This window comes from Beta vulgaris, chromosome 3, assembly GCF_026745355.1.
Source record: "Beta vulgaris subsp. vulgaris cultivar EL10 chromosome 3, EL10.2, whole genome shotgun sequence".
Lineage (NCBI taxonomy): Eukaryota > Viridiplantae > Streptophyta > Magnoliopsida > Caryophyllales > Amaranthaceae > Beta > Beta vulgaris.
The window spans coordinates 45,693,625-45,765,713 of record NC_079204.1 but is presented as its reverse complement, the minus strand read 5'-3'; the positions used below and the strand labels follow the sequence as shown (position 1 = coordinate 45,765,713).

General features: G+C 35.7%; 2 protein-coding genes across 3 annotated transcripts; both read right to left on the bottom strand.

Annotated features, from left to right (window-relative positions):
* Window positions 1–11,798: 11,798 nt before the first annotated feature.
* On the bottom strand, window positions 11,799–15,527 carry LOC104906720 (tubulin alpha-5 chain). Its single transcript, XM_010695516.4, has 5 exons — window positions 15,187–15,527; window positions 14,190–14,404; window positions 13,891–14,090; window positions 13,205–13,713; window positions 11,799–12,325 (listed from the first exon to the last, which is right to left on the bottom strand). The coding sequence occupies exons 1-5, from the start codon at window positions 15,297–15,299 to the stop codon at window positions 12,010–12,012; spliced, it is 1,353 nt and encodes a 450-aa protein (XP_010693818.1). The 5' UTR covers window positions 15,300–15,527; the 3' UTR covers window positions 11,799–12,009.
* An 18,581-nt stretch (window positions 15,528–34,108) lies between these two features.
* Window positions 34,109–64,407, bottom strand: LOC104906719 (alpha-mannosidase I MNS4). Of its 2 annotated transcripts, XM_010695515.4 has the most exons (18): window positions 64,048–64,405; window positions 63,461–63,606; window positions 58,705–58,824; window positions 58,506–58,598; window positions 56,997–57,083; window positions 55,737–55,827; window positions 50,851–50,906; window positions 50,039–50,111; window positions 46,252–46,361; window positions 44,183–44,233; window positions 41,603–41,691; window positions 41,440–41,521; window positions 41,192–41,305; window positions 40,571–40,650; window positions 38,885–39,020; window positions 36,746–36,816; window positions 36,311–36,563; window positions 34,109–34,851 (listed from the first exon to the last, which is right to left on the bottom strand). In XM_010695515.4, exons 2-18 carry the CDS (start codon window positions 63,584–63,586, stop codon window positions 34,633–34,635), a joined length of 1,851 nt encoding a protein of 616 aa, XP_010693817.2. In that variant the 5' UTR covers window positions 63,587–63,606; window positions 64,048–64,405; the 3' UTR covers window positions 34,109–34,632. The 2 variants fall into 2 exon arrangements, with proteins under 2 accessions (XP_010693817.2, XP_048497511.1); XM_048641554.2 differs by lacking the exon at window positions 40,571–40,650 and having other exon boundaries at window positions 41,192–41,298; window positions 64,048–64,407.
* Between the last annotated feature and the right edge of the window lie 7,682 nt (window positions 64,408–72,089).

Sequence of the window (72,089 nt, the reverse complement as noted above, 5' to 3'; positions counted from 1 at the left end):
ATATAACTTTTGCTACCTAATTCAAAACATTATCATTATTTACAATTGGAAAGTGCTTGAAATATGCTTCAAAATGAGAACCATCTACAATATAGTTTTACAACTCATGAAAATATATTTGATTAGATGAATGGTAAGATATTTTTAGTCTTTCTTTTTGAAAAATATAATAATAATTAAGTTATAAGTATAGTGTACATCATGTGATCATAACATTTTATAATAACTCTAATTTACAAAAATAGACATATTATCTTTCAAAATCTCAGCCTTAATTGCTCCACTGAACCAAAGCTATTTAGTATTGCAACAAAATTTATTAAGTAAAATTTATTGTTACAACAAAAACTAAAATCTATAGCGATAAAGTTACATATATATTAGAATTTTGGGTGATGAAAATATTAGAGTTTGATTTTCAAAAACAACCTTAGAATATTATAGAGAGCTCCATCTAAGCATGTCATGTTTTGTTTTTAATTATTAATTTTTTTTTTAAAAACGAAATAGTGTTGACTATAGATATAAATACATGGAAGGTGTTCTGGATAAGTGAACATTACATTAAGATTTTAAATAAAAAAAAACCTAAATTATTATACTATGTAAATTGAATATAACTTTTGTTACAAATTCGCAATATTATAATTTTTTTTTTACCATTGGAGAGTGCTCGAAATATGTTTCGAAATAATTTTCATGTACAATATTTTTTTACAACTTATGAAAATTTAATTATTAGGATGAAAAATAACGTATTCTTTATTCTTTATTTTAATGGATTTTTTAACTAGAATTATACAGATTTTTGCCTGTTATCTCGCAATAATACAAACTTTTGATTATTGTTAAATAATACAAACTTTTGCCCAAAATTCCCCCAGTAAGGCATGACCGGATAGTGTTGTTGGTGCAGGTAAATTGCTTATGTGGCAGTTACTTCTTCTTCCTTGTTTTCTCTGGTTCTTCTTCCTCCATTTTTTTCATTTCATTCTTCTCTCCTGTTCCCCCTCCACTGTCTTTTTCCCTTGCCCACCCCTAATGCCACCCTACCCTCACCACTAGCCCCTAAACCGATCTCCTCAACCATTATCCGATCCTTTTCCCCTGATAGAGCCGACATACCAAGAATGCAGCCCCATCCATAAACCATGTCTGTTTCGGAGCAAAATTCAAACGATCTTAAAGTCGCCATGAATTTAATTCACAGAAATGGCGCAATCATTAGAGATTTCCAGTCTCACTCCCACTCAATCGTCGCACTCAATGAACGATGGCGGAATTTGCAGAATTCTTTCGAAACGGCTCAGTATTCGTTGGAGAATCGAGTTAAGGAGTTGGAGTCAAAGGAGAGTGAAATCAATATGAACAAGAATCAAATTGAGAATTCTCAAAAACAGGTCGAATTGAGGCAGAAAAAGTTGGAATTAAGGAGAAATCATTAACTGAAAGGCTTGAAAGAGTGGAGATGAAAGAGAAGCAAGTGAAGGATCGGGTGAGGGAGGTGAAAGAGAGGCAGAGGATGGTGGAGAGAGAAAAGGCAGAGGATGGATGGGTTTTGTGGTTTTCGGGGGTGGGGTGGCTAGGTTTGATGGTTTTCGAGGATGGGGGTTTGGTGGGGTGGTTGGGTTTGGTGGTTTTCGGTAATGGTTGTAGGGTGTGAGAGACGGAATAGGGGTGGTTTCAGTGGTTGCAGTGGGGTGGAGGAGATGTCGGGGCTAGGGGTGGTTCAGGTGGGTGGTGGTATAGGGGGCATGGGAAAGTTGTTGTGTCCGGTGGGATTTTGGGGGGTGGTTTAGATGGTGGCTATGAGATGGGGGAGGGTCTAAGGTGGTTCAAGTGGATGGGGGTTGGGGGGAGGAGGAAGAAGAAAGAAAGATAATTTTGTATTTTTTATACCTGTTTTACAGGTTACAAATCAACTTGACCTACTGGAAGTATTTTGATATAAAGTTTGTATTATTAAAAATTAATCAAAAGTTTGTATTATTGCAAGAGAACGGGAAAAAGTTTGCATTATTGTAGTTAAAAAATACTATTTTTAATTACATGTAAAAATAACTATAAAAATAGCGTATTATATGTGGGACGATAGCAATTATATCTTTGAAAATCATACTTTTAAAAAATGAGTTATATAAAGATAAAAATACATATTTATAATTTTGAACTTGTAGCATACCATGGTGGCATTAAATAAATCAAATGAAACTTTGCCAATGACATTGTAAAGGTATTATGCAATTCACTAATTATTTTATTCATAGAATATTTATTGTATACATAATCATTCATGTTTGTTTTTACACAGCATATATCTATATGTCAGATCTTATTCTTTTCTCCATGAACTTGATTCTGCTAAACTAATTGGAAAATCAAGGTTTGCCTTTCTAGACTATTTGAGGTAAAGGATCATAAAAAAGGAGAAAGTTTGATAAGTCTTGATATGGTCATGATGGATGAAGAGGTATATTTTTCTCTTAAACAATATTTTCGACTATTAGTAGATGTTAGTTTTATATTTAATTGATTATATTTATGATCTCGTCATTATGATCTTTTTATCACTTTCCCATCTTTCATTTTATATGCGTTAGTGTTTATGTGCCATTAAAAGTTGAAGTTGTGGCTGACACTCATGTTTTCTATAATTTTTTTGTCATGCATCTATTAAATAATAAGTACCCTCTACTTTCTTCAAGTACCATTGGGGTGTTCTTCATGTTAAAATTGTGTTAACTATGTTAGCCATACCAATTATCGAGATACTATTAAATAATAAACCTAGCTACAATATTTAGTTTAATATTAAAAATACAAATTTATATATCGCAATAAAATCTAGAAATAAGAGTATAATGACAAATACTTTATCCGTTCTTTTTCTACTGCAACAATGGGTTTGGGAATGATTTTTAAGAAAATGAAAAAATGAGTAGTTTAGCATAGAGGTACCCCTTTGATTAACAAGTGTAAGAGATAAATAAATCCTTAATAAAGTATACGCAACTTTATGAGGCAATTTGATGAGTAATTAATGATGATTTTATTAACATAAAGTAAATACAATATTGTCAATTATAGCTGTTTTTTTTTACTAAAGTTGGAGTTGTCTAAATAGATAAAACTACCTAAAGTGGTGATTATTGCAATAGAAAAAGAACAGAGGAAGTATGTAAATAAAATGGTGTTGAAACATCTCATTTACAACACCACAAAATCAACAATGTTAACAAAAAAATTGTAAAAAAATAATATAAACAAGAATTCGTGCAACGCACGGGCGTCAAAACTAGTTAAATATAATACCACAACATAGACCATGCTATGTTTGGGGCATATTTGGGTTTACAAAGGCTCAGTTCAATTTTCCTAGGGTAACTCGATTAGTTCTTCATCATCTTTCACTCTTACTTTCTCGTATGCAGAAGAGACCTAGGAAATGGATACTCAATTGATTTGAAGCGAGTAAACATTATTTTAGATTTTTAATACCCGATCTCATAGATACAGATTGAAAATTTGAAACCATGTTTGTACTTATGAAGTTATATTGTTTCCGAAATGTAAAAAAAAAAAAAAGAACATCCTAGCATAACGCCTTTTAATTTCTAGTTGTTTTTGCTCGAGTTCAATTCATAAATAATTTAATGATTTAGAACTTACATATCATGGGTAAACATATTAATATACGATAATATTAAGAGTTTGTCTTGTAAGAGACTGCCTACTTTAAAATTAAAACTAAGTAATGGTAAGCTCAATATTTAAAAGAGAATTAGCCGAATAGTGACTAGGTTAATTTCTTTTGGTGACTAGTTTAATTCATTTAGTGACTAGATCTATTTTTATATTAAAATTAGACCGTCTCTTTTAATAATTTTGTAATATTAAAGTCTTCATGCACTAAAAGTAACCTAAATAGAAACACTAAACCTACCTTTTCTGTCTCGCCGCCCTCCTCTTTTCCCCTTTCCTTTCATCAATTAGGAGTTGTTATGGATGATTTCATGCATGTTAAGCCCCTTTTCCTCTTTTGCTTTCAGTTTTTATTTTGAACTTTTATTTTGTTAAATAAAGTAGTCTCTCTTTATGAGAGTTTCTCATGCCCTGTTATGGAAAGTTTAGTCTTCTCTGTTATGGAGGTCTCCTTCTCCCATGTGGGAGTTGTGAGTCTAGCTTATTTGTTTGTAGGTATGAGAAATTGTTCTCATTGGCTGAAGTTCAAAACTATCAACATGAAGGTTATTGGAAGCTCGGATGCGGTCAACATGGTTAGATAGACGGTTCTATTAATAGTTGCTTGAGACAACAATTACAAGGGACATGCGCCATAATATTTGATCTGGTTTTATTGAAGACAAAGTTAATTTGATCTTGTTTGATTGTATTTTTTTCTTTAATACTTATTGTAGATGTCGTTTGACCTTCTATTAATGAAATCTATACTAATATATTAAAAGGCGTGCGCAAACGAGGAACGGTGCCACGTGGCGCTCTCCCTAGGGAGTTTTAGTTCATGTAATCCATGTACAATAAAAAAAATAGTTAGAAATTGCATAGTATAGGTTTTGATCCCATGACCTCAAGTTCATGTTCTAAAATTTTAACCACTAGACCAAGTTGTATTTAGTGTTATCATATCAAAATACAATATTAACAAATGAAAATTTTTCTTACCCGGGGCATAACCCGAGCCTAATAACTAGTTTTTCTTTAAAAAAAAGAATATTAAAGTCTTCATGGTTCATGAAATAAAAATAAGTACATTGCACAAAGATGTGTGACGCAATTTGCCACTCATATTCACTAATTCTTTTTTTTTTTTTTGGATTGGTAAGATGAAATATCCTACCTGGTCGAAATCTCCCACAGGTCAACCCAACTGGATTAGTGGGCTAGACATCCTGATAGTAAGGAGGGTGGATAAGGAAAATCCTTAGTCCCTACCTTCGAAGTGCTCCTAGTAGAAGCTTACCTTGGTTCCCATATCTACTAAATGACACGTATTTTTTATACCGTATTTTTTTATTATCCAAATAAAACCTACAATAACCATAACCACTGCCAGTGCTGGCGTCACCCCACCTTTGCCATCTACCTCTTTTTCATCATTCTCTCTCCTCTTCCTCTCCCTTTTTCTTTCCTCCTTCCCAGCCATTTTTTTGTCGAGAGGATCCCCACCATTTTTTCAGCTTTTTTTTTTTTTGTTCTTTACTATTCACCTGAGATTACATGGGGATTTCCAAGCACAAAGTGTAGATGTCATGGGTAGATTACATGGGATTTTGTTTTCCCATACCTTATCGGTTTCAAAAGAGTTGCTCTATTTTAACTTTTGCATTATTTATATACCACTTTGTGACTATAATTTTTTTTATAATAATTTTATTTTAAAAATGCTATTGAATATATCTTAATATATAAATTTAAAATATCATTTTTGTATATTTTTACTAATAGATAAAACAACTAAATATATAGTGGTTAAAGTCACATTGGATTGGCAATATGCAACGAACCATGGTTTAAAATATTAAGATATCAAGCTATAAGGCATGTCTACATTATTATAGTAATATGACCAAGTTTATGTCTGTTTTTCCAGCGCACGTATAATGAAGACGTGAGATATGGCACCCTCGTATTTGTGGATTACTTTTAATGCTTCCACAGAAATATTAAGGACAGATTGATGAGGGATAAAGGTCAATTGAAAAGAACACATTTTTTTTTTTTTTTTGAAAAGAGCCTCCATAACTAGTCAATTGCTGTTTTTTCGTTTCATGGAAGGTATAACCAATCAAATAAATAATTAAACATGATCTGGCAATGCTCATTCGAGCTGTTGCACCGAAACGTGTATCGAAACGAATCCATATCTGGGTACATAGTGTGATACTCGCATCTCGTATTGTAATTTGTTCTTAGCGTTTGGTTTTGGTGCAGTTTGGAAAATACCCAAAACCCATAAACTATAATTTGGCCTATTGTAGTCTGTAGAGCCATACGGCCATACCACACTGTATAATCAATTATGAGCCAAATCATACCACAAATAAAATTTGGTGTTTTTATTTATTTATAGTTAGGAAAAATAATTGATCTGAGATCAACTCCTGTTAGAGTCTGCAGAGCACACTAGCTCAGAGGTTGGATACAAGGCTAAACAATCCGAAAATAAATGCCCAATATATTGTTTGGATGAGAATTCGAACCCTTGACAATACCCTGAAATTGGAGGTGATATTCCATTGAACTACCACCTCTCCTTCACAAATCAAATTTGGTGTGGTTTGACCATATCTTTTGTTTTCTTTTTATAATTGGCCTTGATTTTTTTTCAAAAACAATCTATAGAAGTAAAAACTAAACTGAAACCATAAAAAAAACTTAAGAAAGTAACCATATAATATTTGATTTTTTCCCTAAATATTGTCAAAGGGAGTTTTAATTCCCTCTATACGTCAAAGTCACATTAATTCCTTGCATACCATCCAGATAGGACAGTATGCGAGATATTTGTTTTTTTTATTCTTTTTAAGTAAAACCGCGACACGAGATAGCGGTTAATGGTAATGAGCCACTACACAGAGTAGCAATTAGCTGAAAGGAAAATCGCCGGTTAGAGCAGCGATTCACTAAACATGACAGTCATTCAAACTAGCGGTTTACAAAGCAACCCAAAACCAACCTCATGCAGCCATCCTCATTTGCGAAGGGAAGCGATTTATTAAAGAAGGCCGCTACTCCCAATAGTTGTTTATATTCAGCCCCAAAATTGAACCTAGGGCACCCAATTCCCTATTTAGCGACAACTTTCTCTTAAATTGTTTCCTCCCTATCTCTCTTACATTGCTATTTTTTCTTCTCCTCAACACCCGCTGAACGCCCCCACTCACCGGAATGATTCCACCGGCCACCGGAACGATCTCGTCGCACCACCATTCGCCGACCAGCTATTGATCTCACCGCACCACTGCTCGTCGCCCACCACTCCTGCAACATCAACTTTACTATTCTTCATTTATTGTGTGGTTAGTTTGTTTCTTTTACTGAATTTTTTGAATTTAACTTGATTAGCATGTCATATTTGTTATGTATTTAAGTTCGTTTAGTGGTTTTAGTTGACAAATTTTTTTGATTAGTTTTATTTAGCCTCTTGTATGCTTAATTCATATTTGTTAGACACTTGTGGTTGATTTTGCATGAATTGAAAGTGTAATTTTAATAAAGTGATAAGGTTTGTTTAGCTTATGGATCGACTTGACATTGGTTGATTAATTTGGTTAATGTTTTTATGAATTTAGTTGTTTTAGGAAAGTTGCAAAGGCAACTAGTATAGGTGTAGAATGACGTGTTGATATTGTTTTGATGTGTAGAATAAGAATAACTTGAATGTTGTGTTTTTGTATGTAGAATATGGAACAACGAAAATATCCTCTATACCTTTATGTGGGGTGGTGAACTATCTCAATATGACATTGATATTGTGTATAGAGGTGGAAGGAAAAAAAATTGTTCATCGATTCTGTCATGAGGTTTCTGAATAGGGTGTATGGCATAGCTGGTTGCGATCGTATGTCAGTGGATTTGAATTTAATTATGAGATATCCAATGCCGAGAAATATGTGCCAATTGCACTAGAGGATGACGAGTCACTAACTGCTATGTGGCTTTCTGTGACACAAATGTCATCCATGGCAATGGAGGTGTACATTCCTAAGGGGATAAATCTCCAACGTAATGTAGGTTATGATCCTGCAATGGACTGCAGGAGTAGCATGAAAGTACCATCATCAGCTCCTAGTATTGTGGTCCGAGATTTGTAACCGATGAGTCACTAAAGCGTGGAGTTGGACCGAGGTCCACTTGAGTAAAAAGGAATTGAAAATGAATGCATCTAATAGGCCCGACAAGTATTGTTGTAGCATTTATAAAATTCCAGGACATAATAAGCAAAGATTGCCTAATAAGGGTGGTGAAAGAACAACTGGGTAAATTTATTTACATTACAAAGATAAATTATTGTTAATTACCATAGTCACTAAGACATAATTTATTGTTATTATCATATAGCCGCCTTTAAATTCTGTTGTTACTAACTTATATTAATTGTTTTGTTGTTATGTCCGATGGCGCAGTCCGTCTTTTTCGGCCCCACTAATCGCAACGTTCTCACACTCCAGGACAATCATTAGAGTGAGGATTCCTAGATGAGAGTAGGAGACATGGTATTATCATTTCGATTGCATCTTCGCATTCTCACACATGACTAGGAGGCTGATAATAGGGTCCTTTGGTATGTCGAGCGTGTTGGTTTCCTCCGCATCCATCGTTCTCTAGGTGGCAGTTTGGAGATCTATCAACCATTTTTGATGGTGTTAGTGGAGCGATGGAGACAGGACACACATACATTTCATCTCACCATTGGGGAGCCGATGATTACTTTACAAGATGTCGTCGTTATCCTTGGACTGAGGGTGCATGTACGGGTCACTTGTCATTGGTTTAGGCTAGAGTAACTAGGATGGAGTAGGAATGAGTTGTTAGGGATTTAGCTCACCACTCCGAAGAACGAGCCCAAGTTTCTCCTGTGTTCGTCATTAAGGTTGATATGGCTTAGGCAACAATTTTTCTTGTTGCCAATCGACCCTGACAAGGAGATTGTGCAAAGATTTGCACTGGATTACATTCTTGTATTGATGGAGGCTTATTCTTTGCTGACAAGGTTGCCAATTAAGAAGTTAGGTGGACATGTGATGTTGTTGCAGCTTTGGACATGGGAACACGTACAGATCGATAGACCTGCGATCTTGAGGGTGTTGGCCCACCTCCAAAGGTTGAAAACAATGATACTGTTCCTGTTTTAGGCTCCCAGCATGTTTGGGGGGGGGAGGGGGGGTTGACCCCTTAGCCGTTAGGTAACAACAATGTTTCACATTTGTTAAGGTTATTCATTTTCTTTAATTAAAAGCATATTGATGTATAGTTCTTTGTAGCTAGCTTTAGGTACACCTCACTAGGTCCCACTTAGCAGGTGAAATTCTTTACTACAAGGATGCACTTGAACATTAGATGGACGAGTAGGTAAATAGGGCCTATTATCTCATAACTTGTGTACATTGATGACCTCTCTCGCATGCCTAATATTTTAATTTTCTTTCTTTATCCGTATAATGAGGTGAGACTGGAGTTGTTACTTGAGATTTTTAGATATGATCGACATGTATGGCGCACACTCGCTCCACGTTGTTTCGACATTGTGGAGTTTCATTTTTCTGGTCGAGAATTGCAGTAGTTTGGATATAAGCACAACTCTCCATGGCGTAGATCGATGGTCGAAGAACAAGAACTATTCGCTCAGATATCGACCTTACATCGTGCAGTGGGGTGAGCGTGAGACACGTCTTGTTCAGGGTACTCCATTCAGTGGTCGTACTCATGCCACGGACGAATATATGGTATAATATCATCACATCATGATGTTGTGCATTACGAATCCTATGAGGCGACCGGCTTCTACGCATTATCAACCTGCTTTTGTAGATATAGTCTTGGTACTTGACATAACTTTTATTTTATACTTTTATTTAGTTTTCAAATTGTATAGTTTATCTTTTTTCTATGCAGACACATACTTTATCTGATGTTGCTCACATGTGCAGGATTGTACTGGAGGTTGTTGAGGCATTTCCTCCAGATATCGGGCTCCACAAGTATACGCAGACATTGTGTGACATGAGGGGGCTATGCATTGATGTTGTTATTCGAGTCGGGCCTGACCACATATTACAATTTGTGACAACTTCTACTGCCCATACATCGACTTCTAGATCTTCTACGCGTGTTGCCCATACATCTACCACGACACCTTTGCTTTTGCTTTTAATATGTCAGAGGACCCATCGACTACATTCGACCACCACTCCATCTTCTCTTGACGTCATTGCAGATTTTGATGAGTCAACGCCTAGTTCCTCTAGACCTACATAGAAGAAAAAGAGATGACTTGGCATTTTTACTTTATGTTTGTATAGTTATAATTAGTTAGTTATCACTGTGTTATTTCTTATACTATGTACTTGGACTATTACTATGTTTTTTGAAAAATTTAAGTCATTTTATTAATCTCGCTATCGTTATGAAATTCTTGGCTTCATTATTAGTTTGGATAAATTTAGTGTGGCATGAACTTGTTGTTTGGTGATTGATGCTTGGATAGATTTCGTGTTGGAGGAAATTGGAGTTTGGGTGATTTGGTGTTGGATGACATTAGAGTTTTGGGTAACTTGGCGTTGGTTGATTGGTGTTTGGATGATGTATCTTGCACTTCGGCCAGTAATGGGACAACAAAAGTTTTGTGTGTGGCTGCTCAAATAAATCGCTACTCCAGATATCAATTATGTAACCACCAAAATTGGGCAGCAACAGATAACCCATATGGAAACCCCTACACCCAGTGGCAGTTTACGTGACGAAACCGCTGCTGCTTGTAGCAATTTCCTCATATTAATCGCTACTCTGTGTAGTGATTTCCTTATGGGTTAACCACTACTTTGGGTAGCGGTTTGTTATGCCAAAAAAATTTATGGCATGCTGTGTTACGAGCACGATATGGAGAGAATTAATTCCAACGTTGGCCCATAGAAGGAATTAAAACTCCCTTTGGTATTATGTAGGGAAATTTTTTTATAATATTTAGATATGCATTTGTGGCTAAATTTTTAAGTTCATTCATCATACACCCGAGTGTACCATGCTCACAATACACCCGGATATATGTTTGCTATACACACACACACACACACACACACACACACACACATATATATATATATATATATATATATATATATATTATATTATATATATATATATAATATATATATAATATATATATATATTGATCTTTGAAAATACTTCCTCAGTTCTATATAAATTGCATTACGTAGAGTTTCATTCTTACTCACAACTTTAACTATTAAAATATCCAGTGACATATCTTGGTATAATGTATACTGTTAGTAGTATGCATATTCTTCATGTGCTTTTCTAATAAAGTAAAATTCACTATTCTTTGACTTCTGAAATATATAATGCATACCCAAGGAAAAAAAAAAAACTACACAGTGATGGAGTAAGAACATGAATTTGCCTTGGAATTTTTTCTTAAAAAATAAAAAATAAGGAAGGTGAGTGACCGTCACAAGGCAAAGCATTTTATAATGGGAAGGGAGGTTAGACTGAAGGAGAAGTGAAATTAAAATTAGAACAAAAAACTTTTATTAGTCAGTTAAAAGTCTAGACCTAAATATACCTAAATATATCATGGATAGTAGGACTTGGAAAAACTTAATAGAAGTATTAAAACTAAACATGAAATTAACATTTAAGCCTAATTGATGCTTCATTTGGGTGAATTAAGAAAACTGAGGCCCAGCAAAAGGAAGAAAAAAAAGTTGAATCTACTATTGAGAATTTTCAAGAATAGAAGCTATTGAAAATTCCCCTTATGTTTATCGTAGTGTATAAATCATGGTAGAGATCAGCAACCCGTACTACTGTTGTTTTAACTTGTTCAGATTATACTCTGTGAGATTCAACAAATACAGGGTTTGTAATAGTAAAATTAAATCCTTCATCATTCATCTGTCTCATCACAATCAATGTATCCTGTATAGGGTCATTGATCGGGCCCCCTTATTGCTGTGATTTGGGAAGATCTAAATGCTTTGTTTTAAAAAGCTAATCAATTGTTTATGAAAGAAAAAGAGAGTGATTAATAATGGACATGAAGAAAATTCTAGTGTACTTGGTAAGGGCACATCCCTTAAAAAGCACAACGCCTGTAGGAGATGCCATTTCAAATAATCAATTCAATTCTCACATGAAATCTGGACTCACAAAAACAAAATATTCACCGGAGAAAAATTACAATAATACATGCTGGAAAATTGGGAAATAGGATACAAGAAAATAGAAAGAGCAGTAATTTGATAACTCTCAGTATTCATCATCATCATCATCTTCATCATCACGGCCCTCAGCACCAACTTCCTCGTAGTCTTTCTCAAGAGCGGCCAGGTCTTCTCGAGCTTCTGAAAACTCACCTTCTTCCATGCCTTCGCCAACATACCAGTGCACAAATGCTCTCTTGGCATACATAAGGTCAAATTTGTGGTCAATTCTGGAGAAAACTTCAGCCACTGCTGTATTGTTACTGATCATACAGACTGCACGCTGCACCTTGGCAAGATCACCACCCGGTACTACTGTTGGGGGTTGGTAGTTGATTCCGCACTTGAAACCAGTAGGGCACCTGTAACATTATGTGTAAAGACACAAAGTCAGTCTTAATTGTTTCTATAAGACGCCAAAGGCCCAGTTCACAGATAATTTGCAAGTTTTATGTATAATCTTTCTGTTAAACCAGGGGTCTCTACTATTTTAGTTCCTCGTGTTACTTTCCTGCCAAGGTAGCTAAATTTTGCTGCTATATCACTGGATTCTACAAGCATCAGATCTTGCACAGGTTCTATCTGCTTTTTATTCCTTAATTCCGGTGAGGAGGAGGGAATGCAAGCTGATGCATGCAGAAAGGTTTGAAGCATAAACCCTCCGTCCCATATAAAGCCATACATGAGGGCTTTTTGCATATAGATTAAGGAGGGTGTAAAGGGGAATAAGAGTGGCTGATTATATGACATTTTTGAGAAAAAGTACAGAAAAAACTTGTCAAGAAGTGAATGTATGGATGAATATGGGACATATAGCTAGGGTATATGGTAGTTCTGTATGGAACGGAGGGAGTACGCCATTGGTGAGACCACTTAAGAGACAGGTTCTCTTTATTCAAGATAAAGGAACAAACTTCCTATAGTATGTCAATATTCACCAATTTGTGCACCCATTCCCCCATTTTCTAGTCCGCGGTCTTGCCAATTTGCATCACTAATACAGAAGGCTATGCCACCCCCGTAACTTATTTTAGGTTTTTCCAGGATCTTACTTTACTCTGAATGAGCAACTAAAGTAGCTGTGGATATGTCTAGCTCTATCCTCTAGGTGTGCCAGGGAACATACTTTATACATGCTGAAGGAAGAGAGAGGGAATCAAAAAGGTCAAAAATTAATCACATGCAACGTCAACACTCAAAACTAAGGTGGTTGTGCTCACAAGAATTCATACTGAACCTACCAGTCAACAAATTGAACAGTTCTTTTGGTCTTGATGGTGCCCACAGCTGCATTGACATCTTTGGGAACAACATCACCACGGTACATCAAACAAGAAGCCATGTACTTTCCATGCCTCGGATCACACTTAGCCATCATACTTGAAGGCTCAAAAACAGCAGTTGTTATCTCAGGTACTGAAAGCTGCTCGTGATAAGCCTTTTCAGCAGAGATAACAGGGGCATAGGATGACAACATGAAGTGAATACGAGGGTATGGTACAAGGTTAGTTTGGAACTCTGTAATATCCACATTGATGGCTCCATCAAACCTCAACGAAGTTGTTAATGAAGATACTACTTGAGATATCAAGCGGTTCAAGTTGGTATATGTAGGCCTCTCAATGTTTAAGGATCTCTTGCATATATCATATATCGCTTCATTGTCTAGAAGCACAGAGACATCAGCATGCTCCAAGAGAGAATGAGTGGAGAGGACACTGTTGTAAGGCTCAACAACTGCTGTTGATACCTAGACATTGCAAGAAACACATTAGACTTGCCTTATATTTAATTCTCTCCCCAAAATCTGAACTCTAAGATATGAAAGATAAAAAAAAAGTAACTAGAAAGAAACAGGGATGAAAGTAAAATAATGAGAGCTAGATGAAACTTCAAAATAATCCGTGAATATATAGAGAACTAGTACCTGTGGAGAAGGGAAGATTGTGAAACCTAGTTTCGACTTTTTTCCATATTCTACGGACAAGCGTTCTAGAAGCAATGACCCAAAACCAGAACCAGTTCCACCACCAACAGCATTGAAAACCAAGAAACCCTGCAACCCAGTGCAACTGTCGGCCAATTTCCTCACCCGGTCAAGGCACAAATCAATCATATCCTTTCCCACTGAAAACCAAGACAATCAAGAATTCATTTGCAAATAAAAATTTAAGCACAGAAATGAAAGTAGCTGGTTTTGGCACCTTGCTTAAAAGAGTCAGAAACCTGTATAATGTCCGCGAGCAAAGTTGTTGGCAGCATCTTCTTTTCCAGTAAGAAGCTGCTCTGGATGGAAAAGTTGTCTATATGGACCTGTTCGGATTTCATCAATCACAGTTGGTTCCAAATCAATGAACACAGCTCTAGGTACATGCTTGCCAGAACCAGTCTCGCTGAAGAAGGTATTAAACGAATCATGTTCAGCTCCTATTGATGTGTCACTGAAAGAAAACAGAAACAAAAGTTAGACACATTCAAAAGTCAGAACAACCATGACTCAAGAATAACAAAATGAATACCCACATAACATATATAGAAGTTCTACTGATGATAAGAACAACGAATTCTTACATAACGAATGCTCCAAATGATGACCATACATTAGTCATTCATCTCAGAAAGATGTTAAAACGATACTTAACATCACAATGCACCACATCAAAGCAAACTTTGATCTATCAAGAACATAAGATGAATGACTAAATTGTAAAACTAACAGCATAATACGTAATGTAGCTTGTTATGGTAATGTAATAATTCTATCCAAGTCAACTATTACAAACCACATAATCCCATAATATCGAAAAGTCGAGGTAAATCCATCTTTCAACAATACAGAAAGCAAGATAGATTAAGATGGCTTAATCACACCATTTATATTCCAATCTTGTGATAACAATAACATCAAATTTGCCAAGCTTACATCAGATCGCATACCAAAAGTCTAAATCAGCTAAAATCAAAAATTAAAAATGAAAGATCACAGCAAATCTGGCGCCATTCTTTTCCACAAACAACTCATCTAAACAACTTAGTACCATTCACTCCATCAACAAAACCACACCCCAAAAAAAAATCAAGAATTCCAAACTTGATCATTGATCTTAATACTTAAAAACAACCCAGAACTAAAAATCCAGCCATCAGAAAAACCCAGTTCATCAAATGCAAAATAAACATTAAAGAAGTGATTAAATTATCAAAAAGTACTTAAGAAAAAAACCTGGGCATCATGCCATCTTGCTGAATTCCATGTTCGAGGCAAAAAAGCTCCCAACAAGAATTACCCACTTGAATTCCAGCTTGACCAATGTGTATGCTGATCACCTCTCTCATTATAAGCTCTTAATTACTTTCTTAATCTCTAATTAAGAAACAGTAGAACACAGAGATTATGATCAAGCTCTTTACTTTTTCTCTCTAAAAGTCTCAGCTCTTTTTTATATTTTTATTTCTTTTGTTTTCTCTCTCTCTATAATTCTGTAAATATCTTCAAAAATGGCTCTCTCTTTCTTGATAGGTCGAGGAGAGAAAGAGGACATGCTCTGTTCAACATTGACAGACATGAGACAGGACAGCGTTTGGTCTTTATTCTTATTTTACTTTTTCATTTTTCTTTTTATTTTTCTTAAAGGCAGATGATTTTATTCTGTTAATCATTAATATGACAAAATGACAGCATGCAAACTGTGATTAAATTATTAACACAAGTACACAAGGGTTAAATACATGTAAATATCTTCTAAATACAAGATCATTTAATAGTAACATTTGAAACATTAAAAAAAGACACAAATTACCCTTTGCTTTATAACAAAAATTAACCTTGTATTCACTAGTTCTTCTTTTTAACTTCTATCCTCCTATGCACACTTCACTCTCTCAATTCGCAATTTCTCATACATGGTGAAGTAAATTTAGGTCGTTGGTGGTTGTTTTGTCTTTGGTTGTTACTCGTGTTTTGATTTAGAGACTATTAATTGTTTTTTTCTTTTTCTTTTTTTGCCCTATCGACCCCCTTTTCTTTTTAATTATATAGCGTAAAAATAATAGCAAGGTAACCTTTAGAAAATTCTTATATTCACAACATTTTAAAGGTACTATCATTATGTAGTTCTGACCACAGTTTTATATTTTAAAATTTTATTTTATTTTTCAAAAATTTAAACTGGACTTCAATCTCTCAAATCAGGGTAAAGTCAGGAATCAAAAGTTAACGGGGTCAAGAATAGTTAAAGATTTCTAAATTTGGATTACTTAGTCTTTTATGAGTCTCGGAATTCACGTCACTATTTTCAAGAGCCAAATTTTTCGCTCCATTAGAATTGCAACGATCAATTTTTCGAGAATAGGAATCCAAAGTTCTTGTCTTCATCAGTCAATGAATACTTCCAAAATTCAAAAAGTGTATAACTAGGAAACTTACTTGCAAACAACTATATAACCAAGAAAGTAGAAAGAAACATTTAAAAAAAAACATAAGCAAGTTAACAAATTTTTATTGAGGAAAAAGCAATTAACAATTAACAAATAAAGCAATCAACAATTAATAAAAAAAAAAGTGTTGAGCTAGAAACATTGCTAATATATTTAACAGAAAGTCAGAAACAAATAAAAAGTGAATTTGAGAGGTAGAAAGATTGAAAGTGCAAAGCAGGGGTAATAAATAATAAATGAATAACCGAAGAGATAAAGAAGTTGGTTTTACATACCTGATTTTGGGGAAGGGAGTAAGTAGTAGAATTGTAGATTTAAGGGAAAAAATAAAAAAGATAAAATAAAAAGAAGGATGAGGAAGCTTAACACACGTAGAAAGCTAGAAGTAGAATTGTAGAATTGTAGAATAATAGAAGTGAAAATGACAAAGAGAATGGGTAAAGTAGGTGCCAGTTGGGTGCAACTATACGACAACTATATAACTTTCTCTAGTAGCTTGGTAAAAATTAATTCTAATTTAATTTTTACCATGGTTTGATCTTTTGAATTCATATTGAAAAAAATATTTTCAACTGTCCTACTTTACCACTAAAGCAAGAGTATTTGTTTGACATAAAGCCCAAACTAATAAGATAAACTTAAAATTCTGCAAGGGCCACTTTAAAAATATATGGGCCGTGAAGTTGGGTTGTAGGGGACGAGCCCCTCCCAGCCTCCATGTGGCTTCGCCACTACTCAAAGCAATACAATCTATTAGATACTTGTTTGGCCAACTTTTTAATCTTCAAACCTATTCACATTCACTCTCTGCCCTTTGACTCATTATTTATATGCTCCTTTCATCGTGTTTTCTTCACTGTTTTTATACTTCCATTCCCTGCAATATGATAATGTTCTCATATTCAGATGAGTTAAGTGCAGATAACTTCCAAAGAATTCAAGTGAAAAAACACACTATAAGATGGCAAGAATAACAACATTTCCAGCAATGAAACCAGTAAATTAAAAGCCTCAACAAAATTCGATAATGAAGAGAATTTGAAATTAAAGAGAGGGGTGGGGAAGGAGAGGCTAGTGGCTTAGTTAGATTCTGAATTTTGATTAATAATTTCTTAGTTATTACTTGCTTTGTTCTTTACCTATTGCAACATAGGGGTGGAGTCAGTCTTGTATGCCCATGTGATTAGGCTAAAAAAGAGAGAGAGACGCCTTTTAGATAGTGTTTGGGAACCAAGATCTCTTTTCAATTTTAGTATTTTAAGTCTAGAAATTAAAATCATGCATATGAATTCCAATTCCTCAAACTCAGAAAAACATGGGAGTTGAATTCCAATTCTAATTCCTCAAATTCGTTTGGAAGACATGGGAGTTAAATTCCAATTCTAATTCTTCATACTCGTTTGAAAAATATGGGAATTAAGGCATAGGGATAGGATCGCTACCGGGTGAAGGGAGGGAGAGGACATTATGCGGAACATGGAGGAGAAAAATTGAATCGATAGGTGAGGGGTGAGATTTAAATAATACGTTTTCAACTTGGGTTCGAATTGTATTGGAATTGGCTCATTTCCAAATTCAATTCCATTGGATTTCCAAATAAGTGAATAGAACAATTTCGTCATTGTAGTTCCCGAACAGGCCCTTAGGTGTTCATTTACACCAAATAGGAAAATGGTGATGTAGTATGAAACTTCTCAGTATAGTATATGATACAATTGGAAAAAATAAGTAGCTTTTTTTTTTGTAAGTGAGTAATATTAACAAAAGCATCAATTACACCAAAATAAGAATACTAGACAGGCCTTATACCAAACCACTAGACATGCCCAGCCTTACAGATTTGCTATCCAAGCTCTATCACAATCCTTAACTTTTGTACTAATGATCTATACAATTCTTTGCTTAACTATGTATGGTATCTCCTGAACAGTTCTGTTAATGGACATTATAACCCTATCCTAGTAAGCAGAGTTCTTGTTTCTCCGGATTAAGTAGACAGTAGCGGCAATAGCAGCCCAGTACACCATCTTCCTCCACTTAGAACCTTTTAATCTGTTCTTAACCCATAGGCACGTTTGCTAAAGCCCCTTACTAATCCATTGACTCCCCAGCCAGCACATAATTTTCACCATACAAAGCTCACTGAATTTGCATTCAAACAACAGATCTTACAAGGTTTCAGGATGTTGGTTACACAACATGTAAACATCATCATCACAAAGTTTCAGCATTTTCAACTTTTATTTAGTCTTCAATATGTCCTGCATAGCCAACAATAAAATCAGTATATGCTTAGGTTGTGTGTATCTATCCAACACAAACCTACTCCAGTTAACTTGTCTCTCTTTCCCCATCAACAATTTATACTATTTTTTAATGCTATAATGATTACTAGCCATCCACTGCTCACCTTGCAATTTCATGCATATCTCATTCTTAGCTTGGCATATATATTTCCAAGCCCAACTAGAATAATTAGGGGTTTCATAAGTATCCCAATTAGCATCTCCAATATAAATTACATTAATCCATATAACCGACATATTGTCCTTTTGAGCCACTGCCCAAGCTAACTTGCTAACATCAGTGTTCCATAAGCATGTCTCTCTAAACCCCAATCCTCCTGCTGACTTAGTAACACATAGCCTACTCTAAGCTACAGCTCCAGCTTTGCCATAATATATTATGAGTTCAAGTCCATAAGAAGTTTCTACAAATCTTGTTCACTTCTTTTAGTACACCTTTAGGGATAATGAACAACTGCCCCCAATATGTGTGAATACTCACGAGAATACTATTAATCAATTAAGCTGTGGCAGCAAAAGACAAAGTTCCTAGCTAGTGTTCCAAATCATAATTCTACACACCATCTTACCAATCAGAGCTTGGCAATCACTAGCTTTAAGTTTTCTAGTAGACATAAGGACCCCTAGGTACCTAAACGACAACTTCCCTACATCAAAACAGCTCACATCAGTCACTCTTTGAATCTCCTGATTAGTCATACATGCATAGAACACCTCGGATTTATGCTTATTCACCTCCAATCTAGATACATTTGAAAACATTTGGAATCCTTGGAGTAATGTGTAGATGAGCCTGAAGTCACCATTACAAAAAAGGATTCGGTCATCTACAAAGCAAAGGTGAGTCAATTTCAACTCTTTGCATTTGACATGGTACCTGAATCCATCAATTTCTCCTACGTACTTCAGATTATGTCTAAATAGCCCATACCATGAGCAAAGAGCAAGGGGGCATTGGGTCCCCTTTCCTTAGCCTCCTCTAAGCTCCAAAAAAGCCAGTAGAAGCCCCATTCATCATTATAGAAAATGTAGGAGCCCTAACACAAATCACGATTAGGTCTCTGAAACCCTTAGGAAAACCAACACAATCTAGCATTTTCTCAATAAATTGTCAGCTGACAGTATCATAGCCTTCTTTAAATCCAAATTCATCGTGGAACTTGCTTTTGTAGTCTTCCTCTTATAGCACTTAATTAGATCTTGAGAAATCATCACATTGTGGAGAATACTTCTCCCTGCTACAAAAGCACCTTGACTTGCAAAAACTATATCAAGGAGAATCAGATTTAACTTCTCAATTGGCGACTTTGTAATGCACTTATAAAGTACATTACAACAGGTGTGACATTTTCAGGACATTTCACCTTAATGATTAAGGTGAGAGTAGTCACATTAACAGCAGCTTCCCAGTCTTGAAAATATCCAACACAGCCTCACAAACATCATGCTCTATCACCTCCCAACAATGCTTATAGAAACAATTGTTAAACCCATCATTCCCTGGTGGTTTGTAATCAGGTATACTAAACATAACTCTCTTGACATCATCTTTTGTGAACTCAGTTTGAAGAATTCTCAAATGGTCTTCAGTAAGATGTTTTCCTTTGTTAACCAAAGCTTTCAAGACAATTTGCTTTTGTTTAGAACTGGTAAACAAGTTTTTGTAAAAATCTACAAAAGCTTCTTCCACCTTCTCTCTTTGACTAACCCAATTTCCATTGTTGTCATGTATCGCATGAATTTTATTCTATCTTCTTCTAGCCTTCAACGCTTGATAGCAGATTTGTGTATTGTCATCTCCACACTTCAGCCAGTTAAGCTTAAATTTATGTTGAAGCAGGCTACTCAGCATCTTCTGAGCTCTTTAAAAAATTTCATTTGCCTGTCTTTCAATATTGAGTAGGTTGATATCATCTTTGTTTAAGTGTAGCATCCTGAGCATCCATCAGAGCTTTCCTAGTTTTCACAACAACCACCTCAATATCACCAATGTCACTTCTATTCAGCTCCTTCAAAGTTTGATTCACTAACTTCACCTTCTGAAATACTATGAACATAGGGCACCCTTTCACCTTCTTACTCCAAGCTTCTTTCACAACCTCAATGACAAAGTTATGCTGGCACCACATGTTGTGAAACTTAAAAGGTTTCTTTACATTACATTCAGGGTAAATACACAAAAGCATAGAGGTATGTTCATAGTCACCTTTAGGCATGAAACTCACTTCAGCCAGATCAAACAAGTCCACCCACTCCTGAGTTGCTAAAACCCTGTTTATCCTAGAGTACATCCTTCTATCACCTTCTTGTTTATCGTTCCGCGAAAACAGCCTCCCATTAGCCTTAACATCACTAATTTGACAGTAGTTCATGCATTCCAGCATAAGCACAATCTCACTAACTCTTACAAAGGCACCATATCTATCCTCGGTACTACTTAAAGCATTAAAATCCCCTAGCAACACCCAAGGCATCTTACTTTCATCAGCAACCATTCACAAACCCTCTCCCACATCTCCTTTCTACTATGGTTATCATTAAATCCATAGCAGAAGGTACATATGAAACTAGCACTTGTACTAATATGCACAATACAATGAATATATTAACTATTCACATGACTAATATTCAAGGTGAGGGCATTAGGACACCAACTAACAACTATTCTACCATTCTCATGATATGACAAGTTATGAGTAAAACACCAATTACGAGAAACTTTAGAGTACCATTTGCCTAGATTATGTGCTTTCACTCTTGTTTCAGAGAGGCTAAATAAATTTAATGTTATGAGTATGAATTGAAGAAAGTACCTCACCTCATTTTGTTTATTGCAATTGTTTAGGCTCCTCACATTCCAAGCTAGAATACTATCCATCTTGGCCAGGGGGAGCCACCCCCTTACCTTTATCAACCATTTGCACCACAGTCGTACCACCTTGATTCATCTTTTCATTATTGCCATCAATCTCCTTGCCACTGCCTTCACCAACCTGTCTTGTATCATCCTTGGCCCCATCAGCATCACCCTCCTCAGCAACATCCTTAATTAATAAATTGAAAGAGTTATAGACAAGTATTGTAGCTGCTTGAGGACATTTAGCCCTTCCAACCATTTAAAACTCCTCACTATCCTTAGCCTGCTTCTTTTGAACCCAAAATTTCTTCACTCCATTCTTCCTACATTGTTCACCAACATGTCCAAAGCTAGAGTACTTGGAGCATTGAATTGGCCTCCACTCATACTCAACATGTTGCTCTGTCATACAACCATGTTCATTGCAAAATGAGAGAATCGGGCAAATCATTCTATATTTCAACTTCTATCATCATCCTTGTAAAATGTAACTTCTCTTTCTCCATTGTGGTCTAACCCATTTTAATAAATTTGCCTATGATTCCTGCCAGCTTACTCATACTCTTTTTCCCCTAATATTTGAATGGGAGATTAGGGAATTTCACCCATATAGGCACCTTCTTCATTACATCCTTATCAATTGTTAGGGAAATTACGAAACTAACAAGGGTCACAAGATGAACAATCTTCTAGATTCACTTTTCCAAAAGTAATATTCCGACCTTATTCGTAAAACACGAGTTTCACGAAATTTACCTTCGAGATAGTGGTCACGCTTACTATGAATACTATCAATTGGGAAGGAGTTTGTGAGATTTTTTTAATGATGAAGAATTTCTGATTTTGATCTTTAGAGTTTGTGTGCAAATGAGAGAAGTAGTTTTCTCAACCTTTTCTCCATGTGCCCTCATATATATACTCATGCTATAACATTTCAAAGAACCCGAAACCATGCAAACAGTAGCAAGTCGCGAGTCGTAACACACCTCGCAAGTCCCGAGCTCATGCACTGCTCCAGGTCGCAGGGTGCGACATCTTTCTAACTGTCAAGCGAAGCCAAACTCCAGGTTAGCTCGTCCATCAGGTCACGGGGTGCGACCTGTGGCGTCCACCGGGTCGCGGGGTGCTACCCTGATACCTACATCCCCAAGTTTGCGTGCAAACATACCATGACTCATATAGCAATTGTACTTTATACATTGTTTGAATCACGACACCATAAACAAGCAATTCAAACAAACATATCATGAATTAAACCTTACTCTTTACTCTAAATCTCCAATAATCCTCCTCCATTTAGAGTATATATAAAAGATTTATTGCACAAACATCATCATAACAAAACAACCTCATGCTTAAATGAAAGTGTACAAAGACTTGAACTTCCACTTAGTATAATACATATTCCAAGCATTCGTGGTGTCGATAAACTATTGAACCATTAGCAACACATAATGAAAACTTGAAGATATTACACAAACGAGATAAACTACCCATTTCCATTATATACTTGACACTTATTAGACATGTATCCATATCAATTCATAAGTGCATCAAAGTTATGCCCCACTAGCTCCTTGAAGCGGTCAAACTTCATACTTACATAGGTAGATCTCTTAGAAAAACATGCTCCTGTGATAAAGCACAATGTCAAGAGACCTATTAAGATTAAACAACCTCTCAAACCATCACAGATTTAAAGAACTTTACCTTGGATGATTATATAAGTTCTTTCAATAATCATCAAATATAGAAATTAATCTTATTGAACTCAAGACCCAACGTCTTATTAGGCGTTAAGTTAAGATTCCCTTACTCGTGATTTCCAATGGGAACCAATCCTAAACCAATTATCATTATCTTTACCATATCTTTAGCTAATGCCTTTGTGAAACAATCTGCTAGATTATACGTAGTTCTCACATATTCAACGGTGATAGCACTATCTTTGATAAGTCCATGAACATAACTATGTCTTACACCAATGTGCCTTTACTTACCATTTTGGCAACAAAGGTATCTCAAACATGAGATTCCTTAACCACTCAGCTTCTTTGCTTCCCGATGATAGAGCGATAAACTCCGATGTCATTGAAGAATCCGAAACGCAAGTTTGTTTCTTGGAAGCCAATGAGATATAGCACCTTCCCCAAGGAGGAATACCCATCCACTTGTGGAGGAAAACTTGCATCCGAATACCCCTCTAAAACCGAAGGATATCCACTATAGGACAAACCATAATCCATGATTTTCCTCGATTTCTTTTACACTTGACGAATAGATTGCTTATGTTCCATACTAGGATTACTAGTATATCTACTTGAATTCCCCACCGCAAATGTGATATCCGGCCTGGTACTCGTTATAACACACATCAAACAGCCTATAACCCTCGCTTACTCAAGTTGAGACACGTCATTACCATCATTTGGCAATAATTTTTCACTTGGATCCATAGGAGTTAAAACAAGAGAGCAATCACTAACATCAAAGTTCTTGAGCACTTTCTCGATGTAATGATATTGTGACAAGATCAATTTTCCATTGCCTCTCTTAATTCTTATACCTAAGATGACATCCGCCTCCCCCAGATCTTTCATGGGGAATTTGTAAGATAGAAAGGATTTGTCACTCAACTTGTGACAAATCCGTTCCAAATATCAACATGTCATCTACATATAGACAAATCATGACATGATTATCGTTATCATCAAATTTGTATACATACTTGTCTGAATTATTCAATTTGAAACCATTAAACAATACAACTTCATCAAACTTTTGATGTCATTGCTTTGATGCTTGTTTTAGCCCATACAAAGATCTAATCAACTTGCAAACTTTATGCTCTTGACCTTTCACGACAAAGCCTTTCGGTTGTCATGTAAATCTCTTCCTCTAATTCTCTATTCAAGAACGTCGTCTTGACATCCATTTGACGGATCACAAGCTTATGAATAGCTGCAACAGGTGCATATGTATCGAAATAACCAATACCCGGTTTTTGTGAGAAACCTTGTGCAACTAGACGGGCTTTGAACTTATCAATAGTTCTATCTACTTTCATTATTCTTTTTGAAAATCCATTACACCCAAATGGTTTACACTTAGGAGGTAAATCAACTAGAACTCAAGTGTTATTTCCCATGATAGAATACATCTCATCGTCCATTGCCTCTTTCTATAAATTGGCATCTTGAGAGCTCATGGCCTCATTAAATGTTAAAAGGATCCTGTTCCACATTAAATATATATGGAAACTTAGACACTATAGAACTCCTTGATCCTTCAACCGAATATACATGAAAATTCGGGCCGAAAGATTTATCTTTTCTCGCCCTTTTTACTTCTCATAGGCTGTGATGATGTTGATGCAACATTCTTATCAAGAGTTTGTTCATCAACTTCTTGATCAATGCTAGTTTAATCAATTTCTTGAACATTGGTGTTAGGAGTAATATCTTTTGGTCGAGGAATTGATGAATATATATTTTCATCAAAAATTGCATCTCTTGACTCCACAATAGCGTGAATTGACTAAATGTCATTTTGTTCAATTACATAGAACCTATGATAGGATTTGCTATGAAGAGCATATACCCTATAAAGATGCACTCAATTCCCCTTTCACCCAACTTTTTATGTTTGAGTTTCGGTACTTTTACAATTACCCTACATCCCCAAACTTTGAGATAACTCAAGTTTGGTTTTCTTTTATTTTAAAGTTCATATGGGGTAACCTCGTTCTTTTTCATTGGAACTCGGTTTAAAATATGACAGCAATTAAATTAGCTTGTCCCCAAAAACCATCACTTAAACCCGAATAGGATAACATAGAATTTACCATTTCTTGCAAAGTTCTATTAATTCTTTCCGCTACCATTTTGTTGTGGTTTATAAGATGCGGTTGTTTCATGTATAATTTCCGTAGATTGAAAATAACTTCGGTCATAGAATTCACCACTTTTATCGGTTCTAAACCGTATAATTTTGTCATTTAGTTGCAATTCAACTTCATATTATAGATCTTAACATTATCAAGGCTTCATCCTTAGTAAAATAAGTATACATAACAAAACCGAAAATAATCATCAATAAAAGTTATCATGTATTTCTTGTTCCCTAAGAAAGGAGTGCTATGAAAATCACATAAATCACTATGCACCAAATCAAGCAATGAAGTATCCTTTTCCACATTGTTTGGAAAGGATTTTTTAGTTATCTTTGTTAACATGCATGTTCTATACTTCTCTATACGTGGATCAAAAGATGGAATCAAATCATGCTTAGACATGGAATATAACTTTTTATAGTTAAGATGACCAAGTCTATTATGCCATAGAGAAAAATTGTCATCAACAACAAAGCAAGTATCGTTCAAAGCATTCAAAATACTTAGTTTGAACATACTATTACAAAGATAACCAAGTCCTGCAAATGTACCACTCTTAGACAATATAAATTTATCAGCTTCAAACACCATTTTAAAACCTAATCGATTCAAGGTAGCACCGGAGACTAAATTTCTCCTAAGTTTCGGAGCATACAATACATCTCTTAAAATAAGAGGTTTTTCGAAACTAAAAACTAATCTACTTGTCCTACACCTAGAACCTTAGCCGTAGAATCATTTCACATGTAAAGAACTTCTCCATTTTCAACCACCTTAAAGGTCTTGAATAGAGACCGCTCCTTACATACATGTCTTGATGCTCCCGAATCGATCCACCATGAACAATCATCATGTACACAAAAGATTTCAGAAACCATACACACAAAATTCATATTTGAATTAAGTGAAACTTGTGTACACATACCTTGTTTGGCGTCGTTTTGGCTCGACTCACCATTCCCACCATTCTTTTTATTCATTTTCTTCTTCCGAATGATGCAATCCTTCTTGAAGTGACCGGGATTTCCACATTTCCGACAACCTCATTGAGCACCTCCACCAAACTTAGGCTTCTTACTATTATTGCCTTTGGTGAAACTTTAGCCCTCTTCTTAGGATTAGAAGACTCCCTAGACTTACCATCCTCCACCATGTTAACGGTGGGAGAATCAGGATTGGCATCTTTTTGTCCATCTTGGACCCGAATGCCCTCTTCAATCCAAAGATGAGCACCCAATTGCTCAACATTCATATGATCTTTCTTATGCTTAAGAGAATTTCTAACATCCTTCCAACTAGGAAATTTTCCCATTATAGAGGAAACAACAATGGTCTCATCCATTACAATGTTGTGTTGCTTAAAACTCCCTAAGATTATTTGAATTTTATGGAGTTGCTCCATCAAAGGCCTAGAGTCTATCATTCCAAAAGCATTGAAATTAATAACAAGAAATTTCTTACTAGAAGCATCTTCGGCCGTGTATTTACTTTCTAGTTCATCCCAAAGAATATTAGCGGATTCAACAAATTGATAAATATCAAACTAGAGCTGATCATGGGCGGGGTAGCCCGCTAAGCCCGATCCGCTCGGCTCGCTAAAATAGCGGGCTTGGACAAGGTTTTTCAAAAAACATTAAAAGTTGGGAGAGCCCGCTAATAAAAATGGGCGGGCAACGGCACACAAAAATTAAAAACGGGTCGGCCCGTCCAGCCCGTTTAAATTTTAAAAGTAGAAAAAAATTCTGATTGTTAGCTTTATCAATTTGTTAATGGAGCAGCCGAACCCACTGCCCATAATGAAAAATATTTAGGAAAAGAATTTTTTGGAGCAGTTATTATTTTATTGTCCCAAAGAAAGTAAAAAACCCTAAATTATCTAACATTTTCAACTTTCATTTCTGGAGCCGTTTTCTTCTCTCCTCTCTAGCTCACTCATCTCTTCTCTAGCTGTTTGCGCGAGACGGTGAGCCTATTCCGCATCGTTCTTTCTTCAGTTTGCAGCAATAATATATGTAAGTTTAAGATTGCTAAATTTTTATTAGAGTATGTAATTTTTATTATTTTTGTTTTCTTCCTCTCAGACCCTCGTTTATTGAAGGTATAATTTATCCACTTTATGATTCTTTGTTCGATTTTAGATGATATTTATTTTGTTTGTAGTTCGATCTGGTTGAGTATGTTTGAATTTGTTGCGAAATTATGTTAAGTCTATGTTTTGGTCGTGATAATGCTGAGATCATGAGTCTAATGTTTGAGGTAGGCTGCATTGATTTTTATGGGTTGTTCAGTACCATATAAGACTTTTAACTATGGAAATTTGGTTCATCTAGAGGACCTTTAACTAATTCTGGATGTACTTTATTCTATGTTGTGTATTTGCATTATTTTTTATTTTTTTTACTTTATGTACACCCTTTGATGAATTATGTGTCTCCGTGTAAATCCTCTTAAAATTTCAATTTGTTTACTCTTATAAAACCCTTTCTCCTATGGGTTTTCTCAACGGGTTTTTCTCTCTCTTCTCATGTTTATTTTCCTCTGTTTTTTCTGGGTTTTTTAGGTTTTTGAAATGAATGTAGGTTTATCTGGGTTTTATGTTTTTTTTCTTATTTCATGTTTTTATAATACAGAGCTATGGCAGAAGGTAACTCTGTCAATCCACTTAACTTGGGGGAAGATGAAGATGAAGATGATAATCCTTGCAATAATAAAGGCCCTCCAATCAATTCTCGTGGTAGAAAACTAAAATCATCTGTTTGGCAGCAGCTCGTGAAATATTGAAAGGCGGCAGTATCCAAGCCACATGCAACCAATGTAAGCTTACTTTTTCGGCAAATAATAGTAGCAGTACGTCTCATCTCAAAAGACATGTTGATAAATGTTCGAAGCGCTTAAATCATGATATTAAGAACTTTTGTATTTCAACTAATACATCTAGTGGGGGCACTACCAACATGTCTTTAAAAAATCCCAATATCAATTTTGAGGAAATATGTAGATCTATTTGCATTTTTGTTGTGTCTAATGGCACATTCTTTTGCTACATGTGAAGAACCGGGGTTCAAATATATGGTCTCTACTATGTGTCCTCAATTTAATACTATAAGTAGACATATCTTAAGGAGAGACGCTTTGAAATATTATGATGATGAAAAAAAGATTGGTACGGATGATTTACAAAACGCTCCTGGTCGAATATCTTTTACCACGGATAATTGGAGAAGTGAACATACTGATGATGAATATATGTGCATAACGGCTCATTGGGTTGATGTTAATTGGAAGGTACAAAAGAGAATTATTAAGTTTGGTGATTTAATACCTCCGTTTGATGGAGTTTCTCTTGCAGATGAGATTGCATTGTGCTTGGATCAATGGAAAATTGATCACAAGGTAATTAGTTTTAGTAGACAATGCATCTTAGAATGATTGTATGATTACTTCTCTTAAGGATCATCTTCTAAGGAAAAATTGTTTGTTTATGGTGCGGAGTTCTTTCACTTACGATGTGCTTGTCATATTATAAATCTTGTCGTGCAAGCTGGATTAAAGGGCACAGAAGATGTTATTATCAAGATTAAAAGTATAGTGAAACACCTTAAGCATTCAATCCCAAAGAAGGAAAAGTTTTACAATGTTGTTGAAACAAGTTTTGGTATAAAAACAAACAAGAAGTTGCATGGAGATAATTACATTAGATGGAACTCTACTTTATTAATGCTTGACCGCTTCATTTTCTTTAAAGTGGTTAGCTGAGATAAGGATCTTAAAGTATTTTCTCTCATATCGAAAGAGTGGGTTAGAGTTTGTGAATTGCATGCATTCTTGAAGCTCTTTTATGATGTTACAAATACATTTTCGGCTTCAAAACATCCCACTTCAAATCTTTATTTTGATGGTGTATGGAGGATCCATAAAAAGTTGATAGATGTTGCAAACGGACCCTTGAGTAGTTTATCTTCAATTCTATGATCAAACCAATGAAAGAGAAATTTGAAAAATATTGGTCTGACTATAATTTTGTTCTTTCATGTGCTGTTGTTTTAGACCCTCGGTTCAAGTTAGAAAGAGTTGAATATTGCTATGAAAAGTTGTTTGGAGAAGTATATGCTAACAGAATGGTTGAACGTGTTAAGAATACTTTGTTTGATTTGTTTGATGAGTACAAAGATGTTCACACTTCTAGTTCTCCTAATCTGGCCACCAGTAGTGGTACCCCTATTGTTGCTAGTGTTGTTTGGAATAATGGAGAACAAATGGATGAAATACTTGATTATAAGGTATTCTTGAGTAAAAGGAAATCAGACACTATGAAGAGTGAACTCGAGCTTTATTTGGAGGAAAAGAATCCTGATGTGACAAACAAATGTGATGTGTTGTCATATTGGAACAAAAGTGTTGTCCGTTATCCGAATCTTGCATGTATTGCTCGTGACATATTGACTATTCCCATCTCCACGGTTCCTTCGGAATCTTCTTTTAGTATGGGAAAGAAGTTGATATATCATTGGAGAGCCTCACTTGGGCAAAAGACAATTGAAACTCTTGCATGTTATAAACATTTTTTACGTGCAAAAGGTCTTAACTTAGGTAAGTTACTAAATTAATTAGTTTTATATCTTCATTATTTCACTACATTAAATTTCTTTTTTTTAAAAAAAAATTGATTTATGTTGCGTTTATTTTTGTATGATTTTTCTAGAGGTTCATCAAAATTCTTTGCCCATGGTGAAGTATCTTTTGACGAGGATGAAGAAGAAGATGATGATTGTATTACTGTTGAAGTAATGATGATTAGGTATGTTCGAAAATGTATTTTTCTCATATTTGACTTACTTTTTTGTTTAATTTAAATATCTTAAGCCTAGTAAATCAGTAGAATGATTCCATCCTAATCTTTTGTTGTAGGTCAAAAAATTTGTTGAGAAAAAGAATGCAGAAGCTAAATGGCTGATAAACTAATAATGCTTCTCAAACAAGATTTTGAATGGATGAATTTTGTTGTTTAAACATCATGATGATGGATGTTCATGTTTCCCTCTTGTTGAATTGTGGTATATATACACTAGTGGAAAAATGAAGAAGGGCTGCGCTGAAAATGGCCTGTAGGGCTGCGCTTTTTGACAGCAGCCCTTCACAACGAAGGGACGCGCGTTTTACTAAAAAGCGCAGCCCTTCAAGCTAAGAAGGGCTGCGCTTTTTAGTAAAACGCGCAGCCCTTCTAAGCTTGAAGGGCTGCGCTTTTTTCAACAAGCGTAGCCCCTCTAAGCTTGAAGGGCTGCAGCCTTCAGGAGCCCTCCTACTATGAAGGGTTGCGCTAGTTGAAAAAGCGCAACCCTTCTAAGCAAGAAGCGCTGCGCTAGTTGAAAAAGCGCAGCCCTTCTAAGGAAGAAGGGCTGCGCTTTTTTCAACTAGCGCAGCCCTTCTGCTTAGAAGGGTTGCGCTAGTTCAAAAAGCACAGCCCTTCTAAGAAGAAGGGTTGCGCTTTTTTCAACTAGCGCAGCCCTTCTGTTAAAATTTTTATTTTTGAAAATTAATACAACCCTGCAGCCCTTCCCACCCACAGCCTCTGCCCACCCCCCTGCCCACCCCTGCCCTCCCCCAACCCACCCCCTGCCCTCCCCCAACCCACCCCCTGCCCACCCCTGCACATCCCTCTGCCACACCCCAGCCACACCCCCCTGCCCACCCTCAGCCACACCCCCTGCCCACCCATGCCACCCCATGCCCACCCTTGCACAGCCCCCAGCCCACCCTCTGCCACACCCCAGCCACACCACCCTGCCCACCCTCTGCCACACCCCAGCCACACCACCCTGCCCACCCCTCTGCCACACCCCTGCCACCAGCCCTGCACCCCCATCCCCAGCAGCCCCACCACCCCACCCCCACCCAAAACCTCCCTTAGACAAAAAAAAATGCAAATGCAAATGCAATAATATATGACAAGTGGAGAAAGGTAATAATTAACTTCAAATATATTTAATAATGTAAAAAGTGTACATAGAATTGATAGAAACTAGTACATTCGAGCTAAAATGTATCTTATGCAATCATCGGTATTGTGGGACGCCAACTTATCCCAAACTTCATCTATTTCTTCTTTGGTGAAGTTCCTCGAATCTGGTGTGGAATTCTCATAAACCTTGCAAAACAACCAAGGAATAAACACATATATAAGAATTCAATCATTTTACCGTAGTTAGTAGTTCTAAAAATGACATATACCTTCCCGAAATTCAATCAAAAACAAATGCAAGCCTAAAAGTCTACACACTAGTTATAATATATCTCATATAATCATGTTCAAAGAAAATTTGGGGTTAAATGACTTGATAAGTACATTTTGGGAGAGAAAAGGCCAAAATAGGCCGGAAATGGCCTTTTCGTTCCCGATATGCAACCAACAACAAATTAAAGCCTAAGAATCTCATATGTAGTTTCTGTTTTTGAACTTTGAAGTTAAATAATGTTGCTTTGTAATTTAACTAATTTATGTGAGGCTTGGTACCCGTGGTAAACTTTTTATTGATTAAAAACTCTTGCTACAAAATTTGTGTTTTCATACGGTGACAACTTTAGCTTGGAAAAAATCAAAAAATTTAACAAGCCCGGTAGCTCGCGGGCTGCCCACCCGTTACGTAAAGGGCGGGTAAGGGAAACCAATATCTCATTTAGCGGACGGGTAAGGGCAACATTTTTAGGCCCGTTAAACTGTTTTTTGAGTAGTTGGCCCGTCCATTAACCCTCCAAGCCCGCAAATGATCAGCTCCAAACCAAGTATCGGACATACCGTTAAGGATGTGACTACGACAAATGTAGTCATCGTTCTCCCGTTTGTTTCTCTTCCTAATTACTTCAACGGATTCATTTTCAACTTCCTCGGGCTTGGGAGTGCTTACGACATACGCCACACTTAATAAAGTGAGAAGGAAATGCATCTTCTTTTGCCATCTTCTAAAGCCAACACCTTCAAACTTGTCAAGTTTGTGAAAATTTGCAGACATTTCACGAATGAAAGTCATCTTGCAAGTATATTACTTTTGGATTGTTAGGGAAATTACGAAAATAACAAGGGTCACAAGATGAACAATCTTCTAGGCATGATTCACTTTTCCAAAAGTAATATTCCGACCCTATTCGTAAAACACAAGTTTCACGGAATTCACCTTCGAGATACAAAGAAGAAAACAATAGTGGTCACGCTTACTCTAAACACTATCAAGTGGGAATGAGTTTGTGAGATTTTGTAATGATGAAGAATTTCTGATTTTGATCTTTAGAGTTTGTGTGCAGATGAGAGAAGTAGTTTTCTCAACCTTTTTCTCCATCATATGGGTGTCCTCATATACTACCTCCGTATTTTTTTAGTTGCAACATTTGGTTTGTGGCACTATTCATCAACCAACTTTGATGAATTATCTCGCATTATTATATAAGAAAAAACATAGTCAAGTGGGGTCTTGTTAGATTCGTCTCAATGCGACAACTCCAAATATCAAATTTTTATAATTTTTACTTACACCCAATAAGAGATATTAATGTTCAAAGAATCGTCTCGGCAAATGTGAAAAAGCAAATGTTGCAACTAAAAAAAACAGAGGTAGTATATACTCATACAATAACATTTCAGAGAAACCGAAACAATGCATCCAATAGCCTCGAATAACCGTCAGAGAAAACGCGAAACAATGCAAACAGTAGCAAGTCGCGACACGTCTCGCGGGTCGCGAGCTCATGCACTGCTCCAGGTCGCGGGGTGCGACATCTTTTTTACTGCCAAGCTAAGCCAAACTGCAGGTTTACTCGTCCACCAGATCGCAGGGTGCGAACCAGCTCGCGGGGTGCGACCTGTGGCGTCCACCAGGTCGCGGGGTGCAACCTGCGGCGTCCACCAGGTCACGGGGTGTTACCCTGCTACCTACATCCCCAAGTTTGCGTGCAAACATACCACGACTCATATAACATATTGTACTTCATACATTGTTTGAATCACAACACCACAACCAAGCAATTCAAACAAACATATCATGAATTAAACCTTAGAGTTACTAACTCAACTTCTTCTTGGATATCCTCTGATTCACTAACTACGATATTCGTAGAGTTACTTGTTTCTCCAATTACACAGGAATTTCACTATCATTAGCCCAGGACATTCGTCAAGCTGTACTCAACTCCTTCGACCCACTATTCATCACATTTGACCAGTCCGACAAAACTGTTTTCTCCATCGTATGCTAAATATGATCAGCTAGAGTAACCGATGATATCACCATCTCAACTTCCTCCATTTCATTTCCCAAACTTTCGAGTTTCTCTAGTATTGGACTCAGAACATTCAGTTCGGAAACACCAGTAACCTCATTACTCTTTGTTTTCCTTACCAGAGATGATGACGGCCCATTCTTCCCCTTTCTTTTACCTTTATGTGTACTCTTCTTAGCTCCCCTCCCTATTGCCATGGCGACGGCGTACATTAGGCCAATCGCGTTATTATATGCTACGAGAGAAAAGAACTACAATACTTGATAATATTTATACATCGTTGCTTATTAAAAGAAAAATTAATAATAAGTAGCTTGGAATCTTATCCTGCTATTCATTTTTTTCTGTGTTGTTGGGAGGGGAGAGTTGGAGGAGGATTTCTAACTTGAAATTTTAAAATCCATCCTTGGTCATACAAAAAAGTTTCTGGTATTACAATAGCGACAGGCTCGGAGTCATGAACTGATTCTAGCCTTTTTGCTATACAACATGGAACCGAATCAATAATCAAAATTGTTGATGAGGTACATACAATAAGACCTTCCACGGATAAGCTGAGACTAACATGATTACATAACAAACCAAAGTCCTCCAGCAAACTATGTTTCTGACATTAAATAGACAAAAATGATGCTGACTATCTATGAAGAAATATACAATAAAGTTACAGTTCCTTGCTTTCCTTGGGGTGTGGTTATGCTGTGGATAATGTAATCTATGCCTACAGTATAATTGTCTGAAGGATGTCACTCAGCATTTTTAAACTTGCAGTGACAATGCTCTGCTTCCATGTGCATTTGAGAGTTCGCAATCACTCCTTTTAAACTTGGACGACAACCTGCTCAGCAATTCAATGCTTTGAACACTTTTAAGTGATATTGTTCAGATTGGTGTTGTTTTTCCCAAATGTTATTGTTCTGGAGACTGATTTCCCCTCTCATTTTTGCTCGATTCTTTAGGAGTTCCATCGTTTACCATGTCTGTAGAACTTGTATCAGAAGCAATCACGACTACTTTACTCTTCAGAGAAGCTTCCCTTCTATTTACAGAGACAACTTCTTGAGTCTTTTGAGGTTTAAAGTATGATACTCCAATCTTTTGCCCATGACTTAGTCCTGGACATGTCCCCTGTAAAGCATAAAGGAAAATTTCAAAAGTAGGAAAATAGAAGCCCAGAAGAGTGGGGTTCAAAACAACCTAGCATGCAAAGCATACATCTCTCTCTCTCTGTCTCTCTCTCTCTCTTTCTCTCTTTCTTTCTCTCTACAAGGGGACTTGGTTTTCTTTCTGGTTCAATCTAACACTATCGATCCCAACTATGGTCGGTTCACTTGGTTTTCTCTCTCTGTCAACTTTTGATTATCTCACAGTACTTCCAACTTTACGAGTTATTTTCCCGTAACAGTCCTTCAACTTGATTAACTTGCTAAATCGTTTAATCATAACACATTATAATCTTTCATTGGCTCCAGCGAATATAAATAAAGGGTTATTGGATGAGCGGTCATGTGTGTTAGTTTAACTGATTTAGCACATTAATTAAGCTGAAAGACCATTTTAGGAAGAGAACCTCAAAAGTTGTGACTGTTATGAGATAATAAAAAGTTGGGAACTTTTAAAACAAATCGGTCGTAGTTGGGATTGATACCGTCAATTTCATAAACCTCATTTTATGTTTGGTACTAAAAATAAAAGAAAGGCAATTCTATAGCAACCTTTCTACCTAACTAGTAACTGGTGGGTGGTAACATCATCCTCTATGAAATCTTCCATTATCATCCCCTAACACCAAGTATCCCAAACAATGGTAACATTAAAAATCACCACTCAATGATCATGTCTCATAAGCATGCTTAGCCACCCTATATGACAATCATCCCACACCCTTATATAAACACTGTCGTCATCTCTTCATTGCACCTCACCATGAGATTCAACAATGGTAATCCAATTTGGCCCGAGATTTCAAACCTAGCAACTTTATGACCAAGTAAACTGCAATAGGGTCAAATCTGGAGGGTTGACCATAACTTTTACTTTGCTAGAATTAATATAAATTATTATTAAAAAAATCTTCATTTTATGAGAGATCATAGATACTAAATATGATGAACTTGATGGTTTAACAAGTTCTATTTATTTTTATCAAAGAAAAATGAAAATAGCAATTAGATAAACCCCGTGTCCTTATATGTCATTATACTAGTTCTGGAAAAAGGTATCGTCTAATCTATCAAAACACCTTTACACAAAAATGTTAACAACTAGTCAAATAAGCTAATACAATTAGCTAATTCAATGAGCTATCTGCTCATCCCCAAACAAAGTCATGATAATTTGGCTTGGCCAATGGGTTATGGGTCTCCCACTCTCCCTTGCCCTAACCGATTTATTATTATGAGATTTCCATATCAGAAAGGGTTTCAGGTTCAGTAATTGTGATCAAAACCCAAAACATCAGGCCAAGTTGGCGTCAGCTCAGTTTTTGACAGGTCTACGTGAAATACAAGCACCAACTCACCAACACAAAAGCATGTGCACATGCAGTTACATATAGAGGAACGTTTAGAGCAGAAACCACACTGACCTTCACTGAAGCTGAGCCAGAACTGACCTTCCTATCAGGTAAGCCCGATAACAAAGCACTTGGACCCCAACCTCTCTGGAATCCGCTACCATTTGCCTCTTCAGATTTTCTGTAGATTTCAGGAGAACGTGGTTCCTGTCTCAAGCTACTGTTATGACTCGTGCAGTATGCACCAAGATATGAGCAATGTTCACGCACTAGAGATATTTGAGGGGTTGCAGGCAGTAGGTGGCCCTCGGTGCTGAAGATATATCTGCAAAAGTACAGGGAACAAAGCACTGAGAAATTGAAACATCAAAAAATCGCAAAATTCATCAATGAATATATTTGATTATGAACAGTAAAAGAGATCATTTCTGCTGAACTTATTATAAACCCCCAACCAATCCTTTTAATCATCTCAAGTGTGCAACAAACTAACTGCATGGCACTTACTCATATGGTCCACTTTCAACGAGATTATCAGGACCCACAGCTAAATCAAATAGCAGCCACAAATATTTAACCTGTCAATGAATGTAGATTGTATTAAAGAAATGATACAGGTTGACAACACCACACTGATGCAGATTTTCCAGAATTTATCACGCACATAGCAAATGCCGCACTTTTAGAAGATAATTAAGGCTGAAATATGGAAAGTCTTGGCTGGTCATGAACATGTCAGAATGATTGCCCCAGAGAACAGAAGATAAATAGTATATGCCAATAAAAATCTGGAACCATTCTCATTTTTCTTTTAATTATTAGGAAAGATAATTGCTCCGAGCACCAACCCCTGCTAGGCTACTAGCATGTAGGCACACCAGCTCAAAGGCTGGGTATAAGGCTAAACAGCCCAGAAGAAAACAGGCCTAAAGGCCCATTGCCACCACAAGTGAATGTCCCAACATATTGTTGGGGTGAGGATTTGAACCTTGGGCAAGCCCTGGAATTCAGGGTGGTATGCCACAACCACCTCTCCCTGGAATAATTCTGATTAGTATATGCCAATATATCTTTGCAAAGAAAAAAGTTTCTATCAGCTTTAGGCTTCAAGAGCATGGTTCAGAATTTTTGAGCAATGTTTTTTCTTGCAAATGAAGAAACGTGATGCAAACTACTTAGTAAAATAAAGCCATATATGGTGATGAAAGTTAATGTTCAGACTTTAGATCAAAAGTATTGTCACTCCAAAAAAGTTACTTTTTTTGCTATCGAGGTGAGAATTAGGCAGGGGGATTTTGGAAAATAAGGTTTGTAACATCTAAAGCATCCCATCCCATGTAGATGAGCTAATGCTGCCTGCCATCTTTTATGAGAGCCAACCAGATATACTCAAATATCAACCGCAAAACAAATGCAGCCATCAACTTCCTAATATATGGCTTTTACCAGCTTTAGAGAGCATCGCATTTTAGGATAACTTTTTTTAACCCATTACCTTTGCTAGCTGAAACCAAGTCTTTCCAGAGTAGCCTCCAAAAATTCTACATTCTAACTTGTCTCTCCCTAAGCAAAATGCAGCACACAAATCCCAAGTTCCTATCAGATAACAGCACAAGCCCCACTCCTGCACCATCAAAAACATGGACGTCGGGTATTGGGTAGAGTACATACTAATGATGTACTCAAAGATAAAGCTCGTACTGATGACGCTATGCCAATCAATAGTACATCGTGCTCGAATGTCTTTTCACAGGTGATTTTGGAGGCTATTTGCTGTGGAGAGGAGCCTTATGTTTTCCGGATTACAATTTTGGAGTTGTTAAAGCTCAAACGTACTATGAGTGAGGTTTCAAGTAGAACTTGCTATTGTGCAATGCTCTTATTGCAATTTTATTTTGCTCGTATAATTATGGTTGGGTTGAAATACAAACATCTTTTCCTGAACTACTTTATCAAGTGAATTTTTTTTTGGGATTGGTAAGATGAATTGCCCTACCGGACCAAGATCTCGTACAGGTCAATCCGGGTTCGCGAGCTAGCACTCTGAGAGGAAGGGGGGGAGGGTAAGGGAAATCCCTACCCTCAAAGTGCCCCCTAGTGGGAATTGAACCCCCAACCTCAAGGTTAGAAGGCACAATGCCAACCACTAGGCCAAGCTTAGCTTGGTTACCAAGTGATTTGTTGTGGGATGAGGTTACTAATTTAACACCCTTGTAGGCTTAGGCGGCAAGGGCTTTCACAAGCTACTCAATTGGTGAGGCTCAAAGGAACTAGGTTAATTTTAAATTCTTTTTTATGATTGAGGATAACATGTCCTTTAACTTTGTACTAACTAAATGCATTCATGCGCATATATACATATTCTTGCCGTGTTAAAATTGACTGAGGAAAGAGGAGAAGTTAGGTCATACTCAGCAGCCACATATGGCATTCTCCTCAAAGCCCCTTATTTGAGCAGCCTATTGCTACCAACTTTATTCTCCAAATACCAATATTATGAAAAGGTTTTCCCTCACTAGTCCTTGCATAATATGAAAAATATAACTTCTTTATGCACATGAACAAAGACTTACAACACAACACAACCCAGAAGAGGAAAACCAAAAACAAAGCCTACTTGATTGATGCACTAGAGATAACACTTACAGTTTCAGATAGGAAAAAGCTCTCCATGTGATCTTCTTGCTTGTGATCCTCAACATCTGTTATATGACAATATCCACAGGGGCATCGGGCCCCATATTGCAAGCTGGACACAATGTCACGTCCTACATCGAGATACCTTCAAGCACAAAATACATTGGGATAACATATGCAACAAGCAACACAGCTGCAAAATGTCTTCAAACTACAGCACAAGAGACCAGCTGCTATCTTTTTAAGCGAATGACCATCAATTTAGTGCAAAGTTATCCCCAGAAAAAGTAAATCTATATATTTAGAGTTCTTCTATACATATAAACCCACTTGTACATAGCAACTAGCACAACCACCTTATCTTGTCTTAATCTTTTTCTTCCACAGACGACGTGTCAAAAGCATTTCAATTAGCAGATTGTAGCTCTTATGAACAAAAAACAAAAAACAAAAAAAAAAAAGTAACAAAATTAAAGAGGCATTCTTGCACATAACCAGAAAGATTTTGCAGAAACTTGCAATTGACTCTCTGGTTCCAATTTAATTTTGTGAATGCTAACCATCTTATCACTTATAAGTGAACTACACATAACAATAAAGATTATGCAGAAACTTGCAATTGACTGTCTGGTTCCAATTTAGTTTTGTTAATGCTAACCAGCTTATCACGTATAAGTGAACTATACAAAGCAAGCAACTTTATTTCAAAAGGCTAAACTTTGTATAGAAAAATAGAAGAGACCATACAGCCAAATGACAAGTAAACCTACTACAAATCTCTAAAAGAGGCAAACACAGATGATATATTCAATGCTACTAGAAACCCTTCTTCAGAAAACAGTCCTCCCAATACATACTCGTCATAAAAAACATTACGCATTTGTTTTCGCACAGAGATTAAGGAGGATTAGAAGGTGAGTCATTCTGAAGACATCGGGGTTGAAAAAGTGAACGTCATCTAAGATAACAGGTGATATTATATGGGAAAAGAAAGAAGGAAGAAATGATTGTAGATGGTGAGTACTCTCTCTGTCCAATTCAAGTTCGAATACTTTCCTTCTTAAACCGTTAGAAAGAATGCTGCTATTTCGGGAATGGTCCAACTAATATTTTAATAATCCCCTTTGGCCCACGATACCAAACACTCTTTCTCTCTTACAATAAATATATAAAACTTACTTCCTCTCTCCTTCCACATATCCCACTATCTCCTATCACATCTAACTTTCTAACAGAATAACAATTTCACTCGACAACTTATCTCTCAAAACTACGTATCATGATAGCTGTTCGAACTAATCTACGACGGTTGACAGGAGTAAATATTTTTTGTAAGATATATGCCTGTTTAATGTGATCTGAACTTAATTTTTCTAATTTGATATAATTTGAATTTATTTTTTCTGATGTGATGTGATTGAAAGCTATTTCTTCTGATCTGATCGGAACTCGTCTGCTTTGATGTGAAATAAGCAATAAGGTCCTATAAAGTGAACTAAACATAGACTAAGCCTTACTATACAACAACGGTACTTACTAACACCAACTAAAGCAACAGCTTTCCACCACACACAAAAGGGGGGAAAAAGGAATCCAGACTTGTGCCAACTGCCAATTGTAAAACAAAAGAGAAAAAGACCACCATTTTCTTGATCAATAATGACACTGAATATGGGAATATTTCTATGTACAAACCTGGTATCTCTGGTAGCTTTGTAAAGCCAATATGTACTCTCAGCTAACTCTGGACGCAGTGGATAACTTTTCTGACCTTGCTGAAATTAAGATTCGGAATCAGGCTAGTGCATCATTACTACCTCCTTTCCGGAAAAAAACATTCCTCTTTAATACTTGGCACGCTGATTACGAAAGTTATATGACTAATAAACATCTGCCTGACTCTAAAAAAATTTTCCACTTAAAAACTATTCTTCACAAAAAATATTTTGTCAATTTACATGTAACTTTCTTACCTAGCAAAGAAAAGAGGAACTTCTTTTCGGAACACCCTAAAATAGTAATGAGGAACTTCTTTTAACATGGAGGGAGCACTTAGCACTTGGGTAATAGTGCATTAATCTTGTTGCACGAAAGGTAAATTGCGAAAATGTAAGTATTATCTTAAATTTTATATAACAACTAGAAAGACCTTAAAACCAAAGGTGCCGATGGAAAATAATAGCTAAATACTTTCTCAGAACATAGATGCCAAAACGGCCATGACTATGCTTTATAAAACTCCAAATTCCTAATATCACGAATAATATACTTTAACTAAATAGCAATCAAGGTATGTTACAAGCTTCAACAACTAACCTGCACACTAAGAGTAGCCAGGTTGAAGCCTTCAGGAGTGAATCCATATCTTTTCCAGACACTATAGAAGGCAGCATGTGTGCGAATCGCAGGATCAACATCTCCAGCTAGAACCTTTCAGTAAAAATGTAGATCAATCTTGTTGCCATATCATCATTCAACAATCCAATTTCAAGTTGGATGAGAGATATACTAATTATTTGTATGAGAAATTGCATCCCATAATGTCTAAGAAATGAACATCTTACCTGTAAGCCAGGCCAGAATGCTTGTAAGCTATTGAATAGCGGCCACACAATAGCAGCAGAGTCCATATTTACTTCCACATACCTACAGAGATTTCCACATCACGTTAGCAAGGCTGGTAAGCAAACTTAGGGAGCATGAGTGCTGAACTTGTAAAAAAGCTACCAAGGATCATTGAAGAGATAGTGCATAGCAGCCCCATAAGCTTCTTGAAACATGAAAAGATATTCTTCATCTCCAAAAAGTAAGAATGCCTGACAATTGGGGTTGACCATTAATTGTACATATAGCCATTTGTTTGAGGCAGGTTTCAGAAGACAGGATATCAAACAAGAACTTTCACAAAAGTTATTAGCAGCATCTGCTGATAATTCATTTTAGTAAAAAGGCAAATGTGATTCTTTTTAATGATAATCTATCTTCACACTTTCAACAAGAAGTAATCCTTCATAAAACAGTGGTTATCATAGAATTGTAGCATGCTGCATACCATACAACAGAGAAATAAAACCAAAATGTATTAAAAAATGGTAAGGAAACAATGTGTCTTATTAGTGGAGGGATAGGCTCTCTGATAAATGGTGTAAAAGTAAGAATCGAATGAAAGTTTTTTGGTAGGGGGTGGCCCCTGTCTCTTGGAACATGGAAAGAGAGTGTCTAACATAGAGAGTTAGTGGAGGGACCGCATTCCAGTCAAGGTAAGAGGAAGTATATCTGAGGTGAAAATTCTATTGTGCTCCCAGGAGCATGGTGCACACGGTGCACCCAGTAAATTTGTTCAATTTTCGATGAGTAAATGTTCTATTTCAACAAATGTTCGTCTTAAGCATATTTTTCAGCGGAAAAACATGTTCTATTTTCCGTGAAAATTGTTCTATTTTCTGTGAAAATCATTATATTTTCCATGAAAATTGTTCTATTTCAATAAGCAAATCTTCTATTTCAATAAATGTTCGTTTTAAGCATATTTTTCAACAAAAATATATGTTCTATTTTCCATCAAGATTGTTCTATTTTCAACAAGCAAATGTTCTATTTCAACAAATGTTCGTTTTAAGCTTATTTTTTAGCAGAAAATTACTCCCTTCGTCCCATAATACTCTTTACACTTTCTTTTTTTATCTGTCCCCTAATACTCTTTACACTTCTATTTTGGGATATGACCCACTATTATCTTCATTATTCTACCTTTTAACTATTGGCACACACTCTCTCTCCTCTAAATAAAATAATATCACTCTTATTACCTATCAACTCTAACCATGGCCCACATTCTCTCTCCTTAAAATAAAACATTACTACTTTTACTAACTACGAACTCTTGTCACATCTACTTTTCAATAAAATAATAATTGATAACCAAACAACAACTTATCATCTAAAACTACGTGTCTTGATAAGTGTCAAGAGTATTCTGGGACAGAGTGATTATGTTCTATTTTCCGTTAAAATTGTTCTATTTCAAATAGGAAAATGTTCTATTTTAAAAAAAATGTTTGTTTACAGCTTATTTTTCAACAAAAAATATTTTCTATTTTATGTGAGAATATGTTCTATGTTTGATGAGCAAATGTTCTATTTAAGTAATTGAATTATGGTAATGTTCCGCTTCAATAGCAAAATATTCATTTTCATAGATGAGTTATGGTAATGTTCCACTTCAATAGTAAAATGTTCGTTTTCGTAAGGGTACTCTTGTAATGTTCGGTTTCAAAAGTAAAATGTTCGTTTCCGTAACTGAATTCTTGTAATGCTCCACTTCAAAAGTAAAATATTCGTTTTCATTCTCGTAAATGTTCTATTTTGCATTATGGAAGCACAATTTTCATTGTGCTCCTAGGAGCACAATCCACGGATTATATCTGAGGACGCAGGGAGTATACAAATAATTAATGGGGTTGCTAGAAAGTACAAGATCGTAAAATTAACACATATATGAGCAAAACCAGAGCAATCAGGACTCAGGAGAGAAAGATGGTGGTGTTGCATTGATATTGCTGAACATCAGAAACATGGCTACAGTTAACGGCATTCTGACATAAGGGCTGATTGATAATTTAAGTTCTCTGCAAACACGGTATAACCTAAAAGAGTAACGTAATTTACTTAACACACCTCCCACCCCCCTGGTGCATGGTGGTACACCGAACACTTACACATTGATTAGATAGCAACTATCGAGCTTCCATCTCCCTTACATTATAAAACAGAAAGGAAAATGAATCCTTCCAAGTTCCAAGTCCCTTCCCTTCCCCCATGTTATATGCAAACAACAAAAATTGTATCTGTCCCTTTCTCTCATTCCTTTTTCTCTCCAAATTCCCGTATCCAAAATACAAACGCATTCTAGCGACTAAATAAGCAAAATGCAGGGTATTATGTTCTTGTACCTCTTCAATGTATGGCCACACAAAACCATGACAGGCTGAGATAGAATGCTAGACATTTTCTCAAACCAAAGGGTTACCAGGAGTACAAGCTTGAACCCACACTAATCTTAAGAAACAATACACAAGTTCACACTTGTACATTTCCCAATTTATAAGTTTACCAAATACAAAGCATGAAAATGCCAATCATATAATATCTTCAATGACATGAACAGCTCAAACTAATTGGAATTGCAATCAGTCAACGATTCTAGACAACAAACAACATGTAAGTAATTCAATGTACAGTGAGGAGAAGATAATTAAAAAGGTGAATGAAGAAAAGTAACATCAGAAATTCATCCTTGACACAAACCTTCAGAAGATATTCATAAAACGAGTCAATACTTGTTCCAATTCCAGCATCCTGCAGCGGAAAAATGTAATTAACACATAGCAAGTGTGGCTACCTTCGAATAGAATATCAACAGAAGTACAGAACACTAACACTCATCAGTCATCACTATATGCAAAAGTGGATACAAAGAGGTCAAAATCTCAGCATGAGAAGCTGATGTACCCATGGAAATAGACTCGTCATGTTCCTAGCAACTCTCAAATGAGACGGTGTCACCGTGAGACCGTCTCACTATATATCTTAAAGGGGTCACCTTGTAGTTACGCTACTATTCAAGCAACCCGTTTGGCTCAAATAGTAAGGTAAGACGGTCCTTTTGTAGACCAGCTACCATGTAGCTAGCAAGGAACCTAAATCATAGTCCAAAGGGAGTGACAGAAAACACATACCAATGTTTACCAGGTGAGTCATATAGGATAAGTGTTCTGTAAGCTAAGATAGTTTCCCTAAGCTCATCTAACATGTCCAAAAGAAGGCGGACTGTCTCCACAGAATTTGCAGACAGTCATTAACAGCAAATGATTAAGGCATGAGAGATCTTGTCAAATGTCATGAGATCACAGTTTGATTATTATTGGCCAAGGTGAAGTGACGGGTCAACTAGTAATTTTGAGCATCTACTAACAATATATTACACCAGGGTCGTCAAACCAATGATACAAGGAACGAGAGTCGATGCGGAACGTGATACGGAAACGGGTACGCAGAACGCTACCTTGAGTGAATCCGGTACTATGGAAACAAAATATATACATAATATTTATGAACAATAGTATTATAATCGTTTACTTGGTCTTTGATTTGGAAAAAGGAAAAAAAAATTATTGGAAGTTGAAAAGTCAAAAGAGTTGAAAAAGCAAAAAAGCAATAGTGTATATCCATGTGAGTCACTGAAGGCAGTAAAAAAGTAAAAAAAAAAAAAAAAAAAAAAGAAAAGAAAAAGAAAGAGTGGTGGTATACAGCTGTAGGCAACAATAATCCACGTGGTGTTAATAATTTGCCAATTACTCTTACCATGTTTTAAGAAAAGGAAAAGTAAAAGTGAGTATTTTATTTCAATTTTCACCCTTCTGTTCTTCTTTCTCTTCTCACTGTGCAACAATGGCAGCCTGCGAACCGGGAAGTGGATGACAGCGATCTGGGTCGCGTTTGTTCTGGATAGGGAACGAACGACCCAGATTGGAAAACGTGGCTCCGTCCCGCATTCCTTGTATCACTGCGTCAAACTCATACTTGATGTACCTTCTATAATAGCTGTATCTGGTGTAAAGACTGAGTGTCTCTCTCAAAACACAACTCTCATTTACCAAAGTTATTGAAGAATTATGGGACACAAATCAACCTTAAATTAAAGAAATTCCTCCATAACAACTCCGTATAGGAGTATTTAGAGTTCCTATTTCTTACTCGCCAAGCCTTAAAGGGATGTGAATAATTTAGCTAGATAAGGAAGCATTACTCCTTGCTATGACTAATCACCCGTACATAGAAGTTCCCCATACTAACTTTTACCTTAACTCTTTCTCATTCCTCTGATAACTTTCTCCATCTTTCTTCATCAACTTTCCTTAATTCCTCCTCCCTCGTCAAATGCTTTTCCCCTTCGTCAATCTCTGCCAGGAGCAGAATATGATATTCAAATGAAATGAGTGAGATATCATTGACTAGTTATTCCCCTCACTCCTCCAAGCGATGCATATATGTAAGCAAGTATACATCAAATCACTTGAGCTCATTAAGAATGTTCAGTCACAGCAAAAGCATCAATGGAGCATGCTTATCTGTCTGCATCTGCATGCATTGCATGTGTCCCATCAAGAAAATACCTAATGTGGTAAATCTCATTGAGCACCATCCTTTAAATCAGCTTCAAATATTGCTGAGAAAGGGAATTGACAAGATTAGCTTGGTTTTAAGGATCCCCAACAAAAGAAGCAGGAACCGTAATTGGAAATTCAAGCATCTTCCAAAACAACACAGCAGATGCAGAGCAATTTAGATTCTGGGTCTTTCATAAGTATCAGTACCTTCTGCGTCCATTCACCAGTAAAGACATTAATATGAGCACCTACTAGATTGAGCTTAGAACGACAGGCCCATAATCCATGAACAGCATTCTTTGTGACTTGCTGAAACACTGCATTAAACAGAATGGAGTTAGCTTCATTTGGAGACAAAAATGCGTTCAGAGTAAGATTCAAGGTCCCTATATATGTATCAAGGTCTTAACCTATCTACCATCAGTAGGTAAACTCAATTCTGAATAAGGAACGTTGTAAAAATTTGTTCATCCTTTCTTCCCTTATGATGAGATGTTTGGAGGATATAAACAAGAAAAAAGAAGGTAATATTTCAGGGATAGATACTCTAGACCCTAGAACCAGATGACTAAGTTTTTCAAATTCTTCAAAATGCTGCACCCTTAGCTTATTTGATCCTACCAAAATAACGACTGAGCAAAATTATTATTATACTATTTAACTAAATGTAGACAATGCTGGTCAGGCAATCATGATTTTCTGCAGAAAGTTAAGCCTTCTACAAACTACATGATGACTTCCCATATATATGCCAGAACTTGAGCTTTTCACTTTCCAGAAATTTGAAGAAAAGGTTATCAAATCTCAATAATACATGAATCAAGTTCATTTTCATGAACTAATGTACAATCCTAAGACAATGACATGGAAAACCCCCCCCCCCCAGAACCCCTACCCAAGTAAAGCAACTTCCATCTTCTAGAGGAACTTAATTCCTATAGTTGAAGTTCGTGGCAGTATTCAAACCAAATATCATAAATTGTTTTTAGTTCATGGAGCTTTCCCATGACGACTTATAGTCAACCAAACAAGGCCCACAAACAAGATTTTCCTATCTAAGTTCGCAAATAAGTACATGCACCCAAGTGCATGTAGAGCATGGTGCACCCTTTTTTAAACTACGTCGTTTTATCATTTTTAGAGTCTATAATTTTAAAAAATTATTGTTATTTGTTTCCTTAAATTTTGCAAGTAAAGATTCCTTTTTCAAATTTAAATTTAAAAGGTATATGTTCTTTTACCTTAAGTATAGATGTTCATTTACTATATGTTCTTTTCATTATAACATTTGTTCTTTTATAAATATAGATTTACACGTTCTTTAATTTTAAGCCGTGTGTTCTTTTTTAAAGTTGATAAGTTGTGGAAAAAAGTTCGTGTTCTTTTATATTAATTGTATGTTCTTTTTGGGTGCACAATGAGCATTGTGCACCCTAGTCCCAGGGGCGGATCTAGGGGGTGGCCTACCCGGGCCACGGCCCACCCCATGATCCAAACAACATACAAATAACCTTTCTGGAAGAAATTAAGCAGATATCTTGCATGGAGCAGTTGGTGGCTTGGTGCAAGGGATATCAGAAGTTAAGGGAAGAGTCGCGTTCGAATCCTTGTAAACTGTAGTTTGAGTGTTTTGATTCTCCATTAATTATTTGGTTGTTTCAACTCAAAAAGTACCTGGTTTGTTTTTTTTGTCATTTCTTTCTACAGTTTGTGTGTGGTCTTTTGTTTTTTTAAAAAAAAAATCCTTTAAGGCTTTAACCTTTATTTGTTTTTTATATTATTTTAAAGGTGAGTTAATTCTTCAATACTTACCATCTTACTTTGTGATACCCCTTTTTGTTTATATACTTGCTTTACATTCTCTTTATATTCTTAGTCGTTATGATTTAATTGTAAAATTTAAATAATAAAAATTAGAATAAATACTATTTTTGTTCTAAAGTATTTTTTGTACTTTTTTTTCATCTGTCTAATAATGCTATTTACACTTGCATTTACTCATTATCTCCCCTCCTATCTGCCTTTGAGACGAAGAGAATATTATTTAAATTAAAAATAAAGCAAGTATATATAGGATCTAAATGACATTTTTTTTAAAAATTAACGTTTTAATTAATTTGGCCCACCCCACTTGAAAATCCTGGATCCGCCACTGCCTAGTCCATAATCCACGCTTTGCTCTAAGTTCCATGTTTCAGACTTTAAGTTGCTACACTTTTTATCCCTTTATTTCTTGTAGTTTCTTTTTTGATCTTTTGGTGCCAATGTGTACCAAGGCAGGGAAAAAAAACGCGGTCACAGTCGCGGTCACGGAAACGGTCGCGTTGTCGCGGGAGCAGCTTGTAACGGGGAAATAGAACGTTTTGCGGCCAACACATGAATTTTAAAAAAAAAAAATCACATTAATATGTTCTAACCTTATTTGCTTTATTTTAGTTTATGAAGCATTATTACAACATAATATAATCAAATCTATCATAATATCATCTTTCATTAGCTATATGATTAAATCGTAAATTTTTTTTGGCCAATATTTAAAAAGAGCGGATGTAACGGGGACAAAAGCGTTCTAACGCGGCGAGTTTACGTTACAGAACGGACAACGCGGCGAAAAGTATGTGATTTTTATTATGGCGTTCCGTAATGGGATTTCGCGGAACGGCAAATCCAAAATCCGTTACAGAACGGCCATTCTGTAACGGAACGGGAGAGTTTTAATTCTCCCAAGACTAGTTGACATTAAAGCTAGTATAAGGTCAATTCCCTCCTCTAGGAAAAGTAATAAAGCATACTATAACAAAAATCCTTATGGGTACCCTATATTTGGTACACCAGAAAGTACATGGTACATATAGTACCCTTTAATTATGTCTATGAGCATTACATTCAGCAATTTGTTAACTAATAGCCCTCAGTCCTCACCCAGCAGAAGAAAAAAAAAATCATCAAGTTCTTCTTACTCTTTCATTCTACCTCTTCAACTATGTCTTTGAGCATTACATTAAGCAATGTGAAATTTCCCTAACTTCATATCGAAGGGTATCAAAAAGGGAGGCTTTAAGGTTACAAAATCCATGCCCTGAAACTAATTGATGGGAACACATTCCAGTAATAAGATCTGTTTCTAATCTCAACAATAGCAATAAATAAACTAGAAGTTATCAAGAAAACCTTCCAAGGATTATACAATTGTAAAGAAAGCAAGTTAAAGCATCACGTAGCAAAAAAGCAGCCAGAAAATCTGGATATGAAAAGTTCTTACTGGAAAAGAAACATGGCCAAAGTGTTAAGTTACTGAGACTCTTCATATAACCCCAAATACCCGTGATGGATGCTACACAGTGAGAAATACGTACGGCACTTAACACTTCATTTCAAGCAAATAACATGTGTGGGTCTTGAATTTTAACACTTGCATATTGCATATAACTATTACTTTCTGAGAAGCGCATGTAACTATTACAAATAGCTTAGCAAACAACATAATTTCGTAACCAAGATAAGGCTATATCCACAACAAAATCAAAACCTGACACGTAAACAACCACAATTCCCACCCTTGGCTAACTGTTGATTATCTTAAAGTCTTCCTCTTTGCTAACCTAGAACCTCCAATGACTTTGCAACTCTGGAACATGACCAAAATTTTTGATGATTCAAGGACAGCAAAGACAGCAGATCAGATCATCAGAATAATTCAATGTTGTATATAAACATAACAAAAAAAATACTATAACGTACGAATATACATAGTTATAGTTAAGACCAATAATCTCAGACTCTCAGTCATAGCCACAAGTGAAGGACATTCAACTCCTACACAAGTTGTATGTTTCAAGATGCAACTATTGTACTTGCATAATGGAAATTTATGCAACATATTTTCTCACTAGATTCCGCTTCTATATTCTGCCATTTCAGAAGTTACTGCTTAAGTTGAGTAAAAGAAACACAAACTAACCAGAAGCTCAGAAGACAAAAGTACTATGCTTACCAGGATTGTTTGTTAGGCGACTCAAAATACCAAATTCCAAGGTCAAAGTCCCACCACCAGCTGTTGATGTTATCTGAAAAAACCGAAGTGTAAACAAATATAGTATACGTTATCCAAAAGATCAACATAGAACAATAACAGGTGGAAGAAACAGTCACAAGGCAGTTCAACAAAAGTTAACAGAAGCCAATAACTCTAATGTGCAATAGACCATCAAATTCGAAGGCATAATCATTGTAAAACAATGATTACTGCTATATAGACAATTAGGCATATGGTCTATGTGAAACACTTATAAAATACCTCCTCAATTCTACAATAATTTCAACACTTTCCCTTCTCAAAAAGTTCCAAAATAATCACAACGTTACATTAATTGGTTAATGACTTTGTTCTACCCTCTCCCCATAACAAAGGTCCCTCCTTTTATCTCTCTTCTCATCACACGGGATCCTAATATCTCGAAGTTCAACCTATAAACTCAGAAAATTTCTAAATCCACAATTTGCATAGGTTTGTGTAACTGATGAGGGAGAGCTATAAACCGAACCGGCTCGAAAGGAGGGAAAGGAACGATCACAAAGAGATGGAGAACGTAGTTGCAATGGCTTTGCTTGCAGTGTTCCTATTCATTAATTTGGATGTTTATAATCCTTGCGTTTACTAGATGTAATTTCAATGAATAAGATCCACCAGTACATAAAATCCAAAAGAAATGTGACTCCTCTCCATGTTGCAAGTTGCAAAAAATTACAGAATGCAGGAAGTAAAATAAAGAATAGGTGGAGCAAGATAGTGCAAGATGACTTTACCTTACTTTCATTTTCATCAACTCCATCCAATAAATTCACGGACCCAAAAGGAATACCTGAGACATTGAGTAAAACAATCATGATCGGGGAGAACCCAACTTCTTGATCATATAAGTGACGGGAAAGAGTGACCATCAGCAGAATCACTGTATTTCTGAAGCATTAGAAAAGGATATAGTGGAAAAAATAGGCTCCAGCGTCCCCTTTTTTTGGTTCATTATGTAATACCTGAAAATTCTAGTTCATTTGACCATGTCCCTTGACTTTTTGACCTTCTCTAAGCTTCAAGCATGAATCTTTTCTTAAGGGAAATATATCAAGGTTCTTGACTATACTTGTTCTAGTTATTATTATATTATATGCATACAATGGTTATATAATAATTTCCGTGCTATCTATGTGCTTTTAGTTTGATCTTTGAAAGTGTATAAGAACTACTTTGTTGTAAATTGCTTACAGGTTGACTATGTTATCTTTGGTCCTTGCTTACAGGTTGAGTACAATAAAGCCTCCCGAGCCCGTATAATATCACTGAGCGAAAGTAGGCAATTCTGCTTCAAGAGAACTCAGCTAGGAGAATTTATTTACTCAAAAAAGTAGCATCCTATTTTAGACTAGCATACACATGCATAAAAGGATGCACGCATGCAGATGCACTATATATAATTGAAAATTGAAGTCTAACAGACTGAGAAATATTGTTGCTTAAAATCCTGTGAACTTTCCTATATGAAGATACTTAGAGAACAAACCTGATGGCCTCCTGAAACTCATAGAATCTATACCATCTATTTACAAAAAAAAATGGTATGTAAGCACAATCGCTAAATGATTGGCAACTCACAAGATACAAAAAAACCCAAAGATGATCCCTCAAAGTCTTCTGCTAGTGCTGATTTAATAATGACTGAGTTCTCCATAGAATCAACACCAATTGTAATAAAGGAGGCCTTCTTCCCAAGCGTTACCACAAGGTAGTCGCGTAAAATCTGCTAATATTGCTGAGACAGATGGGGACCTCCTTCTATATTTCCATGTTTATCGGACTTTTTGTCCAGGCTATTTAGGGGGGAGAATATGTTCAAGTGAGTAAGAAAGAAAGGTATTAGTAAAGTAGAAGAGGGACAGAGAGGAACCAAGATCTATGTTTGCTTAGTGTAATTGGTCTCAGCGGAAAAGAATCAATAACCCATAGTTGAACCCCTCACCCCTACGTTCTCCACACCGCCCCGGGTCCCCTGCTGGGAGGGTCTTCTCTCTCTACACAACGTGCAACCATCTCACTCCGAGGCAAATTTCACGCCAGCCATCACCACAGCCAAGTAACCATCTGGTTGCCCTTTTCTTTCCACCCGTCATCTCTCTCACACACACTCTCCATCCCTCCAGCAATGACCTCCCTGAATAAGTAAGACTCTAGAAGTAATGTACTATATCAAAGACCTAGAAAGAGAAGCGAACAAGAAAAAGTAATTCTACATTAAGCCTCATTTCTGGGAGCTAACTTAGGTTGAAACTAAGCCCTGAAACCAGGTAGAATATATGAATAGAAGTAAGATAATTTCTCTAGAGTCCAATTAGAAAGAGAAACAAAACTGTCAGCTCACGCGCTTCAACGAAGGGCCGTGCTTAAGTTTCAAATCAAGCATCTAATGCATCAATCCCTTCTCTGCAAATAAAATCTTCCACCCAAAGAAAGTTCAACACTCTATATTCATTCTCTATTGCAGATCACACAAGTCTAAACATCCACCACAAGCTAAAATGGAACAAGACAAATAATCTTCTCCTCTCAAACTCTAAGACACTGTTTGGTTGGAAATGTGGTATGGGTTTGGAATCGCTCAAACCCATATATAATGTTTTTTGGTTAAGAATATTGCAAAGATACCTAAGGGGTCCACCTTCCCATCCACATGGTATGGGTATGTCGAACCTAAGGGGGAAAGTGAGTTCCCCCAAACAATAACCAAGGGATCGGGTAAAGAAATGTGATCTCCAAAAGGGCAGTTCAAAAATCGCTTGTGAGACAATATCAAGCCTGAGGCTCGTTTGCTTAGTCCACACTCACCTAGCAAGAAAATTGAGGTCCTTGAGATTACCCTCAGCTTTGGGTGCTCCAAGAAGGGCGACAAAAGGATGGATTGAACTAAAATTCTAAAAAAGCATCCAATTATTCTAAGTTGCTAACCCAACCCACAAGAACTTTCCTAAATCTGCCACTTCCCATGTTCCACTCAACCTCCTCCACAAGCTTGAACAATTGCACCACCTCAACCACCTCACAAACCTCCATCTGTCAAGTGTTGAAACCTATCCTGTCACCATTTGCATCGGAGAAATTCGCCAAATTCATTGAGAAGGAACTTTAAAAAAAGAGAGAGAAGGGATTACACTACCATTGCAATGAGAGATGGTTTATTAGGCTTAGATGCCAACGGAAGGAGATTAGATGTTCCTAATGCAAGGATAAGGAGAAAGAAGAAATGGATGATTGGATGGTCACAAGGTAAGTCAACCTTCGAGGAGCCTTTGGAATAAAAACAAGATCAGACCTTTATGTTAAGGTTGTTCTTTAACAAATTTTAACTTGTCGTTCTGCAAAATGCCGTGTTGCAATGTGTGACTCAAATCACACAACATAAGCCACTGTTTCACCACATAAGCTGTCATAACCAATTTATAAAACCATTATGCATATTGATATTTGCTAATGTTGCATTAAGATACATGATAACATTAGACTCATATATTTGTCACTATAAGATGGTTAAAACAAAGGAAGAAAATCTCAGACACAATCGCATATGCGATAACTGTCGCAATGTTGCAAAAGTGGCTTGTAACAGGTGAATGGAATGGATCGCGGCCAATGCGGCATGAATTATTTCCAAAAATTCACAATAATGGGTTTTAAATTCATTTGTGGTACCAAACAATAACATGAGATTGTTATATATTTGGTGAGAATAATTTCCAAAAAAAAATCGACGAAATTTATGCAATATTTTCCGCCAATTTGAGAGAAGAACGGACATAGCAGGATGTGACTTATATCGCAATCATCTGTAATGGGGTTTTGCCGAGCGACAATCTAAAATCTGTTACAAGTCAAGTAAGGTTCTAAAAAGTATATATTAAGCAATAATCAAATAACAGTTTCCAGAACTCTTGAATTACAATGATGAAAGTAAACTTTCTAAATTTATCAGTACTCACACAGAGTCACAGATGGCAGTGAAGTGCATCGTAACACCAACGAGATCCCACTTCAGCAAAGCCTCCATCAGGCTTGCGAACTTTTTCTATGGAGGTGATGGACAATTCTACATACCCCCTACATATTGAGATTTCACTTAATTCTGTAGTGAGACCAGTTACTCAAAATGATATTCATGGACAGGATGTGCTGGTTATGATTGACCTAGGGACCAGACACAATATCCTCTCCATGAATCTAATTCGCAAACTTGAGATTCCAATAACTCCCTCAAAGGCTTTGGTAATGTCTACAGGAGAAAAGAAGGAGCATGACTGATGAATCATGAAAGAGGGGAGGAGAAGACGAGAGCGGAAGTGATGCAAGAGAGAAAGGTACCAGGCATGCACATGGGTTTTTAGGACTTGCTGATTCTTAAACATTGGGTATGAATCCTAACCAGATGCCTCATGCCTGAGGGCAGCTGGCCACATCAAATGGAGCCTAGAAGCTTCAAATAACCTCCTAAAGCAACTGTTATAGCTTTGACTAACACCTCAAAGTAGACTAAAGACAGTCATGGATCACATCCTCCATCTAAATGCTAAACAAAAAGCCCTTCGCTTCATTAATTATTTTAACTCAATATATCATAGGCCTATCACAAAACAGACTAAAAAATGACACTCTTGCTTTTCTTACACCCAGTTCACCAGCCTATAAGCTATGTCAAAGTTTAGCCTACATGTCACAAAAGCACTATGTTGTATCGAGATCTCCATCAAAGGTAATGCTCTCTTCAACTTATTTATTTCAGAATAATAAGTTTTAGTTAGGTTCATATCTCGACTATGATAAAGCTATGTTTAATTCACCTTAATTCAGGACGTTCTTGCTTATTTTAGATTAGACCAGATCAAACCACATCACATCAGATCGGATCACTTCAATTCAAAGCAAAAAAAAAAGAACTCCGAATAGATCAGAAACAATAAAGCAGATGAGAAAAAAATAAAGTATTATTTGCCTAATTCATATAAAGCATTTAAGGTTAATAAGGTATAGTCACAAGCAAAATTATTGTTATACTCGAATTATGAAGAAGAAGAATAATACTACTGCTATGAGTACAATCACTATGATAATTTTGATTAGAGTAAGCCTAATAATAATAATTATAATTTCTATAAAATTCCTATTCTAAAAAGTTCCTATCAGATAAGGTCAGATAGATAACTTTCACATCAGATCAAATCGGGAAAAATCAGCTCAGGTTAGATCAAGTTCAATAAGTTCATATAGATCAAATCATATCGAACAAGTTCATAACATATGAGTAAAATTAAGGTGAACTAAACACTGCCTAAGTTGCAATAAGTTCATTTATAGTTTTATAAGGTCAAACAAGTTCAAGTTGAATAAAATACACCCCTAAGAAGATGAACAACCATCCTATTAGCATGTGCTTAGGTCAATATCTTACAAAAACATGAGTGCCTAAAATCATTTACTAAATTAAAGGAGAGAAAAGGCAGTAAATACAGGCTACAGCTTCCCATAACAATGGCGCTCTATACATCAAAAATTCATTGAATGTTCAGGGCCAAGATATTGAAACTAAAAGTACATAATGAAGCCTAATCATTCAAAATCTATATAATGGGAGAAAATACTAAGCAATTATTACCTGTAGGCGTGTCAAAGGCAGGCAGCAGCCTGTAGCCAAGATCCTCCGCCAAATGAAGTAATTGGTTGTCATATGATGGGACTCTCATGCCCTGAAATTAGTAGACAAGCGGTTCACTAATCATATACCACAAGGAAAACATACAATTCTTTCCCATGATTTATTTTTTTCACAAGTAGAAGGTGGGACAGGGAAAGGATGAGATGGGATATCTATATATACATATACAGCTATGCTACTTATGCAATACGCCTACAAGTTCGACTTTCTATAAGGGGGGAAAAAGAACAGATGAAGCAATAGTTTACGCTTGTTCTCCTTTTTAGGAAACAAATCCTAAATATCTAGTTAATATGAAGCAAAATAGAATTTGGCTACTGCTTTTAGCTTTCTAACACTAGTCTACTAGTATAAGGAAACCAAAAGAAAGAAAGAAACTATTTTTTCTTGGCACCAAGGATATGCATGGCCAACCTACACCATGTCAGTCTAGAAACAGACTAGAGAACCATTTGCTTGCCGCCTAAGAAACTAAGCTCATGTTTACTTTAGCCGAAATAAAGTCTTAAAGCAACTTGAAATCCCAAAACAGCCCCTAAAGAAAAACTAAGTAAGAAAACAAAGACATATTGTTGGTTACATGTAAGACTTTATTCTTAAAATATAAGTAAAACCATGTAACAATCTTCTGAGAGCAAAATTATGATACGTTACACAGCGTCAACCATTGTTTCATGAGAAAGAGGACGTGATTCACATCACGAACAAAGGTAGCAAATATACTATTCATGCTACAACAATGAGTACTGTTGGTGTGCACAAAATTCCACTTCTCCAAACAATATGATCGTGACTACAATTTTGTTCTACGTCTCAACTCTCTCCCACAGAGAAAGAAAGGTGGTCATCCCAAAATTTCATTGCATCCATGTGTCAACCAAAAGGTAAAGAATAGACCTTTGCGTTACGCCATTACCTCATGATATTTTATCCGACATGCTACCATCAAGGAGCATATTTAACTTTTGTGTTCCATACAGGCTACAAGCCAGCCAAGATTTAACAAACCCGCTAGATTAGATCCATCTACCATATAGCATCAGATATTCAACTCAATAATCTATAGAGATGCTAAATATGTATACCACACAAACCTCTTAAGAGCTAGAAGTGAATACTATGACAAAATCATCCAGATAAAGATATCATGCAAGTGCCTACAAACGTAATCAATCAATTTAAGAGAGAAGAATGAGATACCGTAGCATAATCACTTGCAATAAGGTGGGCAGATAGCAAACCTCCAAGAACTCTAATGGTTGTTTCAAAAACTGACACTGTTTTATTCTGCATGTGTTACAACAAATGGTCAAACTTTTAAGCTCCATGATATGGTTCTAATATTCAGAGCTTAAGCCATGGAAACACCAAAGAGGGATAGAATTATAGAATCAGAACATGAGCATACATATAAACAGTAACTTGGGAAGAAAAGTAAATGTTTTGCATGATCATGGGGAAGATACCTGATTCTATAATCCATACCCCCACAAAGAATTGAAGATACAACGCATACTAAGCAAATGTAAAGATCTCTTCAAATTGATTAAGAAACAAGCCTCAAATTTTAGCATAATGATAGAGTGACATTTGTTACACGGGATTTGCAGTAATTTTAATCAGAAAAATCTGTCTGCAAGAATAATTGTACAGCTACTGATTTACATAATTTTTATCCAAAATCTGAACAAGAGGTAAACAACGTTAACCTATTATACATTAATCAATAAGAGAGAATAATTAATGAAAAGGCAAGACCAGTAATCTAAAAAAAGAAAATTATCCTATAATGTTCTTAAAATCAGGTGTGGTTTCTTGCCATTGATAAAAGTTTAAGACACATGAGTTTTGTTTTGAGTTTAGACACGTGCAGAGACATGGCATTTTGAATTCTTATATACAGCTTTCATCAAGGAACTCCATGCTATTACATTGGTTACTATAGCAACATTAGCTTGAATTCACTTTTTTCATTCCTTTTCTCTTCCGTTTCCCTCAAAAATTTCCATTTTTGGAGGATACCTAACAAGTACCAACCACCCTTCCAAGCGCCACACCAACCATCCATTAATGCCCAGATACACCAACCATCCATTAATGCCCAGATACACCATCCATGCCGAAGTTGAGAACTGGAATTCTTAAGCTCCAATTCTGCCCATCTTTAACCTCCAATAATACTCATTACATATATTGGAGAACAAGAATTTGCATAGTAAAAAGGATGGAAATTTTTGACTTTTAAGAATAGAGTGATGGAAATTTGTGCTTTCTATTACTTTTGAGTTTTGACCATGTTCAAATAAGTAAAAAGATAAAACACAGCGAGGATAGGATTCCGAAATCCGAACACAGGATATATGACCATTTTCACTAAATTGGATAATAAAACTGTTACCAATTTGACATTATTTTTCAAAATCTAGGCTATTCCTAAGGAGCGTTGAGTCATTGACCCTTCACTTGATTCAACTATTGCTTCTGATCACATTACAATTGTATAATTCTCTTTTCAAACTTGCTCATAGAAGTTAAATATACAAAGAAATCCCTCCCTCTCCATTTGGATTTTTGCGCCCTTATTGTAACTACTTTTTAGAACTAATAGGCTAAAAGTAATTATCTATGAAAGAAGATTAGAAATTATAATTGCTCATTTAGATATTTCAGCTTGGTTTTGTATGGAACACAAATTATTAACAAACTCACAATATCAAATCGCAGGTTTTTCCCAATCCATTCAACGGAAGAAGCAAATCGTTCCTTATCACCAAGCAAAGCTAATGTATCCAAGGAATCAACCTACAAGAAAGGGGGTTACAATGTGTAACAAGGATTATTATCAAAAGTTTCACCAAGTGAAAATCAAATATTAGCATGCAGAGGACCAGAGGATTCATAGTCTTACCAGAGTTAAGGCATAACCCCCAAGAGTATCTTCCCCATCACAGGACAATGGCTTTAACTCATCCCGTGGAAAAGCATGCTCCATGTATCCATTAAATGCATGGAAAAACATCTCCTCAACCTATAATGAAACATACGATCTCATTTATGAACCCCTATGTAAAGAGATTAGTACCAAATCCAAAATTATACTTCCTCCGTTCCATAATAAGTGAAACATAGGAATTGGGCACAAGATTTAGTAAACATCACTTTTAAAAGCCAAAAAGTCATAAATACCCTTTACATTATCAAAAGGAGGAGAGAGAAAAGCAAACCACACAAGTTTGTGATGGGTACTCTTGTCATTTTGTGACTTTCTTTTTTCCATTTAAGGTATGTTTCACTTATTTTGAAACGTTCTAAAATAGTAAATGTTTCACTTATTATGAAATGGATGAAGTATAAAGTAAGAACAAAGAGAATAGAGCACTGGTGGAAACATTTGCCAACAGTAAAAATTACAGAAGCACCGATAAAGGTCGGACCGTCGGAATAACATATCAACACTTTGAAAAATGAGTATTAAGTTTAGCATGCACAAACTGTGACTAGATGGTTATTATATAACAATATGTCCTTATTTACATAATCTCCTTATTTTTCGCCCTTTTTTCACTCTAAATCTCAAAAAGCATTGCTAGATGATCCAAAATTCCAGATCAATTTTCACCCCAAGAATTCTTCTTCAAAAGCTATTGTTATACCATAAATAAGAAAAGAAACGACAGATTGTCTGGACATGTCATTTAGTTAAATTGTATTAAGCACCATATTCCAATGAGAACATCATCTTAGAGGAAGCTTCTTAGACATCCAATATAGTTGGGGAACTAAATAATTAATTGCACGAAGAAGAAACACTATAATTGTTGAATTTACGTAAGCAATATAACCAGCACCCTTCTCCAGTGTTGTTGGGAAAATAATCGACAAAGTCATGATACTTAGGCCCCGTTCACTCCACTGTAATTATTCCTACCGATTAGAATGCTTTTTACTGACTAAAACTTATATTTACTTATTAAAACTGATATCTTTGATTCCTCTAGTGTTTTCTTATGTAGTTCTCTAATTTTTACTCACTAAAACTGAATAAACTGATTTTGCTATTAAAAATGATTAAAACTGTTATTTACTAAATATTCTTCCCTTAATCCCAATTTAGTTCTCATGTCTCTCTAAATGCTTGTCCCCAATAACGTTCTCATTTCTCCAATTGGGTATTGTCCCCATCTTAAATAATTATTTTCATTGGGTCGTCACTTTCTCTCACTAGAATTAAAAACAAAATAACAAAGATACTTTAAATTTCAATATTTTAAATAAAAAAACTAAAGGACCCACTACTTATTGTGCATTGAAGAAAATACACTTGGTCTTGTAGGAGACCGTTTAATTTAAATTTAGAATTAGGCAACCGCCTAAGCCCAATATTAAGAAGAGAACGGACCATCTTTCTGAATATAGTGACTACTGACTAGTTTAATCTATTGAGTGACCAATTTAATCTGTCTAGTGACCCGCTTATTCAATTCAATAATCACATTCTTTAATCCATTCAGTAACTAGTGATCCGTTTAATTACTAACTTAATCCATTCAGTAAGACTGCTATTTTATTTTAAAAAAATTGGGTGTGTTGTAGTTCGAGATTCAAAGGAAGACAAAGTAAGGAGAAGAGAAGGAATGATTAGGTTGGTGCGAGATATGTAGGGACAGTGTTGGGTTAGAGTGAGATGAATGCGCTAGTTAGAAGAATGTAGGCTTGGATTTGTCTAATTTAATGTTAAAACTAGACCACCTATTCTAATAAATTTTGTTGGAGAAACGAGAACATTATTATGACATAGGGAGTCTTTTTTTTAAAAAAAGTTCAAGTGAGAAGGGCCTTAGCATCCTAGAACACGCCATATCAATATTACTACCTCCTCCCTAAAGTCAATATGAGGAGATAAGTATTGGTTCGGTTATCACATGTTAATGTAAAGTAAAAGTAATAGGATATAGTGGAATGTCTATATAGTTATTTTAATGGAAAAGTATATATGACAAAAGATATTGGTATAGAAGAAGAGGTAAAGATGATTTAAAAAATCAAAATTGGTTAGACCATGTCAAAAAAAAAAAAGTTCAAGGATTTTGGTGAAATTATGAAGCCCAAAAAGTAGGTGAATACCCAGGCCTTAAATTCAAGAGAGAGCAAGATATATTCGAACGATGGAATAACCCATCCTTCTTAACAGATCCCTGGTGAGGTTAAGAGCTTTCTAGAAGCAATTGGGAAATGCTAATGTTGATATATCCCCTAAACATTTTACCTTACACCCCCTTTATAAAATTTTTAAGAAAAGGAAAAAAAAAAAACATATGTTGTTTTTTTACTATATTTTGCTGAGCTAAACTTATTTTTGTTGGATTGAAGTAATTTTTGCTATGTTTAGACTTAATATTAGTATCCTGAATTTTGGTGAACGTCTTTCTTCTATAGTTTTGTTCCATTATTTGCTTCATATATAAAGAATAGTCACACTAAAAATGATAATAACAACTATAATAAGTACTCATATTAGTCACGTAATGGAATGATCACCACTAATGTAATTATATCAAAAGTTATCCACAAAATCAACTTTTTAATATAATAACTTTTGACCTGCTGCAACCTTTGTTTAGGAATAATAAGAACAAGCACCTTTTTACTCCTTTTTAAAACCCACACCCTTAAGATACCTAGAAGTCAAAATTAATCAAAACCACCACAGACCACACCAACATAAGCTCTCAATCAATGGTAAAGTCTTCTTTTAGCACTATATGCTTGTGATAAGTAATAGAATGATCTTAGAAAGACATCAAGGAGGTGTCACTGCTGTGCGAGGCTAGAAAGACAACAAAAAAGGCTTGCCCTTGAAGTAATTCATCTACAAAATCAAGACTAGTCAAGTATCACTAAAAATCTAAAGCTTGGCCTCAACTCAAAAAAGCAGAAAAATAAAAATAAATAAAAGAAACAAAAATTGACGAGGGGGTGCTATGCCCTGAAGAATCCATCAATTTCTTTCCTTCCAAGTGCACCACCAATTGCCAACACAACCATCTCTCACACTTCAGCAAGCCAGACTTTCTTCAGTTTTTCTTTCCAAGCACCAGAAAACACAAGGTTTCAAAAGATTGTGCGAACAAGGATTAGCACTCAACAGAATCCCCATATATGAGAGGGGTAAAATTTTAATTAATATGTAGCTATAAGATCAACCGATTTTATGAGTAGTGGCCAGCATAACTCCCAACTACAGTTTATTATACTCAAAGAGGTTCATCTTAAGTCCAAAAAGGATCTCAAAAAAGTGTGCACAACGTCAAGATAAGAGGAGGAATACATTATGAGAGGACAGAAGAACCCTCTCAACCTATCCTAATGAACATAGCGAATCAATAATACTCTGCAACATCCTACTTTAAGACTTTTAGAAAGTGTAACACATAAAGGCATATTTAATATGTTGTTCACCTTGCACAAATACAGAGTTAAAAAGGGTTTTTAGATAAAACATATTGAATATGTGTAAAGCTCAAAATTGATTATCTAGAGCTACTTCAATACAACTTTAAACATATAGCTAATAAACCAACACTGGTTATATAAATTGACATTGTTGTTGATTGATAACAAATGGCTTGCTTAACCGTAAAAGGAGGTGGTGTCATGTCCTAAATTGTTGCAGATGCAATTTGTGGGTTCTAGAGGAGTGTAGGGGAAAAAGAGAAAATGCTGCCATGATACAATGCTTCCATGGAGATAAAACTCGTGATAGAGGTGAAGCACGCTTTATCAATTCTAACAAGCAATTCATAAAATTAGTCTCTTTGTTGTAATATGATCTAATTACATCAATAATTTTGTTTACGTCATATGGTCTGATTATATCTATGATCTGTACTGCAATTCAAGCTGTCTAGCTAAAGTTTCAGATCATATGATCTTGCTAGCCAAAATTAATAATGGCAACGTAATCTAAGCATAACTAAGAATGAGCAACAAGAGGATAACAATTTCAATACACAATATGACCACAGCTGTTATTGTTTCAATATTAGCGGTAAATGTCCAAGCCTTGCCTTTTATATATGTATATACATATATGCAGTCGATCTCAGCTCTCATGATACTGAGCTGATTCAAATCTTCTCTTACAGAGAACCCTTTAGAAAACCATATAGTTGTAGGATTGGTTCTGTAAAGATAGAGCCATAGACCACCAACTATCCTTGATTTAAAATCATATCTCAAAACTTGTTATTTCTTCCAATAAATTCTTTTATTATACATCAATTGAACATTTTAACTAGTTCATTAGTTATGTCGAATTCTCAGAAATTTAAGTATTTCCAATAAAAAGTCTAAAGTGTAGGTAGTAACAAGCAAAAATTGCATTTCCTCTAAAGGACATCGACACCGAACAGCAATGACGGCAGCTAAAACTGATTTCCCAATCGATATAGTGATGCATAAAATTTGGAATACAAACTACAATCAGTCAAATACCTTAACTTAATTTCTTAAAAGTCAAAAAAGCAGACTACCAAATTTTGCTAGTTCTAAGAAGATAAGTTAAGAGTAGGGATATCCCTTAGCCATCTTGTATAAACATTTTAACATTTGGCAAAGGATTCTGAACTATAATCTTGATCCGTTGATTGTTAGGAAAAGAATACCTCGTCTCTTAACCGCCTAGCTTCATCTGGAGTAACACTTTCCGCGACACTACTGCCAATGAGAACACCACCTACTAATACCAAAATCCATAAAAATCGTCTAAACCATGTAACGGATCCTCGCATGACGTCGAGGTTTCTCTCTCCTGGACATACAAATGCACAATCAGTGCCCCATAATACACACCAAATATTCCAATCACAAACCTACATCACTTTTTCCATGACAATTCATGCTGGAGCTCATCAACTCCATGAATAATTATCAATAATACAATGGTAAATGGCCATCAAATATCACTACATAGAAATGTACATTAAATCCTCAGTTTACATCTCATCCTAAATATCACTACATAGAATTTAACTCATAAATCATTCCAATTCAACATCCACAACAGTAAAGTTTAGCTCATCGATTTCAGATATTCGCAATTGCTTGTGAGTTGAAACCATGAATCACTAATTCAGGTAATTTTATTGAATTTTTTCGGAATTTAGCAGAGAAAAAAATATCAACATATAAATTCTGTATTTCTACAAATTTTAAATCATAGAACTTGTAGTAAAACTAGTACAAAACAAACCTTCAAATTTTTGGAAGATCCAAGTTTCTAGTTTCGTCGAAAAATCCTTCAATTTGTTTTCTCTCGCTCTATTTTATCTGCTCGTGAAATTCGGAAAAAGGTAATGATGCTGGAAATCCAAAGTTGTGTGTGTGGTAATTTGTCAATTTTTCAAAACGGAAAGCTGGAGTTGATGAATGTAATCGAGGGTTAAGGTTAGAACTTCGGAGTACTCCTACTTATCTTCCGACGATACAGTACTTTTTTTCAGTTGTTAAAATAAGGGAAATGCAATAAAATTTCATGATTTTTCTGTAATTAGAAAAATTGAATTTATATTTAGCATCCATCTCAACTTCTGGTATTGATTAGGAATATCTACCAACAATGAACTAAAAATAATTTAAGAAGTGATATTCTAAAAGTAAAAATTAATGGATAACTAAATTTTTCCTTACAATTTATACCTCATTCACTATTAAAGTATAACTAGTTTTTAGGATAGGGCTATGTCTCGGGTACTTATATATTTCATTTATTGATATTTTATATTGAAATTACAATACAAAATATTACTTATTTTACTGGTTTGCTAAACGACGCCTTAGAATTTTCTACTAACGTCCTAAATACAGTATTTTTATACTGTATTTATATTTATATATTTTGCATTTCTTTTCTCTCTCCCCTTGACTCACTTCCCTAACCCCTCCTCCTCCAATTTCAAAAATTCACTTCACGCCAGACGCCACACCACCACCACCACTTTTAAAAATCATCCAAACAAACACTTTTAAAAATTACTAATTGGACTTTACCAATACTATTTGTCTTAGCATATTCCAATTACAAAGCAGCAGCAGCACCCATAATTATAAGCTAGCAAAAAGGTTATATACTTGATTGAAGACAATAAACTGAATTCCTTCAGATCAACATCCTTAAAAAATCCTAAATTTACAAATTATCAGACATGAAGAACCACCGATGGAAAACCACCACGGGCACACTGTCGGCAAACCACCGCCGGCACACTGCTACTTGCATCGCCGCCGTACCACCATTACCATTATCGAACCCCATCCTTTTTCTCCCCATTCTTCTCTCCTCTATTTTTTTCTATTTTTTTAAAAAAAAAGGAGGCGTCCACCATGGACGCCCCACCACCGGTGGAGGGGCCCATGGCAGGCGCCTCCACCGGTGGTGGGGGTCCATGGTGGACGCCTGGGGGTCCATGGTGGACGCCTCCTTTTTTTTGAATTTTAAAAAAAAAATTAAGGGAGGCGTCCACCATGGACGCCCCACCACCGGTGGAGGCGCCCATTGCAGGCGCCTCACCATGTGGTGGAGCGCCACCGGTGGTGGGCGTCCATGGTGGACGCCCCCTTAATTTTTTTAAAAAAAAGTTCACTGTAAATTGAAAAAAAAGGGTTAATTGGCTAGAACAACACGAACTATAGCTCAAATGCACTAAGCAGCACAACCTTTGACGGGTGTAGTCCATAGCACGAGCTTTAACTCGAGGTGCAATGTACATCATAAATGTAATCGGGGGTCGGAGATTCCATCGGAAATCTAGAATCTTGAATTTTTATTCCTTTTTTAAATCTTAGAGCATGGCCAATGGATGATCTTAAATTTGGGATCATCAATTACTTTATTATTTTCCCACTCTTCCACCTCATTTATGATCCACAATTGATTTTGATGATCTCTTCACCCCCAATGGATGATCTATAATTTTAGATCTTCACATCCTCTCTTTCCTACTTTTTACCATACCCCACCATATATTCTCTCTCCTCAATCTCCTTTCCATCCCATCTATGGATTATTTAAGAATCAATTAATGATTATTGAATGTAAATAATTTTTATGTTTGTGATTAAAAACTGTTAGTAAAAAATAATTTCGTTAATATTGTACATAATTAGATACGATAATTAACTTAATACTATCGATTCAAATATATAATCAGAAAAATATAATAATAAAATATTACATTAAACAATAGAAATAACACATACATATATATAGAATTACATTACATATAATAATATAAAAAAGCGTAGCAGCTTAACTAACCCCTATGTTCCCCGAATTTAAGCCAAATATTTTTTTTTCTACCGGTTTTGGGATCCATAACTAATTTTTATTAGGAGAGAATTTATTTTTGTTGGATAGATAAATGAAGAAAGGAATCTATTTATAGACAAGAAAAATATAGTTGTTGGTGTTTTTTTAAAAAAAAAAGAAATTAAAAACTGACAATAACAAAATAAGCAATGTTAACAATTACAAATAATCATAGCTGTTAGATTGGAGAAATGAGGGGCGTTAAATGGCTGACATGCAGCAGCAGTGGACCCCACTTCATTTTGAACCTCCTCTCCCTCTGTGCCATGTGGCGATGAACTCCCCTTTGCCTTGGCATTTTGAGATCGTTCCCATGATCTGAGCAACACTCTATTTCCTTCTTTTTTCTCTCTCTCTTATTTGTTTAATGGATTTTATTGTCTCTTTCTTCATGATCCAATTTATGGATCAACCAATGGCTTTCCTCTTATATTCACTCCACTTTTTATTCTCTCCTCCCCTAGCTACTTCAAACCCTTAACATATCTTCTCCCCTGCTTCAATCCCGCCTCCTCTCTCCTCCTCTACACTGGTACAATGGTGTAATGTTTTACAAATCTCTCACTGCGAAACAAGAGCAATCATCTTCATTACAGATCTTATCGCAATCACACCCAATAGTGTCAAAATCAAATTGGGGATTATAGGAGGGGCCCCAAAATTTTATCTTGTCATTTCCATGCTAGCTACTTTTTGAGATCGAGATGAGTGAATTGATTCAAAAAAAAACTAAACCTTTTCTCAGTAAATGACAATGGAGTTGAGAGAAAAGAACAAGATAGAAAAAAGCAAGAAAAAGAAGAGGGAATAAAAGGGAAAATTTTAAAATATTCAAGATTCTAGAACTCCGGCGGAATCTCCGACCTCCTATCATATTTATGCTATGCATTGCACCTCGACTTAAAGTTCGTGCTACGGATTGCACCCGTCAAAGGTTGTGTTGCTCAATGCACTTGAGTTATAGTTCGTGCTGCTATAGACAATTAACCCAAAAAAAAAACAGAGGGGGTGATGGTGGGGGTATGCGGTGGTGGTGTGTCGGGGTAGTAGTGCGGAGGTGGTGGTGCAGTGGTGTTCCGGCGGTGGTTGTGCGGTGGCACCGGTGTTTAGTGGTATGAGTGGAAGAAGATGGGAGAGAAAGTGGAGGAAGAAGGGTAAAAAATCTGAAAAAATTAGGGTGAGTCAAGGGGAGGAGAGAGAAACAAATACAAGTATATAAATACGGTATAAAAATACCGTATGTAGGGCGTTACTAGGAAATACTAGGGCGTTGTTTAGCAAAGCCCTTATTTTATAGGTTAAGACATTAGTACACAAGTTTAAGGTTATGAGATCAAATTTTATACGATAGATAGCGTTACGTGGCACAATTCCTTGTTGAGAAACACCTTTTAATATATAGTATTTACTAACACTGCAAAAGTCAGTTTTTTTCATTTATTAATCTTCAATTCCAAAATAAAACACTTCTCATTTGTGTTATAATTAATTTTGAAATGGAAGAAATATTATTTTTCGAGGAGGAAAAAAATAGAGATCACCGACCTAAAAAAATCAAAATTATCAAATATACACAACATGTCACCGAGTCAAACGCCTGAAGTCTCGAATCTCAAATTCTCAATATAGTTCTCAGTCATCCGATAATTTTGTTCACATACAAAAAAGAAACAAAAACAATCATCTCTCCCTTCCAATATGGTGTACTCACATATTTGGATCGAATTATATATCGACAATATTGTCTACTGCGGTCTATTAAAAAAAATTACCTTCATAAAAATTGTATTATGAATTCTTAAAAAATTAAAAGTATTACATGTTAATTACCACTTATCAAACAAAAACTATCTTCAATTCCAAAACAAAGAGACAATATTAATAATTACGAACACTACAAAAGTCATTTTTTTCATTTATTAATCTTCAATTCCAAAATAAATCTAACACTTCTCATTTGTGCTATAATTAATTTTGAAATTGAGGAAATATTATTATTCGAGTAGCTAGGGAGAAAAATAGAGACCACCGACCTAAAAAAAACAAAATTATTAAATATACACAACCCGTCACCGAGTCAAACTCTTGAAGCTTCGAATTTCAAATTCCCAATACAATTCTCAGTTATCCGAGGATTTCTTTTCACATACAAAAAAGAAACAAAAACAGTCATCTCTCTCTCCAATGGGGTGTACTCACATATTTGGATGGAATTCTATATCGACAATATTGTCTACTGCGGTTTATTCAAAAAAAAAAAATTACTTCATATTGAAATATATATATTACTTCCTCACTCATCTCGCAATTTTGCAAAAAAAAAAATTACTTCATATTGAAATATATATATTACCACTTAACAAACAAAAATTATCTTTCAATGTTAAGATCATAACATCCCAAAATCTAACGCAATAAAAACAAGAATCATGTTCAATTTTATTTAACAAAGTAAGGAACACAACTAGGGGTGGATCCCAAAAATTGGATCATCCTAAAGCATCCTTTCCGATGATCACAACAAAAGAAACATTAGGAACATCAAATCATTATGTTACATTAGTCATTGTGTAGCTTCAACGAGTCATCCACTCCGCAACAGCATTAGCCTCCTGTAACGCAAGTTGAATATGGACCTCCTCAAACAGTTTCAAATCTTCACCTCAATCTAAAATAAGAGAGTTAATAGTACATGAAATTTTCAGAATATGTTTAATAGATTGAATAACAGTTAAGTTATCCTCGTCAAAAATAAGGTTTTTAATCGCCAAAGACACAGCCTCCTAATGCCTTCTCTTAGACCCCAAGCTTCCGTAAGAAGAGTAGAACCCGAGGAATCAATAGCATTAGCACCACACAACAATAATATTGTTCATGAATTTTGAATGTAACTCCATTGCAAATGTTCATTATAGGGGGAAGTTAGAAAAATAATTAAACAAAATTATAGTTGCTATAAAACGAATAAAACTTATTTTTGAAAGATAGCAATGTTGCAAAAGAAATTTGAGCTCCACTCTAATGGATCAAAAGGGTGCACAAATCCCTAGTGTCACTTGCAAAGGCCCCTAGGCTACCCATTGTTTTTCTTTTAGGGAAATTTTCCTCACGTACCCCTGAGGTTTGACGTAATTCTCAAATTACCCCTTACATTTAGGGAATTGCTTAGATACCCCTTAACTTTAATTTTGTGCTCAAAATACCTTTGCTGCTAACGGAACCCTAACACCATTTGTTTTTTCTTTCTCCTCAATTTTCTCCGTCTCCAACCATCCTCCATTCATAATTATCTAAAACTCCAAGCTTTCTCTCTCCTTCCACCCCCCTGCCTTTCTCTCTCCTCCCAAAGATTTTACAAAACCCAAACTAAAAACTCCACTGTACCTTTTTGGGTTTTTGCGCAAGTGCATTTTACAAAAGTTTGTTAATTACCCTTAAATTTATTGTTGAAAAAAATTAAAGAGCTACTTTATGGGTTGAGAATGCTTAATCTAGTTGAATCTTCTTCTGAATTACTGATATATCACATTTTTGTGGGATTTCACGAATTTTATGGTTTGAGCCCCCCGAAATTGAGAAGAGCAATTTAAAGTCTATCATGTTTTAGATGATAATGGTGGCTGCCATTTTCATAGTTTTGTAAGACCTAACAAATGGTTTATCTCAGCAAGGAAGTGGTGTTCATATATGGTAGGTTGTCGTTGTTGCTTTGGAGAGAAAAAATGGAGTTCATTGTGTTGCTCTTATGGAGCGAGAAAATAGGAGAAGAGATGGAAGATGATGATTGGGAGGAGAGAGAAAGGCATGGAGATGAGAGCAATTTGTAGTCATCGATGGAGAATGGTGGGAGGAAAGAGAGAAAATTAAGGAAAAAGGGAGAAAAAACTAAGGGCGTTAGGATTTTCGTTAGCAATAAGGGTGTTTGGAGAACAAAGTCAAATTTCAGGGGTATATGAAAAATTTCCCATATGTAAGGGGTAATTTAAGAATTAAGTCAAACATCAAGGGTACTTAAAGAAATCTCACTTTTTTTTATTCATTTTTCAACTTTGACCAACTAAATTGACATGCCCTCCATAATAGTATCTTATTTTGACCATGGTTCTACATGTTACACAAAGTGTGTATATAGTTTTAATTAACTAATTACTTTCTTTTATCATGTTATAAGATGGAGTGACGTATGCACCAAAGTCAAGCTATGGGATAGGTTTTATCCTAAATGAACTATAAGAAAAGACTATATACATATGAAAAGGGAGGAAGGATCCAGTTAGGATTTTCTTCTAAATATATATTTTAGTATATGTCTTCTTTCGGATAAGAACAATAAGATGGTGTATTATTAACTACTTAGACATGAAGAGGGACAACAAGGATTTATGTTGCTAGCCTCGTGCTTAGCCACTATTAGTTATAAGTAGGCTCTTGTTTTTAGTGGTGGATCCAGAATTCTGAATTTGGGAGATCCTATGATGGTGGGTCTAGGATTTTGATCCTCAACGCATTGAAAAAATCGACCCACTAATAGTAGTTAGTACATAGGATATCCAAAAAAAAAATCCAACGATGCATTAAAATACTCACAAAAAATTACTTTGTTTAACTCACAACCTAACAATTATTTTATTTAAACTATTACAATTGTTCTTATCGAGTTCAGATATTTTGGAATTAATCTACAAGATCATAGAACTTACTTTCAAAAACAAACCTTTCTCTATATAAGAAACAAAGCAATTATTGAATAATTGATTTGCATGATACTATGCAATTTAATGTTTATTTGAGTCAATCCTGAAATGCTCTTTCAACACTTGTTATCGTCATGGGAAAAAACCATAACACTAACTTTAAAAGCAAGTATATATACTCTTAAATGCGTGTTATGCTCGTATAACCTAATAACAAGATAGTGATATAGAATTAAAATCATACACTTCATATTTTGGTTTGTTTACATAGTTGTATCATTAATTGACACAATTATTTCTCTATGAATTTTCAAATTAACATTCAACATAACAATTCATAATTTTACATTGAGGAACAAACAACAGTAGTCATTTTCGGAGAATAAAAAACAATTTTTTTAGAAAAACATAGAGACTAGCTTTTGGTGTCGCGCGCTTCATTTTATTGTTAGATGAATTGTGCAAAATGTCACCATTAAATAAGGTTTTTCCAGCTACGGTTGGTTGGAACATTCTTTCTCCCTCCCCTGAGCTAAGCTGATAAAAGAACGATACCTCTCTCATCATTCTTTTTTTGATTGCCAACCTAGAGTTAATGACTCACTCATTTGGTGAAAATTGTTAGCTCAACATGATTTTTTTTTGGAAAGGCATTAGATGGAAGATTGGAAACAAAATCCAAATTTTGTTTTTGGTTAGACAATTGGCTAGAAAGTAACAACTTGATTAACATCCTCAATCTTGACCATTCCTCACTCAATCTTGATCTAAAAGTCACCCATTTTGTTACCTCCAATCACACTTGGGATGTTTCTAACCTCAAGCAAAATTTACCCCCCATATTCTCTTTAAAGTCCAAGGCATTCCACTGCCAATCATGATTTGCCTGATTTACCCATATGGGGAGCCACATCAAGTGGCAATTTATCGGTTAAATATTCAACTTGGATAGCCCATAATTTGCCTCCTATCCTTCTGGCCCTTTACATGGATTTGGAAGCTCCATATCCCACCCAAATTGCAAATTTTCCTTTGGCAAATCTACCATAAAAGTATCGGGTTTTGCAACTTTGTTTTTGCGGAAAATAATCTCAATTTCCCTCTGTCCCCTTTGTAACATGATATTGAAGGTATATATAAGCCATCTTCTCTTTCACTTCCCCCAAGCTACTGTCCTCTGGAAACTTTGATAGACCATTGAGTGGTGTTCTCCTCCTGTGTTCCCCTCAGTTT

Coding starts and splice junctions, on each gene's coding strand:
- LOC104906720 (XM_010695516.4), bottom strand. CDS start 15,299: ATGAGAGAGGTGATCAGCATACACATTGGTCAAGCTGGAATTCAAGTG. Junction 14,405..15,186: donor CAAGATGGCATGATGCCCAG/GTTTTTTTCTTA, acceptor GTTTTCTTTCAG/TGACACATCAATAGGAGCTG. Junction 13,714..13,890: donor CAATCTTCCCTTCTCCACAG/GTACTAGTTCTC, acceptor TGCAATGTCTAG/GTATCAACAGCAGTTGTTGA.
- LOC104906719 (XM_010695515.4), bottom strand. CDS start 63,586: ATGCGAGGATCCGTTACATGGTTTAGACGATTTTTATGGATTTTGGTA. Junction 58,599..58,704: donor GGGGTTATGCCTTAACTCTG/GTAAGACTATGA, acceptor CCTTTCTTGTAG/GTTGATTCCTTGGATACATT. Junction 41,692..44,182: donor TTTATGAATATCTTCTGAAG/GTTTGTGTCAAG, acceptor CCCAATTGTCAG/GCATTCTTACTTTTTGGAGA.